The 70,371-nt window shown below is 42.4% G+C and overlaps 3 protein-coding genes across 5 annotated transcripts in view; 1 reads left to right on the top strand and 2 right to left on the bottom strand.

Moving 5' to 3' along the window:
* Nucleotides 1–3,694, bottom strand: part of ANKFN1 (ankyrin repeat and fibronectin type III domain containing 1) — a 119,351-nt gene extending 115,657 nt beyond the window's left edge. The window contains exons 1-2 of the mRNA XM_027882423.1: nucleotides 3,634–3,694; nucleotides 2,481–2,721 (exon numbers count right to left, since the gene is read on the bottom strand). The gene's annotated coding sequence lies outside the window, so the exon portion shown is untranslated. The remainder of the gene's footprint in view (nucleotides 1–2,480; nucleotides 2,722–3,633) is intronic.
* A 25,715-nt stretch (nucleotides 3,695–29,409) lies between these two features.
* On the bottom strand, nucleotides 29,410–35,952 carry PCTP (phosphatidylcholine transfer protein). 2 transcript variants are annotated; one of them, XM_027882436.1, is made up of 6 exons: nucleotides 35,797–35,952; nucleotides 34,013–34,130; nucleotides 31,410–31,489; nucleotides 30,904–31,075; nucleotides 30,170–30,237; nucleotides 29,410–29,673 (listed from the first exon to the last, which is right to left on the bottom strand). In XM_027882436.1, exons 1-6 carry the CDS (start codon nucleotides 35,941–35,943, stop codon nucleotides 29,608–29,610), a joined length of 651 nt encoding a protein of 216 aa, XP_027738237.1. In that variant the 5' UTR covers nucleotides 35,944–35,952; the 3' UTR covers nucleotides 29,410–29,607. The 2 variants fall into 2 exon arrangements, with proteins under 2 accessions (XP_027738237.1, XP_027738238.1); XM_027882437.1 differs by having other exon boundaries at nucleotides 34,013–34,127.
* Nucleotides 35,953–43,026: 7,074 nt separating this feature from the next.
* On the top strand, nucleotides 43,027–50,885 carry TMEM100 (transmembrane protein 100). 2 transcript variants are annotated; one of them, XM_027882440.1, is made up of 3 exons: nucleotides 43,027–43,044; nucleotides 46,208–46,393; nucleotides 49,514–50,885. In XM_027882440.1, exon 3 carries the CDS (start codon nucleotides 49,576–49,578, stop codon nucleotides 49,978–49,980), a length of 405 nt encoding a protein of 134 aa, XP_027738241.1. In that variant the 5' UTR covers nucleotides 43,027–43,044; nucleotides 46,208–46,393; nucleotides 49,514–49,575; the 3' UTR covers nucleotides 49,981–50,885. The 2 variants fall into 2 exon arrangements, with proteins under 2 accessions (XP_027738241.1, XP_027738240.1); XM_027882439.1 differs by lacking the exon at nucleotides 43,027–43,044 and adding an exon at nucleotides 43,279–43,452.
* Nucleotides 50,886–70,371: the final 19,486 nt, after the last annotated feature.

The following is a 70,371-nucleotide window of genomic DNA, read 5'->3' as shown; positions in this document are numbered from 1 at the left end:
AAGAAAAGAGCACCTCGTGGGTTTTAGCATGGCTCAGAAATTTTTAGAATGTTCTCATCTTTGCCATGTTATTTTGATATAATTTCTTCCCGTTTTGTCTTGGGTGGGAGGTTGGCCAAATACCCCCATCTACTGCTACCATCAGGCCTTCCCTGCTCATTCCTCTCCAGAACACAAGAAACAGTGGCTAAGTCCTAAAGACTGTGCCCTTCCCTCTTTTTCTCTGCTCTAAGGGAGAATGGGAGGCATCCCACCTATCACCAGTACAGGGGTACTTGTAGGACAAGTAGGAATTCTGTTTGTTTATGTGTTTAGAAGGAAAAAAATAAATCACTTCATCCTTAGGAGTCTGTTTTGGAACCTGACTGAAGCATGTGAAGGGGCTGGTACAGTACAATAGAATCTGAGTATTTGCAGCACAGAGTGATTTGAAAATAAAACTCTTTGTGAGTGTAGGAGAGAATGCTTATTATGTGCTTCCATAATCACATATTTCATCCAAAATTAGAATCTGTTGAGTAAATCCCCAAACAATTTATGACTTCTCTAAAGCAATTCCCCAATTGTTCTTCAGGCAACTGAAAGGCCACGGAGCACAGAAGCTGCTGTAGGCTGCAGAATGTTTTCATCTGACTTGTTGGTGACTTTCACTCTGCTTTTTTAATATCATAAATACAACTAACAGATAAATATCAAGATTATTTTATATAGGAGATTTTTTCAGTCATAAATCTATGGGGAAATAAGTTTTCTTTAGAACAAAAATCTATCTTTTTTGGGGGGGAGGAGACCAAGTTTCTACTAAAACTTCCTAAAAAGAGCAGCTGTAGTTTTCATAATAACTTTACTGAAACAGATTTGATTTTAGGGGAAAGGATTTCTAGTCAGCTCTAATGACAGGGAGAATTAGCTGTCATCATTAAATTTGGTTGAACAAGGAGTCCTCACTTTATTCTATACATGCAGAAAATACTTGTAAAAACCAAGATTTATAACATCTAATAGCATCATCCACTTACTTTACACCAGGGAAACTGTAGGAACAATAAAGACAAGAAGTGCAAGAGAGGGCCTGTTGAGATTAGCAGTAAAGGCTCAGAGTAATTAGACATGCCATCACACTGAAAATAAAGGAAATGGGCATTAACTCCTCAGTGAATTACTGGCTGCCCTTCTGTCACTGCTCGTGTCGAGCTCAGAACGAAGTTTGAGGTAAGTTCTTTGGAGACTTTCTTTATCATGAGCTTAAAACCATTAAACTGTCTTTAAAATAAAGAAACCAGTACCACCTCATGAAGTACGTGGAAAGAGTACAGACAAGAATGTCATGCTACTTCCAAGGCAGTCAATTAAACTGTAACATGCATGTGCAGGCCAAGTTTCTTCCATCAGAAGGAGCAGTCTCCACGAGGCTATTTAGTTACATGAATCACTATTTATCTACAGCCTCTGACAAGATACAGCCAAATCAATTTCTTCCAGAGAAGACAGACTCAGGCTGAGTTATATCCCCGTTTTCCACTTCAAAAAGACATCATAATCAGTTTATGAAACATGAAAAAATGTAGCCTGTTGCAGTGCCACAGTTCCCCATAAATGTTCTAAAAACCAGAAGGGCTGTTGCTATAGCAGGAACACGAGCTTTGAATTCGTTGCTAATGAGTAGGGCTTGGAAAACATACTGAGAAATAATTGCAGGTTAATAACCAGGTTTCAGAAAATCCAAATGATCCCTTTTTATTCCATGTGTCATAGCAGTCTGAGTCTGGTAGCACAATGCTACCTAACCTTAATTAGGTTCCTTAATCTTCCATTGGCTGGAGCTGATTTGTTCCAGTCAAAATCAGTCCCCTAAAGTTTTTGGTAACTCCCAAATTTACTTATTCTGTAGTTATCACAATCAAACACACACCTTCTTGGGAAGAATCAAAGGAAAGAAGAATTTTTCATTAAAAAAACACAGTTTATCTCAGACTGTCATAAAATTCTCTGCACGCTCATTCCAGTTGGCTCATTTTTACGTACTGGGTTTGCTCATGTGTAAATGCAGGTAAGTTATTGCTATTAACACCCTCCCTTAAACTGACTTTTGAAGAAAACAGTAGAAACATAAACAGTTCTATAAATGGAAATTATAAACACTGAGTCTTAAATACGACCATTATTGGTTTATAAGCATGTCCCATGAAAAGGTATTGACCACACATCACAGTATCAGTATATACTTGGTGTAAAGTATCAGCATATACTTGGAAGGCAAAACAAAAATGTTTTCTCCCCAACAAATATTTCAAATTCCATTCTTTATATAAAATATTTTAAGTATTTAAAGAGCAGCAAAGAAATAATCTGCCTGTGCATCACAGTAAAGAAAATGCAATTTTCGTTCTTCAAAGATGAAAAATTGTGTCCAGACACACAGAGAGCAATCTGCTCATCAGATAAGTGAAGCATGTAAGAAATTATTGGAAAATACTTACGTACAGTGACTCCACTTTGCTCTCCCCCTCACCAGGTTACTCTGTTTTTCACTTGTGCTCTTATTCAAGCCTCAGCTGAAACAAACTGCCTTTGACAGGGATGCATTTCATCAGAGCTGCTTTGTCTGTCTGCAATTCCCTGGATGAACACTCTTCCAATAATTTATGTCACTACTGGAGCTCTCTTGCTCCCCGAGCATGGGCAGTGTGGCTGCTCTGTCATCTCCCACTCACTGAGCTTCTGCAGGGAAGAAACAATAGATGGGCAGTTGACAACTGATAGTACCCAACTGCTCAGGGAAAAGCAACCTGAGACCACAAGGTAACACTGTAGATGGTAAGGGTACACTACAGTGTGTCATCTGTCCTCCAGTGGCATTTTGAACCCCCAGAAAAACTATAAAATACTGGTAATAAGCCTGTGAGGACATAACAACACTGGAATCAGTATCGTGAGTATCGTGGTATTCAAAACATAGATGTTCCTTTAAAATGAAATTCTGTTTTAATTAGAGGGAGAAAAAAAAATCTCATTTTTTCTTTACCAGGAGAACAGCAAAGGCTGAAATACTCCTGGCAGATATGATATTGCCTTCAATAAATTAAATTACACTATTGATGTTAGCATTATCGTGCTGACAATGAGGATCAGAAACAGTGTAACTGTCTAAATAAAAAAGGTGTAACAAGAAATAATTCTAATATTCTGATGAAGGGCTATCTTTCCAACACAGCTTCCTAAATTTATTCTGGTGTTTGAGATACCTTAATTACAGTGACTTCTGTGGTGAAACAAGTGAAGAGGTGAATTGTAACTTGAATTTTCAAGGCAAGCTCTCCATCAAAAAGAGAGGACTTCTCAAGATTCAATTGTATGAATTAATAATCATTCCCACAAGCCTACTAATTTATACAGTGGTAAATTTGATTCTGTTTAAAGGAGTTAACAGAAATTTTATCAATTTTATCAATCTCTATTCAATTTGGATAGAGAATTCAGATAAGAGTTTATACATCCATTGGAAAATAATTAACTTGCTAACATCTATTAATAACCACAAAAACTGCTGGAAGAGGCAGTTCTGTTACTAATTTTTTTGGAGTTCAGTAAAACTCATTTTTATAGACAGGACTAAATATTTTTAACACTTACTTTACAGCCTCCTCTGGGATGGTGTATACTGCTGCCAACTCAGCACCACTTCCTGACACTTTAGAGGGAAAAGAAAGAAATGTTAAACACAGTGGCAGAAGAAAAGCTGAAGTGCCTTGATTCATTTTTCCACACTGGGATCTGAGATAACACAACTTTTAGAAGAGGGCATTAGCTTTTTGAATTGAAATCAACAATTTGACTTTTGGCCCCTCAAGATGTTACCACAAGCAAGGGCAAGCCACACTGATGTCATCATATGAGGGGGACGCTCAATAAATATTTTTACAGTTAGATAGAATGAAATTATTAATTTAGAAGTTTACAAGGTTCTTGAGACCTTCAGCCAAAGAAGTTGAAAAACATTATATCCTGATTCATTTTAGCAATAGCCCACAGATAAAACTTTCATGAATGGCAGGTCTCACTTTCAGGAGTGATTCGGTCAGATCAGGCTTCTTAATCATTTTAGGTGCATCTGAAACTTGTGCTTCAGATGAAGCCAATTTAAGGAAAGAATGTATAACCAAGGTTTTTTTAAACAAGCACTAAGTAATGCAACTAGGCTAGAAAATAACTGAGATGTGAATATTGCTTATTGAAAAATTAGCAGGGACAGCTATTGCAGGATTTCCTATGGCTTTATGCAATTGTCAGAAGCAGAGGAATGAGGCTATTTTTAAAACAGCTGCTGTTTATAATGTTCCCCTTCAGATTTCCACTTCTAAATCTCAGCCCAAACTGCAGCAGGGACCCTCTGCTGACATGAGAAAATACTTGAGTCAGTGTTTTCCTTCCCAATCTTTCAGCTGACCTAAGCAGCTCCTAACACTTTCCAGGCTAAGATGACTTAGCACTACAGTTAGATAACATTTTTTTCATTCCTTCCTGAAGTTCAAATAACACACAGTCTTTCACTCCTTTCAAGCTCAAACTTCAGTAGACACCTTTCAGGTCCCTGGTGCTCTGAAGCACCAACAATTCAGCTTTACTAAGGCTCAGACAAGAATGAGTCAGGCATTGACATCCAAAGAAAGCGACGTCCTGCTGTGTCTGTCATTATATAGGAAGACTCTGACTGAGAATTCAGCCTGCCATGCCTTGTTATCCAACAATATTCCTAACCAAAGTTGAGTTTTCCCTTCTCTGACCCCTCCTGGAAGTCTACCAGCTGCAGCAGGCAACCCAGAGTTTCTTCACTGGTTAGCAGACCATACCCATTTGCTGTTTTCTTTAACCCTGGAAGCAGTTTCTAGGGGCTCACTCAAACCTCATTTTCTCAAAACAGAGTTATCAGAATTAGGGAGACCCCAAACCTACTGAGATAAAGGCAAAATGGCCATTCTCAATTTTCTAAGTTGCCGTACGTGTCCAAATGAAGAAAAAAGTTGTGCCAGAGTTTTGGCAGGTGTCCGATATTCTGGGCCTGATCAACACCCACAGAGATCCTTTCAGAGATGCAAAAGGGAGTTACTGAAATGTATAGAAAGCACATTTATATAAACAATTTCAACAGACCCACATAAACCAAATTTGTGCAAAGCTGAATGTCACCCACTGAAAGCCAGCAGTACCACCTTATTCAGAAGTGTATTACCAACATTAGGAAATCCCAAATCAATCCAAGTGGGATATTTTCTCTGTCAGTAATAGCCATAATGGCTTTTGCTTGGAATATCCAGTCTTTCCATTTCATGAGTAGCGTCCTCCCACTTCAGAGATGGGGAAATCAAGTCACAAGCAAGGTATTGGCTAAGTAAAAGTGTTCATTACTCAACAGTTAAAGGCTGGATTAGAACCTGAATATTTGAAGTTACCACCCAGGTGCTCAGTAACCAGCCTGCCCAGAGAGCTGACAGAGCTCCACATCCCCTGCCAGTCACAACTCCACCTCCAGTGGAGAAGTTCAAACCCCAGCAGCCAATAGCTGTGTGTACCTTCTGCAGGCACTTTCTGAGTGCTGGGGCTTCTGCTCAGGGCTGGCTATTTTTGGCTGCTATTCATAGCTCCAATTGAGCAGACTCTGGCGAGTACACCTGGCAACAGTGGCTCAGAACAAGGCTGACACAGACACACAACACAAACAGGAAGACATGGAGAGAGAGCCTGGGTGTTATTGATATAAGATTGTATTTTTACTAGGCTAATAAATACAGTGTCTGCTCATTCCTGTAGGTGTGTGGAAATCTCATCTCACAATGTCACATTCCTGAAGAGCACAGTTGGCGTAATGCAGATAATGTGCTTTAAATACAACATTCATTACCTTCTCATTTTATAAATGAGACTGCAGCAGACTTGAGATAGGGGAAAGGTAGCTCAGAAAGCTGCTGTCTTCACTTCTGGTTAGCCACCATCACTCCTATCAAGCCAGCCTAATTGCTTTGGTTTTGTGGGCTCTTAGGGAATAACATTATTACAAGTTTGGAAAAAATAACAACATTGACTGTGCTGACTTTTGATCAATCACCACCTAGCCAGGAACGTCAGACCTATTAAGTGTCCCTTCTTTGCCAAAAATTAATGAACCAAAAATAAGTACCAGCGGTTGGAACCAACTCTTTCTCAATGCCACAGTCATGGAAAAAGAGGAAAGGCAAAAAAAGAGTGAAAGAAGAAAGTAAAGGTTAGTAATAATTGCAACATGATTTTTTTTTTTTATTATTATTACATATGAACAACTACTAGAACCCATGGTAGGCAAAGTAAAGCCAGGTCATTTTAGATTTTATCAGTGAAAGTTTCAAGCAGATTTAAAATAAGGAATGAACAATAAACACTCTTTATGTCCATCAGTTCATATACACGTGGAGCTGACCAGAAAAACAGTCAGCCAAATGGACCAGCCTTCAAAAAAAGAGAGTTCCAAACCCAAACTTATGAAAGAGCACAAATTAACTCATACTTTTCCTTTGAGCCTTTCATTTTGTAGATCCTGGTGAATTTTCATGAGATTGTCCCAAAGTCTTTGATAAACTACTTCATGCTGAAAAAATATTAAACATGCCTCTTTTTTTTTTAAATTAAGTTTAAAACAAACATTATAATGTCTAAAAATATAACCAAGAGTCTTTAAAGTAGTCCAAAGAAGCATGGCTTTTTAAATTGTGCAGATCTCATCAAATTTCAGTAAGAACATAGATAATTTTTCTTTTGTTTAGTACTATTGCAGCCTCTTTTCTTTTTTTTCCCCAAGATTTTTTGGCAACAATAAGCTTATTTGTTTTCCTTTTATAAAATGGTCAGATTCTCTCAAGACAATTAAAAGGAACCATGCTGTTTGAAGTAACACTGCCATTATCCTGCCAATGAGCCCTTGTAATCCCGAGGTTATGGTAGGAGCAAAAAACTTTAGTACAAGCAATGACAGCCAGTCCCACAACTTTCCAATGTGCCATGTCGGAAGAAAATTGCAAGAGGAAATTGCATCCATTAGGATTATGTTCGTGTATCATTTAAAGGTTAATACTTTCAAAATAAATAAATAAATAAATCTTTTGGACATCTAATTTTTCTTTAGGAAGAAATTAAATCTGAAAAATATCAGAATGCCAGTTTTGCACCCACTTTCCACATGAAGTGCCTTACCTTTTTCTGTTTGAAAGCACCATTAGATTTCCACGTTTCTTTATGAATCTAAAACTTAGCAAACCCCAAAATATATTCTCATGTGTTTTTCTTTCAGTATTGAAATCAGGGGATGGACTGGCTGGGCACAGCCTCACACCACGGCTAGTTCTTTCGCAAACTGTGTGAAACAATATTTACATTATTGTATTACTCTAATATTAATAATAATTTTTCTATTTTTATGTTGTTATGTTGTGTACAAGCATAAACAGGCAGTGCCACCTGTATTCCAAGGCTCTGAGCAGTCACGGCCCTCAGCAGCGTGAGCTGATGATCCGGGATCCAAGGTGCCGCAGAGCCACCACATCCCAGCCCACGGGACCGGAGCATTGAACTGGAAATGCCACTTCAACTGTAAAACATTTGCCTCTCCTCCATGTTACGTTATACAGTGGATTCAGAGAGGTACTGAAATTAATATTTACACGATCAAAATGGCCAACACCCAAAACCCTGGCTCTGCAGGGGATCCCATCCCACTGCCGCCCTCCAGCCCCAGGGACTGCCGAGCTGTGGGGAAGGAGTGAAAGGGTGAAGAAAGATGTCTGAAATCTGGCTCTATCCCCACTGACCATGAGCAGGAGAGAAACTTCCCCTCAGATGAGAGAAGCGTTCCCTGAGGTGTCAAGAGAGATGCTTTCCCTCATGTGACAGTAGTTTTCCCTCAGGTGACAGTAGTTTTTCCCTCAGGTGACAGTAGTTTTCCCTGAGGTGACAGAAGTTTTCCCTCAGGTGACAGCAGTTTTCCCTCAGTGCTGAGCTAAGCTGAGCCGGGACCACAAAACCCCACTCTTCAAACAGGTTGGTTTGATTATAAACTCTGTTTCATCTCCCTCAGCCGTTGTGCTGAAGAGGAGGGTCACTTCCTTGCCATCTCACTGATCTAATGGTCCTTGACCAGAATATTCCTGAGGGTTTTAATGCTAAAGGGCTGGTCCAGTCACAGGCCCAGGGGCTCTTTTGGGACCTGGGTTATATTTTACTGCCATCTTGCAGTTGATTTTCTTGTCATTTTTCCCCCTGTTCAGAGCAAAATGTGTTCACAGAGGAAAGAATCGCTCAGGGAGGGCCAGAAGAGGGGTGTTATTCCCGTGATATTCTGTGTGTATCAGCAGATTAAGGGAAAGCACCTTTTTCTGCTTTGATAGACATTATTTGTTTGTTTGGTTTGTTTGTTTGTTTGTTTGTTTTGTGCTTTTGTTGAGAGACGAGTGAACTCCACCTTTTTTTCTGAGTTTTCTGGAGTTTGGAAAGGGTTAAGGGAGATGCTGCATTCCGTGTATCATCATCTTGGGCATTGGCTTTTTCCATGGGGCAAATAAAAAGTGATTTAGCATAAACAGCTAAAAAGGGGGAGGAAGGGGCTGCAACGTGAGACATGCAGTCATTGTCAAAGATTTCCTTTGCTAACTCTTACTTTGCAGATTTAGCAGCCAACATTACATGGAAAATGTTGGAGAGGAAGGAAATTATCCCATTCAGTTTCTGCCATTGCTTTTATCTTGATTCCCTGGGGCTTTATGGGGGCAAATTGGAGTCCAGGCAAGAAGAGTTGGGAGGCTGTGGAGTCTCTCTGACTTTAGGCAGTGAAACTGAGGAGGATATTTTTAGTGAATTTACTAAGTACTGTGATCAGTGGTAGTTTATAGCTCAGGTATCAGCCTCTGGGTCCCTGCCCAGTGTTGCTTTGCTTTCACTCTTACTTATAAACACATCTACATCCAGATAAAAGCTTCTTTGTAAATTTTATTTATTTGGAGGTTTCTGCATGTGATGGAAAAGCTTTAAATGGTAGATGCAGAACTAGCTTTGGATCTAGACAAATTTTGCGCTCACCAAAACAAATTTGAGCCAAATTTAGAAGTAGTGCCATATGACATGCTCTTGGGGAGTGAGAGGCTGGCTGTAGGCCCAGATCTGACAAAGATCTTTTGCACATTTTTATCTTTATACTCTCTGAATAGTCTCACTGATTGTTCTGTCAACCTGAAGTACTAAAACATCAGCAGGCTGCCCTTTAAGTTTTAAAAGACTGATCTTTAAATCAAAGAAGTTTTTTAAAAGGTATTTTTTAATTTGCTTTCTGTTTACTGAGCCTTAAGGAAACATCTGTGTCATGTTTTCCAGTCTTTTTTCTTTGCAGTGACAGAAACTCTATTTTTTTTCCCCAAAGTGAATCTGGAGGTTCTCATGCAGATTTATGACTTTCAGAAATGAGATTTTAGGCAGATATCATTGTAAGATTCTTGGTAGGAACTGAGAGAGTTGGCAACACAGACAAGAAGACACTGAGCATTGAAATGCTTGTTTAAAGCTTTGCAGAAAACCCTGGATCACAATTTCTTTGGGGCAAGAGCCTTGATTGTATTGAGGCTGAGTGATGCACATGCAGTTGTGTGTAAGACTGTGTAGCTTCACTCTCCTGCTGCTGTGAGAATCTGCTGCAGTCTTTTCTTTGCACCAGTTTCAGTCCCTCATGCAGCTGATCCAAGGAAAGTACCACTGAATTAAAGATAATTACAGAATGATGTTCTTATCCTATGGAAATCGTGGAGGGAGTGAGTAAGACGGCAAAGATCTTGATTTACCTTTGAAGCAGGTGTCTTTTGCAGAAAGCCAGCATAACCACAGCAGCAACAACAACAAAAAAGCTTGGAAAAATACCCTGGAAATTCTCCAGATAACAACCAGAAAATTAAATGTTGTGTAAAGGAGGACAACAAAATGAGCATGTGGCTGGAAACAACAGAGAGCAACCATTCAAAGAGTATTATTCATGTATTTTAATTAAAAATTAAAGCAGCTTAGGGGCTGACCTAAAATGTTGGCAATCAAATCAAACCAAATCCAAGAATGTTTGGGGTTTTTTTTTACATATACCACTCAGCAGCCCCAGCTGCCATCAGGCAATGTTACTACAAGGTTCTAAAAAGAGAGTAATTACACAGCCTCTGTCTTGGTTTAGTGTGACAGGGAAAGGGTGAGTTTGACACATGGAGAAACACAGCGTAGAAAATGTGGGGTTTTTCTCTCTGAAACAGAAAATATTTCTGTGAGGAGCTGAATACACATCTCAAGTATGAAGGGAATATTTTACCTAAAGAGTGTTCTTGCTTGTCACTTTTGTGACAATCCACACTGTTATTGTGTAATGGAATATTTTTATTGCAGTTTAATTAAAGGGGTGAGTTAAATACATATTTACCATATATTTTTATCACAATGTGTCTCTGCCATGTTTTCTATGTCTAGATGTCCAGTGTAACCACCGTAGATTCCCATGGAAGGATGAGACATGGATTACTACAGGGAAAAGCAAAGCTGTGTCTGCCCAGCTTGGTGCACATTTGAACACAGATAGCAAAAGTTGTGTGCTGTTTGAGTTACACAGATTAACATTTCTTAAAGAAGCTGGGCTATTAAAATCTGTTTTCATAGCAAGCAAGTGGACAAAGGGAAATGAAAGCCGCTTTGCTTGACCCACAGGAGAGAGATAAACAGTGAAGCAAAACTCAGCCAAAAACCCCCACGTCCATGGTCAGGGCTTGCAGACAGAGTAAATGAACTGTCAAAAATATAGTGTGGCAGAATCTATGTCTTTTCAGGCTGCAGAATTGTGTTTTCCCTTGCAAGATACTATCTCTAGCCAACCTTCCTCTAAGCTTAATTATCTACAGATTGTAATTACTGATTTCCCCACACTGAGCCTTCCTTAAGTACATCCTTCTTTTGGAGGGGACTGTGGGTGAAAGTGTTACAGCATCTTCAAGTGTTCTGTGTTGGTACAGCCCTGGCATTGCTTAGGACTGGAAAGGCCTCGGTATAAAAGTGTTTCTGCATAATATTTCTTCCAAAGATCCCGATTTTTTAAGACTCACTCAGGGAAAGGTAACTTCTCCGAAATTCCTTGGTAAGTTTTCTTGTGTCTGAGCTACTCCAGAGAAAACTTACAGAACGAAAGTTTTGCGGGGATTGTTCCCGAGCTCATCAAACACAAAGGCTTCCTTTGACTTTAGGAACACCATATTGGATTATTGAAGGCATCATTAGCGATCTAGGAATTGTTTGGGAAAGGCACCTGCTGGGTTAGACAAGTGGCACGGGACTCAAAATTCTGAAAATGTGATCCAGTAGATTTTTGGCTTCATCAGGTGGCTTGTGAGAGACCCATACCAGGTTCTTTACAGCCATTGAAGAGAAAGTCTAAACCTTGTTTTGAAATGCAAGTTGCAGTCTCTTGTATAGTCTGCTCTGTGTAGACAGAGCAGTAATAAATGGTTTCTGGGACAGCATATTTAGTTTAATTGCTACTTCACTCAACAAAACCCTGATAAAATCCATAATAAGCAAAGCAACACTCCATAAGCTTTTTAATGGTTGCAATATAAAGGGATTCCCATTTGTCTTGCTGGCATTATTTATAAGAAACCTTCCACTACATATAGGTTGGAGCTTAATTTCAGCATTTTATGGCTAATCCTGACTAAACAACGCCCCATATTGTAGCCACTTTATTAAAACAATTGGAATATGATCCTACTGTAATTTTATATAATAATATTCTTGAGATATAGTTTTTTAATGTTACTGTGATGGTGGCAATTGATTCTCAGTTGCTCAGCATTCTGGCACCTGCATATTTAGTGTATATATATATATATATCTGTGTGAGTATTTTCAATGAGGAACTGGCTACTTGCCAGATTAAGGACCATGATAAAGGGGATACATTTCACTCCAGTAATATAATCTAGTCAGATATTGTAATCAACTCTCTTCAGACTGTTGGGTTTGGTTTTTTTTCTTTAAAGAGGTGTGATTTTCATTAAGATCTATCTTACATATAAATCACCTAAACAAAGAATTTCTTAGGCTGCAATATCTAGAAGCACTAAGAGCACATAGTGACCATTTTCTAAAGTAAAGTATTTAAAAAGTTTGATTTTTTTTTCTTTCTTTACTAAGATACTGCAAATTATGAAAGCTTTCATATATATCTTTGACTTTGAAGAAAGAACTTAATACAGAATACTTTAAGTTAACATATTAACATTTTTCTCTTCCAAAATTGAGGCTCAGAGGGCAAATCATCAAAAAATAAACATTTTTTAGAGAAGATGAAAGACGGTTTAATTTTGTTTTCTTGTTTAAATTTATCTTGAGATTTTGCAATCCTTTAATAAAACTAACTTATTGCAGGGGAGGACTGATATTTTTAATTTAAACTTCATCTCCTTATAAACCACTTTTTTATCGTTACCTATGAAGTCTGAACTGCATTTCTTCAGATGTTGCTTTCACATATTTGATGGTTTGTCTGTGTAAAAAAATATTAGTAAATAATTTAATGTTTATTTTTAATAAGAAAATTCATAGGAGTCTTGTGTGACGTGGTAGACAATCTCAGTGGCATTACCATGCTGCCCTCTGGAGTACACTGACAAAACACCTCATGCTAAAAGTTTTATAAGCATCTGCTCTTCCTCATGGCATCCAAGAAAATTATCACTGGAAAAAGGAAAGCCTTGGCTAAGCCCTTTGAAAAGCAGGATGAGTATGCAGGGTTTCACTTCACTTAGCCCAGAATTTTTGGGGTATTTATCAATGGGTATGTATTGCTATGTAGGATTTCATCCCTGGCTAGACCCCCAAGTGTTTGATTAAAATCCGAGTGATGATTGCAGAATCACCTCAGTGCTTGTGTTCAGATTCTTTAGTGTGGATTTCAGTGTTTGGTTTAGGATCACCAGACTCAGTTTTCTCAGCAAAACTGAATTGTGTCACCTCGAGGTGCAAGAGCAGTGCCAGACTGTCTCAGTCAGTCCAGCTTCTGTGGCTCCTGTGTAACCTAAGCATCAGAAATCCTAGGATTCTATTAGGAGAAAGTAGGAGGTATCAAAGACAACAATAAAACACATCATTTTTCCTCACAAGCTCAAAAATCCCTGAGACATTTGGAAAACATATGCATCTCTTGTTTCCTAAATTAGTTCATCTTTCTCCAAGATGTGTCTTGTAGAAAAATCAGAAACTCCCCTTCACTCTTCCCTCTTCCCCCTGCCTTTCTCAGATTGCTTTAAATCCATATAAGAATAAAAACAAAGGTCAGGCATTTATGTTATTGCTAAGTTCTGGAAAAAACAAAGCAACAACAACAACAACAACAAAAGAGTGAATTTTAGGCTCAATTTGAATTACTTTAGTATCTTTTGAGGAATCTTGTACTTAATGTAGATATTTAATAAAAAGATTGCCAGTTGCATTTTGTATACAGCTGGAAGTGGGACTTGGGGACTTTACAACACCTGGGAGCAGCCGATTAAACTGCTAGAGAGCAGTTTGTCTGGACACACAGTTGTGTTTTTCCAAAGGATATCATACCCTCTTACAACCATTAACTTAAATAGTTATTTACTTCACAGCCATGTTGCAGAAGCAGCGGTGTAACTACAGGTGCTTCAAATGTGGAATCAGAAGTGTCCTGAACACTGCAGCTGTTCACTTTGGGATGGGATCTTCACTGCCCGAATTTCACTTGGATAGCAGCTCAGCTGGGAAATGAGTGATGATCTGGTTTTGATGATTGATTGTTGATGGAAAAGGAAGGGAAGTAAGCCCAGGTGTCCTGCTGTTTAAATCCTAAGTAGATAGTCCTGCCTCCTTTATGCTGGAGCTTGTCTTCATAAAAACTCACTCTGACTTTTTCGAAGGCTTAAGATTTTAAATCCCTCTGGCAATTTTAAAAATACCACCTTCCATTAATAATCACTAATGGAGGAAAGTTTAATATTACTAAATAATTGTTTGGGGAATATATTCCCCATACAAGTGAGGACTTCTTTGTATATATATGACCTGCATAGTGAAAAAACCCCACACTATTAGTATGTCTTAACTTTTTCTTTTTTTTTTTTTTTTTTAAGAAAAGATGACATCAGCAAATAAATCCACAATATCCTGGTAAATATTTTTAAAGAGGATCCAAAAACAGATCAGAGCACAACAGTAGCTTTACTAACAGCTTCTACTAAGATTAAATATATATAAATATATGTATATATCTCCCAAGACAAAATACACAGCTTCATATAATCTGCTAAAGAGAAAAGTAAATATTTTGCAACCACAAATGAAGTCAAAGCATAACATTGTGGTGAGACTTAAGAGCAGTTAACAGACCAAAATGTCTCATTATTTCACAAATTATAGCAGCATGAAAAAATACTCCTTTAGTTTCAGGATACTTAGCTCTGTTTCATGAAATAAAAAATATGTGGTTCAAACAAAGCGGCGTTTCAAGCCCAGCTGGGGGATCTGGCCGAGCTCGGTGTGGTCGGTGGGTCGGCGTGAGTGGCACCCAGGCCACACTTCAGGGATGACAAATGGGCTGCTTTCACCACTCCCTGGCACGTGGACAGAGCTCCGTGACCGTGACCCTGCACCCGAGTGGAGGAGCAGGACTTTCTGGGTGACACAGCTGAAGGCTGATGTTCCCTTTGCTGATGGTGTGGATTAAAGCACTGAGGGCAAACCCGCGTTTGGTGGCCCTGGCCTGGTTTGTAGGGGGTGCCGGGAGCCAAGCCCTGCCCTCGGTTCCACCCTGGAGCTCCCCTGAAGTCCAGGGCGGTGCCAAGCGTAACTGAGGGAAGAATTCAGCTGTTCAAATACTCCGTGGTTACCAAGCCAACTGGCAGCAATTGCGAGGGAATAATAGGAGTGTTGAGGGCAAGAACTGAGGAGCCTTCGCAGGGCGGTCTGGAGATCTGCACAGTGCTTGTCTGCAGACTGTCTGGCCTCCTGAAGTCAAAGCTATTAGTTTTTCCTACTCGCTAAAATGTGCTGCAGACAAAAAGAGCCTTTCACTGGTGAACGCTGATAAATGCCCACCAGCCAGGGCTCCTGCATCTCTCAGTGCACTGTGGCAGCAACCTTTTGTTTGTGCCAGACCTAATCTTGAAGTTTCCCCGGGCAGAGAGCAGATCTGAATACATTTCAAATTTCTAACACAGTAAATCATTGCTGTTATTAATGAAGCAGAGCTGAGTAGCTTCCAGGCTGCTTAGGACACAAACCCATCTTCTTGCAGCACAAGTTACTTATTTAGTGCTTCATATTACTGAAATAGGGGACAGGATTTCTGGCTCATACAGTGATTCCCACCTAAGTGAACCAGAGATTATTTTTTCCATTTCACAGATGAGGAATCAAGATCTGAAAGTATTTGTCTGTACTCATATCAGAGGAAAGGAACTGAAACTCTGCTATCCTTAGCTGTAGTGCCCTCGTATGTCAGACAGCAAAGGGACACTTCACATGCAATATATAAAGACCAAACTCATGCTTCCAGTTTTTTCTGGAAGAAAATATACAAGCAGTTTTCTACAAGGAACTATATACTTCTGTATTCAGAATTTGAAGCCAGAAATAATTCAATATTTCAAATCTCCGGGGATTGGGAAATAGGAAGAATCCTAATCTATTAAGCAAGATTTTGTCCATTTGATTAAGAAATAAATGTTACTTATCTAAAGCACTACAAATGGTTCAAAAGGGAAAGACTGATACATGCAGTGTCTCAAACTTGGCCTCAGTGCTTTCAGCATGTTGAAAGACAACACCCAAAGGTGGGAGGGCAGACACAAGGTACTCAGCTGTAAAATGAGCCCATTTTAATTATGCTGAAAGATCCAGTGTCTTCAAATGGGTGAATGTCATTTATTGAATCGCTTCTCACTGAAGAAACTGCTTTCTAATTATGTATTTTCTCTGGAGAGAAAGCCATCTTCAATAACCTTTTTCTATTTTCATTGAAAAAGAACATTATCCTTCAATTAAAAAGAAAAAAAAAAACAGAAGGACGGAAATTAAAACAGCCTTTACAATTCTTTTTTTTTTTTTTCTTGCACAGGAAGAGGAGACTAAAGGAAAAAACCTTATTTAAAAGAAAGGAAACATTCCATTCCTTCCTCACTGTGCTTTCAAAAATGGAGCAGGGCAGTCAAAATGAGAATTGCTGTTTTTTAGAGTTGTGTTTAAGCAGGATACTCTCCACATTACAGCTCAAGGAGGACCAGTCTGAGGTGGCTGATATGGTCAGAATTACACAGGAGTCAGAGGAGGAGTGATGATTTATACCAGCCACAGGACTGACTCAAAGACTATAATGTTGGGGGGTTGTTTTGGTTTTTTATTGTTTTGTTTTGTGGGGATTTGGCTGCTTCAGTATCCATCGGGATTATATTTTAGAATCTCAGTGCTGAACACCCCACAGTTTCATAACTCTCTGCATCTGTTACTGCAGAGTGGCCAGGGGTCAACAGGAATTATTAAAAATGTGAAGGGATGGAAAGAGGGAGAATTCACTTCTTTTCTGTGCCTGTTTCTGTGTGGTGCTCTGTGCCCCTGAGAAACGAAACAGCAAAAAGACCAAATCACCCAGACAGGTGAAAGGGTTCATGTAGAAACAACATTCACAGGCATAAAAACCCCAAGCAAAACTCTCCTTTATGCCCAGCACAGATTCTAAGACAACTGAGCAGCTTTTCTGCGACCACTGAAAGTGTCATTATTTCATCCTCACTTCGCAGAGCTGGCTGAGAAACAACTCTAAAGCGAATCCTCCCACACTCCCACTGCAACAGAAGCTGCATCCGTAAGATCTGAGCACAGACAACACTTTGCCAACAGCTCTTATGCCTCCTGACAAGCTTCAGAAGCCCCTGTGTTCATACAGTGGGCATGGGACACTGTGAGGCTGGAGATAAAAATGGGATGTTGTGGGATATGATATGGCAGTTCACCTCCAGTTGTGAGATGAACACCTCTCTCTGGGGAGGAGAACATCTGAGGTCCTGAGGAGTGTCAGCATGATCCAAGGAACAGTTTGGAAGATGAGAAAGGACACAATCTATCAGTATAGCCCTCTAAGCATGTGTCCTGAAGTTTTAGTGATGTATGATTGGTTCTTTTTTTTTTTTTTATCTGAATTTTAAATCATTTAATTATCATCTTGAAGTGGCTTAGGATTTCATAAATACAGACATTCTTAGATTGATATGGTTTTAAAGGTTGATTTAAAAGAGCCTTTTTTGTCACTGAAAGCGTGAACATGGGATATTTTAATCAAACAAGGAAGGTGTTCTTTTCCTTAGAGTCACTAATGAGAAATCTAGAAGAACAAAAAAAACTCCAGAGAATGGAAACTTGTATTATAATCATGCTGAGTATATTAGAACTGCTACCAGTGTATAAGACAGCGTGGTACACTAATCCTGGTAAAACACAGCCATGGTAATCAGCCCCTGTGAAAAAGCCAGTTCTGCAAGTACAATAAATCAGAAGCAGCAATCAGTTTCCCATGCAAAACGTCCTTCCTGGCAGATACAACTCAGGAAATATCTTAAATATGCAGACAGCTCATGAGTGCTCTGATTTGGTTGGAGAGAGATTAATTACACTGTAGATAACAAATACGTACACCCTGTGATGTGACTGATTCACTTTAAAGAACCCCATTTATTCCAGTACATTGAGCTGATTAGCAGGGAAAGCACAGAACATTTTTGACAAATATTAGCAATTTTCTGATTGCTGAAGTTACTTACAGTGATGGTGAGTTTAGTGACTTGCTGCCGGAATTTTTCAACACAGGACACCTTGATATGCTTCATTCATGCGGAACATCTGAAAGGAATAACAAGGAAGGAGTGGAATCTTCAAGAGAAAAAGAAAAATCATAAAACGCCCACCATAAAAGCTAATTCTCTATAAATAATCTCAATCAGGAAAACCTTTACCCCTGAGACAATCCGAGGCTGCCTTTTTAGTAGCTCTTTCCCTTGTGACAAGAGCAAACTTTCCCATGCCACAAATCATTCCCGTCCATCATTTTGATATAATCTGAAGAAAAGTCATCCTACCATCAGAACGTGCTCCCTTTTTTCCAGGCTCAGACAGGGACACATCTGCATATTTGGTTGGTAAAACTTACTGATCTTAGAAGCAACAGTTATGATCTTTCTGGCTGGTTTTATGCACTTCAGACCAGCGATTTCATTTTTGTAGTTAAGCCCTTGCTTAATTGTCTTCTCAAGCTTAATCCGATTCTGCTGATATTCTTTTGGATGAGTTTGTTTAGCTGCCATTATATTGCTTAGTTTATATGACATCAGTTGCATTGTAGAAGAAACGTGTTGGTCTTTGCCAAGAGGATGTAGGAATGAATTCCATGGATTTAGTATAGTGGTGCTGTTTATTAAGGAATTGAATATTTGTCTTCTATTTCCTTGGTGGAACGGCCTTTCCTTTTATCTTGGCTCAATCTCTTCTAGAGGCTGATTTTACCAAAGTCTGATTTGTGAATGGGGTTGTTTCCTACACGATTCAGCAGCCTCTCTTCCTGTCTCATACCTATCATTAAGGTCACAGAACAAACCCAGCTGCAGATCCATCATTAACAGCTCCCAGGATTCCCACTTCTGTTACTCAGTTTCTTATTTCATTGCTGTGGTTGCAACAATAGGAAAATGTTTGACTTGAAAGCAATATTCTTGTACTAAAGCATATCAAACCTGTTTTGAAACTGCTTAGAAAAAGCAAATAGTTTTTCTGCAGTGGGAAATAACTACATTAGCTATTGCTCTGGCCTTATGTACATTGCAAAGAAAACAACCAGCTGATGGCTAGGTTTTTAGGTGCTTTTTTTCACTCTTTAGTAGCCTGAGGGTAGATAAATTCTTTGCCCAGCCAGGAGAATTGTGTGCCTGGTTTGAGTTACTGACTGCGTGGGTTTGCACTGCACAAGGAATTCCAGTAATAAAAAGCTCATTCCAAGCCTGCATTATTGGTCATCCATCCTGGGCAGATGCTGGAAGATGTGAACTGACACTGGTACCAGGAAGCAGAAAGTGTGGTGTCAGAATATCCTGAATGGTGACTTGAATAAACATGGAGATGGGAAAGGGACCAGAAAGGGGAGGAAGAGACCACCCTTGCAGGGCTTTGCTCAAGAAGATCATTTATCGAAACATCACTGCTGCATCTGATGATAACACAGAGGTCATGATCACTGCAGCAGTGAGGATGACTTGCAGGTTCAATGGTAAATCCAAGGCAGGCCTGATTCTGGGTTGTTCTTACACACAGCAGTGCAAAATGACAACATTCCACTGTTCTTTTTGTTTTATAAAGGTCATAAAACGTTAGTCCAATGCAGGGCAAAAGGAAATGAAGATCTGATCTGTAATCTGCTTCTTATAACACCAGAGGGCTGTTGCAGATCTCACCAGCACTCCTGTTCGGTATTTTTATTAAATTCAAGAAACAAATGTTACAAATTTGACTTGGATTTTACCATTTTTAGCATTCCATTTGCTATAGGGTGAAGTTGGACTGAAGTGTATTTTGCAAGATGTTATTGTAGGGTTCTTGCACGTTGCAAGGAAGAAAAGTATAGAAATAGAAAAAGATTCACTTTGAACTATAACAGTGGGTTGCTTTTCTCTGTGCTCTCCCAGAAATTACTCTGAAGTATTATTACTACTCTAGTTGCAAGATATGGGATTCAATTAACTGGAAAAGAATGAAAAAAAAAAAAAAAAAGACTTTTAAAGTGTACTTTCACCAAATGGGGAAATGAAGATTGCTACCAGACTTATGGAAAATTTTTTTATACTAAGAGATTGCCACAAACTTCTTATGAAAATAATGAATGGCTGCATCTGGCATCAGCTGGTGTGACATTTCATCCTTTGTCAATACAAAAAAACCAGTGTTACAATATCACATTTTGATATGACGTAGAATTTATGGAACTACTTAATCTCAGTGGGGCAAACCATGAAGATGTTATTCACTCGCTTCAGTAAAAAGGAAACCATAAAAAAACCTTACAGGTTTGATCCAAAAGAAAGTCCCGAGAGAGAAAGTTACGTGTTTCATTTTTACTTTGAGCCAGGTTTGAAAAAGAACAATCTTCAAACCCTTTAAAAACTTTCAATTTCAATTTAGACTTCTAATTTTACTCTTAGGGCTTGATCAGTTGGCTACTTAAGTAAAGAGAGGACTTTTAAAGTCCTCTGAGTGAATGATTATCCCAACCTTTCCAGTTCCTGAGCAGCACCTCTTTTCTGAGAAATAATAATGAGTTTAAAATGAGAGAAATGCAGAAAAGACCTTTTCATGAGCCTTTCCCTGCAAATAGTTTAACTCTGCACTGTTCATTCTGGTTACAAACCATGCTTGAAGTTCTCTTAACACATTTTGAAGTAATGACCCAAAATTCAAACCAAGAATTTAATGCACTCTGGTACGTTTTGGATCAAGTTTTGAACTATTTTGAGATGAATATTTTTTTCAGTTTCAACTTTCCCCCTACTGCACCACTAACAATTACAGTTGTCAATAAACATGAGATCCTCAGTGCTGACAGCCAAAGTTATTTTAGTCACATCCTACCTAACAGTGCTCAGAGTCCTTACAGTTAAAATATGTTTTTCCTTTGGCAGCCTTTTTTTTGTGGTTCAGCATCATTTCCCTCCAAGTGTTTTATCAACGTCCAGAACTTGGTCTCATAAACCAAAACTTTAATTATAATTCTTTTCATTATGAGTCAAGGGGCTAAATATTGACCAAGAAATTGCCTTATTCTTGAATGTTGACAAATTTTTCCCATATGAACTCAGGGAAAAACCTTGATGGGAAACCATCTGTAGGCCACCTGAGAGTTCTGGGTGTTTTATTTAATAGAGGCAGAGACAACCCAACCCTGGCTGGGGATTGGCTCATTGGGCAACTCCACTCGTCTGATGTTGTCTCTGAAGATAATAGTCTTGACTTTTTTTGCCACAGTTTCCATCATGGCTTTTGTTTGATTTTGGAGCTTTCTCGTTGTTACAATCTTATTTTACGCCGTATATATAGTGGGCAGATCACAGGGCCTGACCCAAAGTCTTCATGTCACTCACCAGAATCCTGAACTTCATAGACCAATGGATAGGAAATGTGATCTTTTTATCCAGTGCATTGTGTAGCATGAAAACATTTTATTTGTGTGGCAGAGGCTGAGCCTGCTGCACAGCACTAGATGGCAGCACCATATTGCACTTCCAAGGAAATAATCCTCTCGCTGTCATTACTCATCTGGGCTGGGAAATGTAAACTAAGTGCAAAATAGAACCACATTTCTTCCCCGAGTTTGTTTTGGTCCACAGTCTGAAGTTGATCTAAGCTGCCCACAAGCCCTATTTCTCATGCTGCACACAGCACACTCCCCTGCATGGGACAGCTAATTTATGTGTCTGCCAAGAAAACGGTGGATATTGCGAGTCCAGACACCAGTAAAATCAAACAGCTTTATTCATATCACATTTAGGCAAATCTGCCATCGTGCAACTGCACTGAATATTAGATAAATGTGAGTAATGTCAAGGACATTCCTTGATTTCCACGAATTTATTGCTCTGAATAATATCCTCAAGCAGGAACAAATGGCTCTTCCCAATTTGATGTACATCAGTAATGTTTTCCAATGGGGCATTTCAGTGTTTTTTTCCTCAAAATCATCAATCTTCTGCACAGTAATTAGCCCCATATGAAAGATGGTGTAAAAAGAAGCACACAAATATTAAGTGACCCTTACATGGACATATTAAACTATTAATAGAATTGCGTGAATAATCCCATTCAGCCCTGCTGAATCTAAAGGCTGGATTTCTAACCCTAAATGGGATTAGCAAAATTTCCAAGCTTTTAATCCATCTATTGCTATTCTTTTAAAGATTTGTCTCTAAAAGTCCAGACACTTTGAAATATTTCTGTCATTAAATTTCCACGACCTAAACAGACTTGGTTTGGGCCTTAATTTTAATAAAATATTTTTAATTTAAAAACCTTAGATCACAATAAATTATATGCAAACTGAATGTACATTATAATCTGCCTCTGTAAATGAAAGCAGAGGGCAGCCAACTGCAGACACAGTGTTGGGGATTTTGCACTTTCTTAATTTGTTTTAGAATGGGCCTCTCTGAAACTGCCTAATGTTCAGCTGCACATTATGAGATGGCAAAACAGAGTGTTCAGGAGGGAGAAGAAATATTTTAGGATGTCACCTATTGTGGCACTGCGGGGAAAAGTCAGGCATTTAACAGTTTATTTGTCGTCCAGGGAAGTTTCTTGCAGAAGGAACAAAATATCCTCAGAACTTTTCAAGAAGTTTTCTTGTCATCGTGCACAACTTGTGGGAGGTCTCACAGCCCTGATTTTACAAGCAAGAAGCAAACGCTATTGCTAAGTTTGGAGAAAAATGGCCCCAGGCTGCTCGGTGATGGCACAGTCCGTAATTTCCATCTTCCAGAGATGTTTTATACAATGGTCACCACTGGGTGTCACCAACCAAACCCGGGAACTCTTCACAGCCTGTTTTAAATAAGTGATGAGTGCAGCACTTCACCCTGTGCTTCCAGGTGGCAGTTGCAGACTGTAATTAATGTCTCGAAGAACAAGGTTGGCAGCTCATCATTTTGCTGAGTTTCATTATTTGGGGAAGACTTAAAACCTCCAGTTTCCAGATCTCGGGGAGTGCTTGGTTGTGAAGCAGTTTTGCAGTATTCAAGGTTAAGGAGCCAGCCAACAAACTTTCAGAGCTGCCTATGGTCAGATGACAGAGGGACATGTTTTGTGTGTGCCCGTGTGTGTTTGAGTGTGGAGGGAATTATTGCTATATTGAAGGAATTGCGTTGAGGTTTCTGATTCACTGAGACAATGAAATGGCAGGGTAAGATTTCTGTATAATATCTGCACCAGAATTTACCTCTGTGTGTGATTCTCACATAGACCTGAGTGAGGGTCCTTCCTAGGAACTGATACTCCCAACTCAGAATTTGCCTCAGTGTTTCCTTCAGTAATGGCCACATCCGACATTTTTTCCATATACAGAAATATTGGAGATGTACTTTAGTCTCTGAATGGCATGAACTAGCAAAATAATTATGTTTTCTTAAGCCAAATAATTAATTTTTTTTTCATTTTTTTTCTGGTGTTTTTCCAACTTGACTTGAAACACCAGGAAAGTATCAGGAAAAAGGAAACCAAACGCTGATGTGACTTCTCAGATTAAAAAAAAAAAAAAAAAAAAGAAAGCAAGCAAAAAAAGATAATGTGTCTCCATTGCTCCTGTTTCCCAAATCCCTGCTGTTGCCCCTGCACAGATCACGAGCAGTGTGTGCCCGCTGGTGCCCTTGTTTGTCACACGGTACCTGTGGCCCTTTCCGAAGGCTTTGATGCTCCTTCCTGGCTCTCCTGTGTTTGGGTATCCAGTTTCCTGTAGTCTTTCCTCACTCCTAAGCCCTATTTACTGCCCTTTTCCAGGTGCTGCTTTGCCCTCGCTTGCTTCCCATGTAACTGTGCGTAGGTCTTTGTGCTTTCCTTCCCCCCTGCCACATTCCAGGCAGTGATCCTGCTGCCAGCTGACTCACCAGGCTGGGGACACAAGGTCACTCTGTAAGACAGCGAGGCTGCCAATTTAGCAACATCGTCCCCTGGATCAGAACACAGGGGTTTTGTTTGTCAGCATCCTCAAATTATCAGGATCTGCTGCCCTGAAGTCCATTAAGAAACGATCGCATTTCCTGTGGGTGTGTGGTTTGCTCTCGAGGTAGTTCTGCTGAAACCAGAGCTAGGAAAATACTAAATATATTTATTTCTACTCTAAGATTCCCCAAATTTGGTTCCCAATGAAGTAAGGTAGTATTTGAAGCAATCTGGTGACTGGGCTGTTGTTCCTTTGAGATTGCTGCCTCCAGAGGGGGAGTTCAGTCCAGGCATGATCAGCAGGGCTTGGAAGAGATGAACATTTTTGCACCTGGACTGTGCTGTCCTGTGCAGCAAACCTTGTGCAGCACGGGCAGAACCAACCCAGATCCATGAGGAAAAGAGGCAGGATTCTCCCAAAGACTCTGCTGAGAGGGAGGTAGCGCTATGGAGCAAATTCAGTGTTAAAATTCTTAAACAGTGTGGAGAGGGGACGAATACCAAGCACTGCCTGTGCCACCCAGCTGTGAGAGGAGGGAGGAGTTATTTGCCTCTGCAGATTTAATGCTTTGTCTCTGTTTTGCCCACAGTATTAACTGCTTTCCAGCAGTGGAAAATGTTGTTAGTAGTTAAAAAAATGTTAAATTGTTTCACAAAAGTAAAAATAGTATTTTCCTTATTTTTCAATGACAGTTGGAGCATTGCTCCCATTTTCCCCCCAAACTTGAAGATTTATTTTCCTCATTGACGTACCTTTCTTTGCATCTTTCTCTAGCCCATCATATTTTTAATGATTAATCATTGAAAAGTGGGAGGAAAAGGAGGTGGGGAAAGCTTTGTGTTTGCATTTGGGATGAATCCATTAACTGTTTTTAATGTATGTTTAAAAACCAAGTGAAAAATCCGAACTAATTTTGCTGCTTATTTATGTACTTTACTCCGTGACATTTCACTAGTACGTGAAAAAAAAATTGCTGTTTGAGGGACAATGTAGGTGATGTAGACAAAAGCAAAACTTGACTTGAATAAACAGCAACTGGCAGATGAATACAAAGTGAAAGGCTCGGTATTTGTCCTTTTAACCCACCTAAAAGCACATGACATCAGAACAGCCTTCTACAGTATTTGCAATTTCCTCTGATATCCCCAGTGAACCAGAGGAGCTCTGTGGATGCTTCAGTCCCAAAAATAGACCTCGCTGGCACTGGGCTTTCACTCATTTGATCTCTGCTGTGGAAACCACTGACGGTGTGTTACTGAAACTGCCATTCTGAGGAGGGAAAAAAAAGAATCTTCTTTGTTTTCCTCCTTGTTTGCTGCTGTAGGGCAATGAACTTACAGTTACTAACAAAGAAAACACTGTTGGAGTGGAGCCTCTGTGCAAGGCAAGGCTGGAGCAGTGCAGTTTTGGGGTGTTTTTTTTTTACCTTTCAAAATATCAGGAGAAAACAGGAAACTTGCAAAAGTTGATGTTTTCTTATCTAGAATGCTCCAAGAGCTCGGTGTTTCCATCAGTGCAACAGGGCTAAACTAGCACAGGTTTGCAGTTCTATAAGTCAGAGACAGTCCTGTTTACTGGGACTTTGTCAAACATTTTTGTCCATTGATTAGTTGGCCCAGTAAACCGAAATATGCAATTTGCATATTTCAAAATATGTCTCTGCTGAATGAAAAAGAAGACAAATGTACCTGAAAAAAACATGTCCTGTCATTTAAATGGAAATGTGGGTAAAAGTTTTATTATAAAATATAGTGAATATACTTTATTACATCATTTTAAACAAAAATCATATCCTGTTTTCAGAATACTGCTTAATGCTGACCAACATAGTTTTATATTTTGTACTGTCTTTTCAGTCCAGTTTTTATTCTTACCCCTCATTTATCTTGTTTCAACAGTTACAGATTCCAAAGGACATTATTCTAATTCCCGCAGAAATACATATGAAGAGATCCACGGACATATTCTGGGAACACAATCAAATACACATGCAAGATTTTTATAAAACAGTAAAAAGCAACAGGTACGAAAAGAATAGATGGGCAGAAGGAGATCCTTGGGAGAGATGTTTGTGCTTGCTCTGCAGAGCAGGAAGCATGGCCAGGTTGGTAGCTCACTGGCCTACGGTGTCAGAAGGTCAGTTCACACACTAGGATTTGGGCTCATCCCAAATGTTGACACAGTATTGAAGGGGGAAGGGAAAGGGAAAGGCATGTGACAGTAAAGGACATTGTATTCAGCAGTAAATGTTGATTGGAAATATCCATCAGTGGACCTGGGAGAGGAAAGGCCACTGCAGAATCAACACAAAGGTTCTTCTTCTTCTGTTCCTAAATGTTGAATTAGGCTGGTAACAAGCACCAGATCTGGTGAAGAAGACTCTGCTTACTAACACTAAACATCCTTTAATAATAATTTAATTTTAATTAAATGTGATTGAATACATATTCCCATCTGACAAAAAGAGAATTCACCATGCAGAAAGCTAAAATTCAGCGAGTGCCCCTTGGCTCAGCATTCTGGCCTTAAAAATAACTGTGCCATGACAGTTCAGGTAAAGCCAGAGGATCATCGTGGAATGCTTAGATATCCTAAATCTGCATTTCATCTTCTCTTTTCATTACATCTCAGCCTTGCCTGGTTGACCTTTTCCCAGCTTTTAACCTTTCAGATACAATCTGCAGCTGCTGGATGCAATAGGAAATGAACAGTAACAACTGGCACCAGTAACACTTCTGTGTGTGCAGCACAGCCTCAGTTTGCTTGGTACTGCTGTCCTTTTCCAAACATACTCATCATGTTTTCACTGAATAATGCAATCACTATGATACTAACCTTCATTAGCAAAAATTCAGAAAGTCTGCTTTCATTTAATTTTAAATTCCCCAGATTTCTCACCTATTAACAAGCTAAAGCAATACTGCAGCCTACAAGAAGCATCTTCCCAGAAATTTGGATGTACCTGTTTCTAATACAGACCTTGATTATAGGGTTTTCATACCCTTGTGCATCTCACTGTATCTCAATTCAAGTCCATCTGTTAAATAACAGCATTTGGAAAGAAAATAATGCTGCCTTCTCAGAAGGATTCACACTGTAATCTCCTGGATTTAATTATATTAAAATTCTTATAATAATTCAGCTTGGAAGAGACATATGGGATCATCTCATGATCTGGTACAACCCACAGCCCAGTGCAGCACCAAATTGAAAGCTGGCTTTAATTTCAAGGTCAGATAAATTGCCCAGGGCCTTGTGTCCACCTCAGCTTTGAGTATCCCCAAGAAAGGAGATTTCAGAGTCTCTCAAAGCAATGTGGTTCATTACTGATAATGACCACTGTGGAAAAAACTTCCTTTTTTATTGGCATAAAATACTCTGAAATCTACTGACTAGAGAAAAAAGGTGAAGAACAAAATATTAGTTCTCTACTCAGGCCATATTTTCACAACAAACTTACTAGCAAAGATATTGAGCATAGAGAGTTACTAGTCTGAAAGAGAGGACGGGTTAAACACATAGTTGTGAAACACATTTTATGCAAGGGAATGATTTCTATAATGTGATGCCTATAATTGCATTTGGTGATCTGGCAGAAAGGATCCTCAGATTACGTGTTTATTCTTAATCTCTAAGTTGTTCCAAATGGATTTTTAAGTCATTTTTCTAAATTACTGACGTGCCTGCCTGTCATTGTAGTGAATTAATCAAGCTCGTTATTCAGTGATAAAGCTCTGAATTTCATGGTTCCTAGAACCACACCTCAAGTGTTATCAAGGGTCAGTTTATTCCCATGTTAAAAGCAAAAAAATGAGTGGAAGGCAATGTTCTCTTTCACATACCCACCTCACACTCTGAGCCAAAAGGCCCTTCCAGTGTCACAGTAATTTCCTGCTGGAGGAATGTTCCTACTGCTTGGTTTAATTTGAATAGTTGAACAGCATCATGAGCCTTTCACAGGGTAAATGGCTTGCCCAGGCAATTTTGGTTTTTTGCAGGATCCACTCAAATGTACAAATCAATTATATGACTTCCATGCTGAGAAAACACATTAACTCTAAAATGCACAGCAGTAGCCTGGTCTCAATAAAAATGTTTAAAACCTACTCTTAAACTATAACTCCAAGTTGCAGTTGAATATGAAATATCCATTTCCAGCCAATTACACCTGATTTCTATCATGCTTTGGAAGATGTATATGCACTAGGAATATTAAAAGCCAAACCCCCCCAACAGCTCAAGGTGAAACAGGGAAAGACTTCAGACCTTTCCAGACATGCTCAGGCAGAAATGCAATGAGCCTTGTGACTTCACAGCAGGCATCTGCTCAAAGTATGTGCAGCACAGAAGTAATCCTTGGCCTCACATATTGCAGAACTGCAGAAACCCCAAACTTGTCATTCCAGGAGCAATACAATCCATTAAAATGATTAATTCTCAGGAGTTTCTTCCAGAGATTAAGAATAATAAGACAATTAAGCTTGGGGCAAAAAGTGACTCTTCCAGTGTCACAAAGTCCATCAGAGAATCTCTTGTGCCTCCAGTGATGAAATGGGCCTTAGAAAAATATAAAAATTTGCATGAAATCTAGTGAAGACAGATAAAGGCAAACTCACTTAAATACCAGTGTTACAGGTACTTGTGCTTACACTGTAGGAACAGCTTTCAGTTTAATATGTTGCACAGCAGGGAGGTGGGAAATTTTCCACAAGGCTAAAATTATTACGTATATTCAAGGCCTTTCAACATAATTGGTTATTGTGACAGATTCCACTGAAACACTCACAGGATGCAGTTCTTACTCTGGAAATTAAGGTTTCCAGTGGAGAGTTGTTCCCACATAAAATGTTCCTGTCTCACAGCAGGATTTCAGGATACATTTATAATTCAGATTTCAGAGGAGAATAATTGTTTATGGACAAGTTCTCAACATGCAGGGAATACTGAACTACAGAGACAGATGACATTCTCTTGTCGTGTGCACATATATAATCCTAATTAATATGCTCATTGGCAGGTGCAGAGAATAATTAGTAAGATGCTTAAACACCAACTTTATTGGATTCCTCTTAAATCTGCAGTTATAAGCAAGAGTGGTAGAAAAAAAATAATTTAGCAAAACTAATCTTGCTAAAAAGATTTGTTTGTTTTTATTGCTTAGTTCTATTAAAAGTGAGTCATTCAAAACCCTTTAAAAAAAAAAAAAAAAAGCAGCCCATGATATCAACCTGTTATTTGTGACCTGCCCAGCAGGGCCACTCTTAAACACAACAGACAGAACAATAACATGGATAAAATAATGATTTATTGGAAGCAAATATTCACACAAAGTAAAAAGGCAATCATTTCAGTCATTTGTTTTTTAACAAGACAAAGCTACCCCATTACAAGATTTACCCAGAAACAGGATTAGATTCAGGAACAATGCAGAATATTTTAAATCCCTGAGATTGAGGTCCTCTCATCTTTTATGCACTCCCTGCCCCACCTCCCACCAAGGTGCTGGAAATTTGATTTTCTGCTCAGTTGAGCTTTTAGTGCATTACCATCCAAATTTACAGTTTCAGTCTTTAGATCAGCATGAAATTTAAAAATGCAAGCAAGCCCAAGCTGCAGCTGATGGTGGTGTTACCTCGTCAGTGCCCAGCTCCTCAGCTGGAGATGGAAAAAGAATCTAATACAGCTCAAGGCATAACCCAACTAAAATAAAATTCTTTCCAATATTAGAGGTAGATTTTATCCAGTGTAAGATATAACAGCCACTCCTGTAAGTGCAGAGCTCTTGGAACTGAAGAATTAAGATCAATTTTGAGCTATGTTCTCTTAGAATAATTAAGGCAAGCTTTTTGTATATCCTTCAAGAAAGCAGGCACACCACTCTGTAAAGAGGAAAGTGGAAAAGTTCATTCTCACATAATGCAATAAATAAGAACTATAAGCAAGATGAGAATTCCCATTATATACATCAAGGCCTCCAAACAGATACAGTTCTAAGATAGAATTCTAAGATCTGGTACAAAGCAGCAAACCATTCCTTTAATACTTCGGGAACAGATGGCATTATTGAAGTTTGCTTGTCTTTAGGCTATTCATGTGTGCTCATGGATTTTTTCATCTGGCTGCAGAAATTCACCCACCTGGTTGGCTAACCAAAGGAATTTGTCAGGAATTAAGAAAAGAATAAATTAGTACTACTGTCACGAGAGTAGACAATAGTGAGACTCTAAAAACAGGACTGTGCAAGAGCCAGAGAGGTGGATATATCCATTTCAGAAAAAATAACTCTACTCAGCATGCAGAAGAAGGGTATGGATGCAGTGAATCCCTTGTTTGGAATGGATTAGCAAATACCACTGTGTGTTAGCCTTCCCTTACCTTGGCAGCCCAGTTGACCAGCCACGATGGGATCATGCCACCAGGATTATCAAAGTAGTACATGTAGACTGCAGAGGAGAGAGAAGTTACTAGAAAGTTCTCTGAGTACCAGCTCTAACACCCCACAACAGAAGCTGTCGGTGTGCAGGACTGAGGCACCAAGTACAACAGTTCTGCTCTAAATTCTTCACAAAAAAATCAACTTGTCCTGTAGTGGAATGTGAAGCAACTGTGAAGCATTGCCAGTGAAGCTGACAGAGCCATAACATTATTGCAAAGCATTTTAGGCACCCTGTTTTATAAAATAACGTCTTTAAAGGACTAATCTCAGATAGCAGAAAACCTCCAGGCAAATCCTTTCATCTCTACATCTGTCAAACATGATACTCCAATCACTGCTGACTTAAGCAGATTGCAGCAGACTTTCCCCCACTGAACTGGCTGGCAGGAAAAGAAGTGCACGCTGAGGGTGGGGTGGGATGGAGGGACAGAATGGTCAGTAAACCATTCTTAACTACCCAGCCCAACTGTTGAATAAAAGATTCTTCACAGTGGCACACTGCACTGGACATTCTCAAAAGTTACACTCATTTTAAAGTGGTCCCAAGGCTCAGTGTATTCACTTCATAGTAACTGTTTTCAGCTTAAAATTTCCAGTCCCCTTCTCTATGCATTTTGCTAATCCACACATTCTCTGCCTACATGACTTGTGACACATTGTCTTGGCCTCTTACCTTTAGATCCAGCCTTGCCATCACTTTCAATTGCCATGCTTTGTTTATAGCTTTTAACTCTGATAATACCGGGCTTTTCAGGGCACTGAGGAACAGACACACTTTGAGCCAACACAACCCAGATCTTCCTCCCATCCACATCCATCTCCCGACGTTCCCGAACGTAGACATACTGTGCTCAGAGTTGAGGAGGAATGTCAAAACACTGTCAGCTTGATGTGTGAGAAACTGACAAGTGAATTCCATCACGAACAGCAGCTCCTTCAAGTTACTGCTCGTGCTTCTACAGGATTCAATCCTGCCGAGTAATAACTCAGCTATGTGAGCTCTGGCTGTGTGTGGGAAGAGGCACCCACGCTCTTCCTCACGCTGTGCATATTCATGTAACATGAGGACTGCAAGATCTCAGATCAAGTGCAGCAGAGTGGTAGAGTCAGCTCGTTGTTGGGATTCCTGGATGACCAGGGAACAAAAACCGCCCGAGGAACAAAAGCTTGAAAGGATACATCTCTGTTTGACAGAGGGAAAGGGTACTTCACTTCCCAGTAGATTACTTTTTCGCCATCATATGTTTCCTCATACAGTTCTACAGTTGAAAGAGGAAGATTGTGAGATATTTTTAATTTCTACTGCAACAGGACTAGAGATGACATCAAGAGCTGCTCCGATTTCTGACATGAGCACATTTTACACACAACCCTGAAGTCAAAATTGATATGTATGTAAAGTTGTAGCAGTAGAAGACATTAAAAAGTTCTGTAGCAGGGTTGTTCAGGAACCAAATATACAAAAATAGGTGGTGTGTTTTCCTGTGGCTACTGGATTCCTTGGTGGGGAAAAAAAATCTACCCAGAACAATTCTGGAGGAGGCAGAGTGAAATTCCTTTCCAGGCAGTTTGCTCATTCAAAGCCTTGCCATCTCAAAGCTTTTCCCTTGCACATTCTGCACAATTCGCACGTCACTACCCTTGTAAATTATTCTGAGTTAACATGGAACTAGGATGAGTGCAGCTTTCTAACACCTCAAGAGGTCTTACATGAGGGATTAATGAAACTTCCAAAAGCTATCAGGAATTTCACAGCAGTACAGACAGGCAAATGAGGGGCTCTATATCCTCCAGAGCTAATGCCCACATCCTTTCAGTGCTTTTGAAAACAAGGCCAGAACAGACTGATAGTCTCACTGCCAAGGCAAGAACAGTGCCACAGATGGGAGATTCTTTCCCTATATAACATGTTCCAAACCAGGCTTCTGTTAGGATGTCCTGAAATCAGCTGTCACCCACAAAAACAGCTTCTCCTCTTCTCCAGGCTGGAACAGTACTGGAAGCACCTGGTGTTGTAATAACCCACAGGATTAGGCTTTCCACCAGAGGTCACTGGAGCATTGGATTATTCACTTTGCTTTCATTTCTAACCACAGGACTTTCCTTTTTCAAAGGCATTAAGACACTGTTTTAAGGACACTGATAAACTGTTGTTACCTAACTGATCTACCTTTGTACCTTCACAATTACAGGAAAAGCACACGATAGGTAAGCCAAGTCCCACCTGGCACTATTTCATCATATGTACAGTTAAAGAGCAGTTGGGCTCGTGGCAATTTTGAAGCTGGAAGGAAAGCTTTGTGTTATGTTTATGCCCTTCCCAGATGTTAACTCTTGAAACGCTGGACTTAAGCACAAGTATAAATTCACAGATGAACAAACCATGGTCAGCAAGGACATAAATGTCAGCTCTGCAACATTATCTAGTTTTTAGTTTAAGGGTGTAGCTTCCCCCAACAGCTTCCTTTCTTATCTCTAAGAAGTCATTTGAAAAAAAAAAAAGTATTTGTTTAAGAAAGATTGAGTTCTCCTAAATGCACTTCAGGACTACTAAATTAACTCAACATAATATTTTACATCCAGTACGATAATGTTGAGTGCCAGTCTGGCTCTTTTTGCTTCTTTAATGGCAAAGAGGCCTTTGCTACAAGAAAGCTGCTGATCATTTTGACAAATAAAACTTATTGATGAAGACACTACACTTTAAACTTGACCAAGTACTGGCACGAATCAAATGTGGTTCTCTGTATCAATACAGTCACAGGCATTACCTGTAAAGGTTCATCATGGAACTGTCCCAAACCTAACAAGCAAAACATTTAACAATCCTTTGGGTTTTAGCACGTTCTGTTTTCAGCAAAACACTTTGACCATGTTTCAGTTTTATTGGCTTGAAGTGATTCCAAGCACAGGCTTAAAAAGGAAAGGCTCCCCATCTTTAAAATAAATGGATTACTGGATGCTTGCATCAGCTGAATCCTTACCTTGTAACTGCTGACTTAAGATGTTTTAACATCATATGGATATCCAGGTTCAATGCCCTTTTCCAAAGACAACATTAAATAAACACAACTAAATTAGTTATTCCTTTCTCTGTAAAAGCCAAAGTCACCACCTATTCTCTCGATACACCCATTCCTGATGGTAAAAGGTGCCAAGAACAACCAATACTTTCAGGAAAGTCATTCCATCACACCTCAAACTGATGCAAACCAGAGGGAAATATTTCACAATGAGAACAATCAGCCATTGAAATAATCTTGCCAGGGAAGTGGTGGATTCCCCAAAACTGGACATTTTTAAGGCTCAGCTGAGCAGGGTGCTGGGTCATCTTGTCTTTTGCTGAGGAAGGTTGGACCAGATGATCCCAGAGGTCCCTTCCCCACCCCTGGTATTCTGTGATCACTGCTCTGCTGCGATACGTGAAGGTGTTCAGAAGGTACCATCTCCATTTCTCCCTGGAACATCTGCTAAAATTTAACCCAAGAATTACAACAATTAGAAGCTACAAGGAGCTCCAGCATAACCAGTGATGCCAGTTATATGCTTTGACCAACATGGAAAGAATTCATTCCAGAGGCAAGACGTGCTGTTGAGACATTAGCTGTTCCATATCAGTATTTACTTGTATATTTGCAGAGGGCAACATTATCCCAAAAAGATATTGAAGTCTGGCCCAAAGTCTTTGGATGCAGCAACTTCAAAATACCTTTGAGGAAAGCTTTAGTGGGAAGAATCCACATGGACTAAAGCTGGCTTTTACAGTGCCTAGATGAGCTTACCTTTAACATACTGATCCCACTGTTTTCTGAAGTCTAAGTCCATGTAGACATCTGCACACAGTTCTGGGGGACAGTCAGCAAGACCACCAAAGATTTTATACTCATAAAGTCCTGATTGCTGTGGAAACAGAATGGGGAGAGGAAAAGTCACACAGGAAAGGGAAGCACTCTGCATCAGGGAGAACAGCTGAAGGAAGTTAGGTGGGGCACAAACTACAAATACGCTCAAGAGCTGTGAAAGCAAATCTTCAAAAAACAATGCAAGATTCAGTCTTTAACCTCTCGACTTTTTGATCTATACATGAAAGTTTAAACCCAGCCAGGCTGACCTGCCCTGCACAATGGCTGTTCCTTCCCTTACACTAGTACCTTTTTACTTCATCAGTACTTCCAAAGGGAGCATGTTTCTACACACACACACACACACCCCTTTTCAAAAAACAAAACAAAACAGGAAAAAAAAAAAAAAAGACGACCTCTAAATGTTTTTTAGCTTCAGAAGCAACACTCCCAGCACCCTGTACTCCATCAGCACATTAATTCCTGCATGGATACCTGGCAGGCACCCCAGCTTTGCCTGTGCTGTGTGCACTCATTGATAAGCTTGCCTTGCTACTGCCAGTTACCACATCCACATGGTAAACAGGGACCATTTATCACCAAAAAAATTCCAAGGTCTATGAAGTGATGTGTTTTTAAAGACGCTTTCCCCACCTGCTTTGCCTTTTGCACAGACCTGTATGTTTGCTGGTTTTGCTGACATGTCCATGTCTGAAATGATTTTTCAGAATACAAAGTCGCCACGCAAAGAGCAGCATGAAATTCAGGTTTGTAAGGAGCTGAGAGGAAACTGTGATCACCGAGCTACAGAAATAGGGTATGTATATACAGATTTAAAAAAAATATAGATTATAAATATTTATTTTTATATATTGTATAAATACAATATGTATTATATAAATATAATAATATAGTATTATATATTATATATGTATCTATATTATATAGTTTATATTTATAGTATATATAACATGTACAATATATTATATAATATATTACATAATTCATTATATAAATATACTATATAGTATCTTATATAAATATATGTTATTATTTAATCCATTTATATATGGATTTAAAAGTAATTCATAAATCATAAATCTGCATCAGAATACAAAGCATTCACTGTCAATCACTTACAAGTCAGTTCCAGAAGCCTAAACTACTGAAGTTAGTCCCCCATAAAGGGGTGGAATTTAATTTCAACCCTTTCTGAACTACCTCCCGATTTTAGAGGGAGAATAGTGGGAAATCAGTGTGAAGGGAGCTTCGGAGCGAGGCGGGAAGGGAGGCGGAAGCCTGGCGACCAGGAGGATGCTCTGGCACGGGAGATGCTCGGGAGCAGGTGTGCAGAGACAGAGCTCCCCTCACCACATAGAGAGGGCTCGGGAGAGCACAGCGAACACCTCGACAGGCCCACGGCTGCTCCGACCGCCGAGAGCACCTTCCAACGGGGAATTCCTGCAGCCCCCAGCTGTCCGCAGCCCTGCAAAGCCTCGGGTTCCCCGGCAGCCTGCGCGGGCGGAGGGGTCACCGCGGCCGAGCAGCTTTTGCCATCAGCAGTTAATGGCATTACCCACAAAGCCGCTTCCCGGGAGCCCGGCGTAAACCGAGCCCGGCCCGGCCGCGCCAGCCTGGCCTGTGCGGGGCACCGGGGACGTGCCGGGCCCCCCATCCCGGGCATCCAGCGCCCCCCGGCCCGCTCCGGGAGCCCGCCCGCGCACCTCGTGGAACAGGCGGTAGATCCGCACGCCCATGGTCTCCACCAGCATCTGCCACGGCCCCTCCGCGCCCGGCGCCGGCTGGTCCAGCTCCCGGCAGGCGGCACGGAACTGCTCCTCCGAGAAGCGCAGCGGCTCCTGCGCCTCCATCCCCAGCGGTTCCTCCATCCCCGGCGGCCCCTCCATCCCCGGCGGTTCCTCCATCCCCGGCGGGCGGGCGGGCACAGCCCACGGCCGGGCCGCCCCGCCCCGCGCCCGCCCCGCACAGCCCGCGGGGCCGGGGGATGCGGGTTTGGAGCATCGCTGCCCTGCGGGGTTGCTCCGTGCGCTCCCGCCTCTTGCGGAGTCTCAGCCGCTCGGCTGGTGGCTTTAAATGTGCTTGTCATCAGCCTGGTGCCGGAACGGGAACAGGTTCTGTGACGGTGATGGTGAGGGCCTTTCCTTTCAGGTGTTCCCCAAGGAGAGAGTTTGAACACTGTGGTCATGTGTATTTTTTGTATTTTTATAATTTTTTTAATTTTTATTTTGCATTTTTGTGTTTTTTCACCATCTAAAAAGCAGTTCTTATGGAGTGTATGAATGGGAATATATAAAGAACCCACAAATGCTGTGTAGCTGGTTGGTAGGGGTGACCCTGGCACACCCCACCGAGGCCCAGCCATCTCGGCAAAGAGGAGGGGGCAGTGGGCTCTGGCCCACGGCAATCTGGGATGCACTGGGTGCACAGGATGGAAGGGGACAGAAAAGTCTCTCTGGGCTGAGCTCCCTGGCAGGAAGAATCCACTGAGATGGACACACCTCACGTCTCGCTTAGGCTCTTGCTGCGTGACACCACCTATAACAGTGTGAGGCTGCCACACACAGACAAAGCATCAGGCCCTCAAAATGTAACTGGCTAAAGCCGGTTTTCTCCTGGGAGTTGTAAATCCCTTTTCATTACAGCTTTATTCTTCTAATTCCTGTGAGATTTTCCTGCTGAACACTGTGTCTTCAGAATAAAACACTGAGCCATGGGACGTCATCAAACCTACTGACTGGCAGCATTAGCCCAGTGTACTTGGTGGTAACCTCTGTGCAAGGCTGGAATAATGTAGTGTTTTTTAGCTTCCCTGCCAAGGGGCTGAGCTCTTTGACAAAGAGTTCACTTATGTCAGCTGTCCTTTCCAGTTCCAGTCAATTGGTTTGCAAGCAGTGCATGGGGATTTCTGGCTGACTGCTTTGGATGTACAGGCTGACCGTCATCCCTGCCCAGTCCAGAAAACTTTTGGAGAGTTTTGGCAGAAGGCAAGATGGTATCTCACAAACTTCCCCCCTAGAATGTAAATTTGATGCCACAACTTGACCTGCAGCATCTTTATAAAATAATATCAGTAATGGTGGTAAATATCTGCTCATACCTCACCTGCTCTCACCTCCCCAGTGAAACTGCTAGGCAAACATTTCAGTTCTTTTATGTTTTGTAGTATGCTTACATGTGTCACGACCTTTTATTACTAATATTTATAGAGTACATATAAATACTTTGGCTTGTTTGTGTTCTTTGTAAACTGCAATTGCTCTCAGTCTGCCCAGCTGGTTCTGCAAATATCATGGCAATACATTTCTTAGGGCTGAAGCCTTACAAGTAAATTCTTGGCTAAGTTGCCTTCAGTGCAGCTGTGCTGCCCACCCAACTGAGGAGCTGGTCTTTAAAATGGAATATGAGACAATGGCCTGTAGGTGAGACTGATTTAGTTTATCTTGCAGAAAGATTTCTTTACTTTTCAAAGATTTTATCAGATTGCTGTCTCACTTTTCCATCCCATTCCTGCTCTGAACTAGGACTCAGTGAGACTGAAAGAGCTCGGGGCTCTTGTTTGCACAGAGGTGACTCTGACCCAGTGTGGAACAGGAGGAGTTGTGAGTCGAGCTGATGTTTAACATGCAGCAAGGAAAAGTGCCTGTGAGATTGCCTGATCCCTTAAGGAGCCTTGTTTGTGCAAAAGGACTGAAGTGATCACAGCTCAACGTTGGCTATTTTTTTAGGGTCACTGTTTTGCATTATATGGTTGTCTACATGGCATCAGTCAGTTGGCAAAGCTGCCTGGCCACTCCCTCCTCCCTCAGCACTTTCATGGAAAAAAGGATTTATCTCACGAGGCTACTCCAGGGACCAAAGCTTTCAAAAAAAGGCATTACTATGTGACCTTTTTTCTTGGTAAATAAGGAGTGGTGATTACTGAGAAAGCACAAACAGTTCTGAAAAGAGAATTTATTTTCTATTTTCACGTACATTTAAGTAAGTGTTGCTATTTGTCACTTGTATGTCCATGTATTGCCCTTAGCTTAGGGACATAAGCTAAAGTTTGAACCCAAGACCTTTGGTATCTGCACTACTTGGTAGTGTGGCTTGTAGGCTGGGGTGAGTTCAGAGTGACTTCCTAGAGCTCTGCTCCAACACAGTGGGATAGCAACTGTTTTGGGGCAGCTGGGTCTGGGAACACAAACCCAAACTTCATCACAGCAACCAAAGGCAGCCTAAGATACAGCACAACCCAGTCCCACACGTGGATCAGGGATCTAAATACTAACTGAATAAAAATAGAGGGTTACTATTCTGGGGCAAAAAGTGGGAGTTTCAAAAGTGCTCACAACTTGACTCCCTTATTTAGTATTTCTTAGGCTTTAGGATAGTCTCCCATATGGTCTAGCAGTTCGGATACCTGGTTTTCATCCAGGTGGTCCAGACTGAACTCCTGGTATGAGAAGGTGTTGATTTTATCCCTGGAAATGTTCAAATCCAGGTTGGATGGGGCTCTGAGCAACCTAGTCTAGTCGAAAGTGTCCCTGCCTGTGTCAGGGCATTGGAATGAGATGAGTTTTAAGGTCCCTTCCAGCCCAAACCATTCTGTGATTTTATGATTCTCTTTAGCTGCTGCTGCTCTCCATGGGAAATGACACCTCAAGGAAACTTGCTGATCTGGCCTATCAATGGGATTAATGTACCTAAGTCAGCCACCTGTTTTTCAGAAAGGAAATAATCTGTATTGATTCTACCCTAACACCTAACCTTCCTGCTACTGAAATCAGTGCTGAGTAATCCACTGAATTCTATGGTGTGGAACCAAACCAGTAAACTGGACAACTCCCCCAGCAGCAAATCCTACATGGCCAGAAGTGAGAACAGCAGTGAACACTATTCTGATGTTTCAGGCCCCAGGTGATTTTCAGTGTGTGTTTTGGATATGGGTATCTGTGTGTGGCAGAGTGCTATATTGTGTTTTCCTGCATCTGTCTCTGTGTGGCACTGGTGCACTTTGAGAAATTCTTGAAGATGAACTAAAGATGTGGGATTTTGATGGATTCAGCTGCTGTGCAGACATTTATATATTGTTGTCATTCTATTTTACTCAGCGCACTCCAAAAACTTTGCAAAAGTGCTGAACAGTCCTAACACACAGTTTATAGAGTATGCGCATTTGTATTTCCAGTATACACAGCCAAAGCAATTATAAGCTTCTGCTACTGCTGTTTTATCAACTGCATTATGTAAAAGCCTTTCTTACAAACTCTTTCATGACTTTTGCAGTTTTCAAGAAGAAAATTCTAAATCCAGAAAGCTGAGAAGTGACAACAGCATCTCCCACTGCAGCCATGCGTGTCTAAGCCACTCTGTATTCTCATCTCTTCTGTAAGTCAAAGGAAAATCTGTTTTTTCAACATTTTTAGAATATGCAGAAAATCCAGCCTGTCTAACACGCCAAAAATCTTTATACATTTTATATATTTTTTTTTCCTATGTATTTAGGCAGGAAGGGGCTTCCAGAGTGACAATCACCTCTTTTGCAAAGAACTAGCACAAGTCATGCACTGCTTGAGCTGTCAGAAGGTGTCTTAAGTGGTTTATAAAGGTCTTCTTCACAGAGTTGAATTGAACCCCAAACTATGACTGTATCTGTATTGGGTATCTCATTTCAACAGAATTCCACCCAAATAGAAGAGGATTCAGAAAATAACTGGAGTTCTGCTGTTTTTCTGCCTTCTGATACTAAATATTTTGTATCTTTGGTATCTAGTTTATTATGCTGGATTCTACAGCAGTAGTCTCTAGCACAAATCCTGGTTGTGGTGAAATTACAGTGCCTGGAGTTTTTTCCCAAGTTTCCCCCTGGCTTGGTCAGAAAGCTGCCAAGGTGGCCAAAGATTCAGAGGTTCTGTAACCAACTTATGCAAGATTGAGGATTTGGCTTCTGGCGGTGTGGTGTATCCCTCTGCTAATTAAAAGCACATGTCCACATAAGGAATGCAGCTCTTCAAATGGGAACTTCATGTAATTATGAAAGCAGTAGGAGATAAGAATAATTGTTTTCAGTTCCAGATGTCCTGTCTTCTTCAGCACCGCAGGAAGATTAAGTGAAAGTTGAGCAGGGCAATAACGAAGTTTCACATGCACAGCGGGATAACTGATGTTGACCAAAGTACTGGTAGGATCTAATGGAGTTCAAAGAAAATTCCTTTCCATATTCTTGGTCACCAGAAAGGTTTCTCACAGTCGTTATAAGCACATCCATTTCGTGAGCCTGATTACCCCCCCGAGTGGGTGGTTTGCATAGCCATCAACCAACCAGGCTGAACTCCCTTGTGCTGTGAACTGTGTTAATGAGAGGGGAGCTACAGCCTTTCATGTGAAATGATTTGGTTCTCTGGTTTAACTGGCTTTGGACTCCTTTTGGACTCCATTCCTTGTCGCAAAACACACACACAGCACGACGTGGTAAGGATAATTTACGACATATTAAGCATGTTGAAAGAGTGCTTTCTGAAAGTTTCAGTAAATGCAGTAAACTGGCATGTTGTGTCCGTGTGTGGGCTTAGGGGTGAAATAAAGGAAAATTCAGTGGAGGGTTAGGGAAAAGGCAAGAAGAACTAATTGAATAGGGAGCCCACAATGGTTGTACTTTGCCAGATTAATGAGTCACTGTTTGCTGTGCTGTCAAGGCCCAGGAGACTGTTAGAAACTCAAAGGAAGCCATGAAGTATTGCAAGTGTGTTTGAGTCGGCAGAGCAACAGCATTGCTCAATTTAGGAGTAAAACTCTGCTCTCTCAGTGGGCTGTGTGGGTTCCAGAATCACACAGGCTTCTTGCTTATCATCCCAGCTTTGGGGCTGCACCTCCCTCTACGCAGCTGTGTTAAGGCCCCAGGGAGGAGATTTTGTCATTTAGGGCAGGTCCTAAAGGGGAACTATGTATCATGGAAGCACGGCAGTCCAAAACTGTGAACCTGTAACCCCTCACTGCAGCTGTTGCTCAGCCCTGAAGTTTTCTCAGCTGTTTGCGCTGAATTTCTACAGGTGCCAAACGTGCTGCTTGGGGTATGTCTGGTCCTTCTTTCTTTACGTCCTTGGAGAGCCATGCTTAGAGCACAGCAGGACCTTAAAAGGCAGAAGAAGTCACTCATCCCTTTTTTAAAAGGCCAGAGAGGTGGTGCCCAAATCGTGTGTGACCCTTCAGTGCCCGAGTACTACAAACCCAACCTACTAGGGGAGAGCCCACTGATCTCCCAGCACTAGAGGAGGCCTCATTCCCATCACTTTTCATGGCAGCTTTTATGCTTTACAGAAAGGATTTACAATTGCACGGGGTCTAGGACATAGTGTGACTTTTTAGCCTATTTGTTAGGACATCTATTTGTGCAGAAACGTGTATTCTAAGCCCAGTTTAGCATTCAGTGCTTGTTTACGTGTACTTCAGATTAGCTCCTAAAAAAAAAAAAAAGAAATCAGTATTGGGAGTTATTTTATGTAATACTTTCAGGTTTTTATGTAATACTTTCAGTAACAAAGTTGGCATAGAAAAGTCAGAATGTACTAATGGAACTGTGGATGGTGTAAGCATGGGAGGGAGGTTCTCTGTCAGCAGAGTAGAACCAAATACTGCACTGGAAGGACTAGAGTGGAACTGATGTAATAGGACTGGGGTGAAATTTAGGTCATGCACACATGTGCTAACAGCAAGAATTTCTGATATAAAGTGAAAAATGAAACTGATACTGGAGAAAAATCCAGACATCCTGAACAATCAGAGGAAAATTATGAAATGTCAGTATTTCTGGCAGGACAGGAAAATACTTGCACTTCTATGCAGAATATTGGTAAGGCCACATGTGAAAAAATTATTGAAAATAAGCCTGAGATAGTCTCATTTATCCCTCTTAGGACAGTAGAGGCTTAATTGCCAAATGAAAGAACATCGACTTCAGCCAAAGGCTTACTTGTCCAGGTATAATTGTCTACGAATCCCTGCAGCTAGAAATAAGACAGAGGTTTCTAGAAACCAACAGAATAAATCTCACAGTGTTCCAACAGGAGGGGTAGGAAACCCAGTTGGTTTGAGTGGAACCCAGCAAATTTAATAAAGATAGATATTACTGACACTGCTGCCTGGATTAGGAAGGACTGGACTTAGCCTAATGAAGTTCCCCTCAGATAGAGTTGGCTTCTATTGTTGTTTCTGGTCAAATGCTGATGTATTTGAAGGGAGCACCAGCAAATGGGGAAAAAAATGCCAGTTTCTTGTATAAAGCTGTGGAGCTTTTCCAGAACATCCTCGTTGATTTGTCTGGAGCAGATGAACCCTTGGCAGGATCTCCATCACTGGGTGGTTCTTAACAACACACAGGGTGAAATCCTGGCCCATGTGAAGTTGGTGGAAGTTTCTCTATTAATTTCTCTGAGGCCAGGATTTCGCCCTGGAAAGGGAGTCAAAAGTACATGCATGCTTTCAGAGACAGAGTGGCTGATTAAATACATCTGGTGCACCGCGCTTTTATCAATCATTGATAAAATAGTGCCTTTTAAATATAAACTTTGGGGAAGCTTAACCGCAAAATTCAAACATGTCCTTTACAAGACTTAAAAGCATAATTTGTCTGCTTTTTATCTGAAATAACAGGAATCATGGTAAAAAAAATAGCACCCACCCACATCCATCCACTCCAAACCCCCGCAAGTGTTTGATGTGCCGCAGAAACGAGCGATTAAAGCTTAGAAAAGCCAGTTAAAATATTTCTAAATGATACACAAAACTTTATCCCCTAAGAATGTAACCCAAAACTGTGCTCCTCCTCGTGCCATTCCTGAGCAGTTGAACTAGGGGTTCATCTGGAATTCAGTATGGGCTGTGCTTTCAAGTGACCCAGCGCGGCTCAGGACGGGCAGCGACCCTCACCCGCACCGCTCCAAGGGGGATGTGGGCGCACACCCCGCGTGGTGGTGGGTGTGCGGGAGGGCTGGGGAAGGCTGGGGGACTCTGGGGAACGCTGTCCCACGCCCAGCGTGTGTGACCTGCCGGGGCGCGGTGCCGAGCAGGAGCCGGGCGCGTCCCCGCCGTGCGCATCCCTGAGCCGGGCGTGTGAGCCGAGCACGGCGGAGGGAGGAGGGCCGGCTCCGTGCCCTGCCCAGCCCCGGACAGCCTTCCCCAGCCTTCCCGGCCCCCCCGCCCCGCACCCGGGAGAGCGTCCCGCTGCCGCCCCGCCCGCGGCTGAGTTTGCTCCGGTCCCTTAATTGTTTCGCTCTCACCGAGAACTTTGTTTACAGTCCCTTGTGCGGCGAGCGAGCTGCATCCCCTCATACGCTGCCTGCGGGCTGGCGGCCGCCACAGTCCCGCCCGGCGGCCGGGAGGTAAGGCACGGCTCGGCACGGCTCGGCTTGGCAAGGCATGGCATGCTCGGCACACTATGGCACGCTAGCCTGTACTATGGCATGGACTGGCACGGCTCGGCTCTGCTTGGCTTGGCTTGGCACGGCTCTGCTCGACTCGCAGCCGCTGGACCCGCACGCCCCGCGGCCGCGCCCCCGTCGGCTCCCGGTGCCCGCGGGGCTCCGGCCCCCGGTTCTCCCGCTCCCGGTTCTCCGGGGCATCTGGGGCTGCTGGGGCACTGCGGGACCCGCTCCTCTCCGGCCGCAGGTCCCGGGGAGGTCCCCTCTCCGCCGCGGCAAAGGGCTCTCTCGGTTATCTTCGGGGTCCCCGCAGCCGGAGTCTCTGCCCCGGTTGCAGGTCGGGAGTTCCCGGTGCCGGCTGCGTTCCCGGAGGGGTTACGGGCAGACAGGGTGCACAAGGCTCTCCCCGCCTGTTCGCCTCCCTGCTCTCTCGCAGAGGTGCTCGGGGACAGGCGTGACACGCAGGGTTTTACCCCAGGTGTGTGTGTGTGTGTTGTGTGTTACGGGCGCCTTTGAAAGTTTTGCGGTTTGCAGATAACAGGGTCGTGTTTGTGGAGGGGTTTGGTTGGCTCCCATCCTACCCTTCAGCTATGTCGGAAAGGCGAAAAAAGGAGTGATCTTAAATCTGGTGATTATTTTACTTAAAAACTTGGTGAGAGAATTTTACTGCATCCTGAGGCTCAGGCAGCTGGTGTGGAGGTGGTGTGTTCTCCTCCTGCCCCTGGAGCTTAGAGGCTGCTCCTCGAGTCTGGTAAATACCAATTCCAGTTGTGTATTTCCAGGAATGTTCACCTGGGGAAGAGCTGAGGGATTGTGTTCAGGATTACTATAAGCTGTTGAATTCCAAATGAACTCTGGCTCTCCTCTCGGTACAGAAGGACTCCTTACGTTGTTTTCCATAGTCACTTTAATGCATAACCAAGTGTGAAGTGTAAACATTATAATTTTTTGGAATTTTACATAAGCTAAAAGGTTGTCTGATGTATGGTGCAAGGTAGAGAGAATCAGGTCCAGAGCCTGGAGGCAGAAAACTCAAGCTCAAACATGACCCACTGGTTCTGAGTAAAATGCAAAAAAAAGGGATGTAGTGGCTGAACAATGTCATCTCTTTGCCCTTGCACAGAGATATTCCTTACGTGGGAAGCTCCTGAGAGAGCACCACATTGAAATGATTCTGACTTAAAATATTGGAAGCTTTGTGTGTAGATTTCATGTGTTTCTGGTTCTCAGCTTTGTAGTCAGGGAGGGAGGTGGAAAAGAAGAAATCTCATCACTGAAAAGTTGCTCTGTCAGTCAGGATTTTTGATAAAGACATTAATTTAAAAGAATTACCTAAACTGTGTGTAGTCAAGAATAAATACAAATAAAGAACTGACAGAGCAATTTATCTTTTCAAAGCAAGATGCTGGCAGAGTGGCTTAGGGGGCACAATTGCTCTAGGAAGAGCTTTTCAAACAAATGTAACCTTTCTGTAATCCGAGTGGAAGTTGGCTGCAAGTACATTTCAGAGGTCTGTGTTTGTTTTAATGTAACTTAGATTTTTTTATTTAAAGTGGGTTTTTTTCCTGCATTTCCCTCCAAACTTTTCAGAAAGTTAAACTGATTGCTAAGTGGTGTGTACAAGAATATAGTCAAGGAGACAAGCAAGGAGACTTCCTTATTATTAGCTAAGTTCAATAATCAGCTAAATATACTTTAGCTATGTCACAGGTTTATTCCAAGGATCCCCTGAGAACAGCAGCAGTTTGTGCCTGTAAATGTTTGTGTAAGTGAAGTGTTAGTATGGTCTAAATAACGTAAAAAGAGAAAAGCCCTTAAAGTTCATCATTATACAGACTTATTCTCTTGAATTTGCTCTCATTATCACTTAGAACTCCTGTTTGAGGGTGGAAATGATCTTTCATAATCATGCACATATAAGAAAGGGAATGTCAAATAAGATTAGCAACATAAATCTCTGCTGCTTGGTCAGTTTTGCCTGGCTGCCTGGTGGTTTCACAGCTGTTTCTGCAGTTGATAACAATTTCCATCGCTCTGCTCTCTGCAGTCCTCACACTGCCCTGCTGCAGATTCCACCTTGTCCCTCTCTGAGTTATGAATCTTGTTTTAAAAAATCCAATAATAGCAGAAAAAAACAATAATAAATATAACAGAATTATGTTTATTACTGTGGACTCTGTTAGTTTGCTTTTTTTTTTTTCTTAGAAGAGTTTTTGGGATTATATTACTTAGGTTTTATTATAGTAGGATAATTTTAAAAGGTTTGTTTTTTTTTAAGTGGGAAGTTGATATATCAGTTCACAGCTAGGAAAACCAAGGGAGATGAAGTGATTTGCTCAAAGAAACCGGACACATAGAAGATACCAACCCCCAGGTATTCTGAGTTGTTATTCACAGAGGTGGAGTGAGCAAGAGAAATGAAGTTAAATGAGACTTTTATCTACAGAAGTTCATGTGCATTACCTTTTCCTGCCTAGCTCTTTCTGGGGGACTTGCCTGGGCTATGATACTCTTTATCGAGACGTCACATCATCAAAGGAAAATGTTACTTAGGGCCAGAAATGGGTGGCTGCTGCCAAGAAAAGAGGAGAGCCAGAGGGAGAACATCTCCTGCTGCCGTTAGGTTGGGAGCAGGAGTCAGCACACAGCGGTAGCTTTTCCATGCAGGAGTTTTATTCTTGAGAACCTGACAAATACCCAACAACTTTTCTTGCAGGAGGAAACTTCCATGCTAGAGTATTGTCACCTCCAATTCATCGTTCAGCAACATCGGACACCTCAAAGCCTGGAGCAGTTCTTTCTGCTGCATGACTCTGCCTTGAACTGACACAAGAGACATCCTCAGCAGCGTTCCTCGGCTTCTGGGACGAGGATTTGTTCCCATGGATTTCTCACGGACCTGGTAGGTGTCCATGCTGTTGGATTTCACGTCTTTTCAGTAAATGTCAGCTTACAATTATCAGTGGCTAAAAATTTCCTCTCCCCATTACCCAGCGCTGGCCACAGATTGCCACAGAAGCACATTCTTCCTTCAACCCCAAGTGGCTCCTTAAGATAGTACTTGTGGTATGATTAGTGAGAGGATGCTGGTGCTGCCGGGTATCTTTGCCTAAATTTCTTACCCTGAAACTTGAACCAAATCACCTGTTGGGGTAAGTCAGAAGTGACTTTGCTGGCAATGAGGTCCAGTGCCCCTTTCTCTAGGGCTGAATACCTTTACTCAGACTTCAAATAGGTTCTGTTGTTTATTTAACTTCATAGGATTTCAATAGAGGTTTGTTTATTTGTTTTGTGTGAATGCCTGTCTGCTTGCATCCTATTTCATGCAAGAACTGTGCTCTCAGAAGTCAACAGGTATTTTGCCATTGACTTAATTTTGGTAGTTTAGAAGTTGTTTTTTTGTTTTGTTTTGTTTTGATTTGTTTTTTTTTTTAATTCCTGTTAGTTTTAACTGTATAAACATATCTTCTTTCTTCAAAAGTGTCTGTACAAGACATCTAAGAGATTTAAATGCTCACTGGGGATGTATCTGAAGGAGAGGGACAATGACTTTAGAGACAGGAGCAAATACACTTTGAATGAATGTTGAAGTTTTTCAGAATAGTGGTTTATTATAAGCCTAATCCAAAGCCTTTTCAAATTATTAAGAAATTTCCCTATTTCTGTGACTGTTAGAGTATTTCAACTTTTGAATAGTTATTACAATGTATTGGAACCAGTAGATCTTTTATCTGGAAAATTGTTAATTTTTTTCCTACCTCAACTTTAACAATATAATGTTAAACTAATTGAATATGGCTAATGGTAAGATCAAAAAAAAAAAAAAAAAAAGGTGACTTTGGGGTCACTTCTTATGTTGTGCTGAACTTCTGTAACATTGTATAGATAAATAATGCAGCAATATGATGGCACAAGTGTAAGTCCCACTGCCACATAAGACATTACTGAAAATGCAGACTTGGGCTCAGATCCATGTGGGAACAGATCAGTGGCACTGTAGAGCAAACCCATGGCTTTCCTGGGCTCTTCCTCTCTGACATAAAAGGTACTTAATCATGTGTTATGGTTCAAAGAACAAAGCAACAGAACCTAGGAGAAAGAACTTAGGATACCTAAGGTGTCAGCACAGATATCTTTGCTTTTCTGATAAGCACTGAATAAGTCCCCTTCCTGCCCCTGGAGGCAGCAAGTACTCCCATAGAAACTCACGGAATCATGGAATGTTTGTGGTTGGAAGGAGACTCTGGAGGCTGTCTGGTCCACCCCCGTCCTGCTTGAGCAGGGTCACCTAAAGAAGGATGCCCAGGACTGTCCAGGTGGATTTGGAATATCTCCAAGGATGGAAGCTCCTAAACCTTTCTGGGCCACCTGCTCAGTCACCACCCCAGCTTGAAAAAGCCTTTCCTGCTGTTGGGAGTGTTCCAGTGTGTGCCCGTGGCCTCTGGGGCTGGCAGGGTGTGCTCAGGGCTGTGTTCACTGTGTGCTGAGCACTCTTCCACAGAGCACTGCAACAAAAGCTTTGGCAAACCAGATCTGAACTGTCCTTCTCTCATGAGGGCCTGAGACTCAGATACAAACTTTCTGAGCAGAAGCAGAATAAAGCCTGTTTGTGCCTGTGCATAAAAACAGTGAAATTCTCTTTGTCTCTAAACCCATGGTCGGTTATAGGAGGTGCTGAGATATAAAACCAAGGGCTCTCCACAATGAACGAATATATCTTAGCAACAAGGGTGGAGTGGTGGGAAAGGAAAAGGAGAATACAAGTATCTGGCAATTAACTTCCTAGTCACAGATGTGAAGGTGATAAAAGTGATAAAAGCATTACGGCATTGCCAACGCTCTTCCTTGTTCTCTGAGCTGCATATCACGCTGCTCATGAGAGCAAAAGCTACACAGCCCACACCAGGGTGGTGGAAGGAGCTACTTGTAGCAGGAGAACTAGTGGTCCCCCATTGTCCCAGCCTCTGCTGCACGTGTTGGGGTGCACTGAGCGTTGAGCCTGGTCTAAAGCAGCACAACCCTGGTAGCCTTGGCACTGCCAGAGGTCACTGCAGGCCCCAGGGTGGCCCCACACCATGAGAGCCCCAGTGAGAGGGGCAGCCTGTAGCAGTGGAGAGCCGTGGGCTCATCCTCCCCTGATAGGGTGGGCTCCAGTTACACACTGGAGCCATCGTAGTGCAGATGCAGTCAAACTGTGCGTGCTGTGTGTAGGACTGAGAGTGTGTTTACAGTGTGGAGACAGGAGGAAAACAACCTGCTGTAACTGAGATGAGTGAATATGAATGGAAATCTCCCTCCCACACAGTTACAGGGATGTGGTTTCATGGTTTCACTGCTTCTGCATGAAGGCAGTGTAAATGGCAAGCTGTTGAGCTGGTACTGAAGTTGCTGTGATGGGAGATTCACCAGCTTTGAGCTTTGAGCTCAGTGCAGGGAACTTTCTGCATCCCCACTCCCCCCACATCCACCATTTGAATTGTTTCCCTAAGTAGCACTTATGTTGAGAAAAGGCTCATTGTTCATCCTGGTTTTTACTGGGCCAGTGCTTGCCTATGCTACAGTGATGAGCACTGAAGCAAATCTGTGTAATGTGTGTGTTTAGGTGTGTATATAAAGAAACAGTGTGGAAAAACATGTGAGCAAAAATCAGAACAGACTGTGAACTTCACTTCTGTGTGAGAAGATGTAATGCCATTGAAATCTAAATTATATCCAGAAATGCTGACTTCAGGATGTAACTTAAAATAGGATTTGGCTCACAATACTTCAAGATTGGTGTCTGTCTTGGTCTGTGACTGTTCTTTCTAGAACTTAGGCATGTATTGGTAACTACTCTAAGAATTGATTCAGATCCTCCATAACTAGTGGTGTCACCACTGACCTCATGCATAAATCCTTGTGGGTTCTGAGTGCCTGGTTGGTTGTGATCCCAAGTGGGATTGCAGTTCTTCTTGGGACCACCCATGTGTCACAGAGCAGTAATTGGTAATTATTGGCTGAACTCGTGCTCTTCTCTCCGCAGTGCTGCCCGTGCTCAGCACAGCCTGCTCTAGCCTAGGAACCGACCGACTCGAGGCAACCAAGATGACAAACGAACCTATTAAAGAGATCCTGGGCTCCCCAAAGCACCCTGATTCTGTGACCACGGAGAAGAGCAACAACAATGACTGTGTGATCACCACCATCCCTCTGGTCAGCGAGTGCCAGCTGACAGCGGCCACGGGGGGAGCGGAGCTCTCCTGCTACCGCTGCACCGTGCCCTTCGGGGTGGTCATCCTCATAGCCGGCATCGTGGTCACCGCCGTGGCATACAGCTTCAACTCCCATGGATCCATCATCTCCGTGTTTGGATTGGTGCTCCTGTCATCAGGACTCCTTCTGCTGGCTTCCAGTGCAGTGTGCTGGAAAATCAGGCAGCAGAACAAGAAAGCCAAGAGGCGGGAGAGCCAGACGGCACTCGTGGCAAATCAGCGAACCTTGTTTGGTTAAAGACAACCAGGAGAAGGCTGGACAGAAGGCAGAGCCTTTGTAAGTCAACTTGGCTATTTATCAGTAGGAGAGATTGCAGGTTTTAAGTTAACTGTGGAAATGAAAATGGAATGGATTAAGAAATACCCTTAACTCTGCAAGTGCTCTTAATATTTTCTTACTGCAGACTTGGTAGTGCAGACTTCTTTCCAAGACCGAGGAAAAACCCCTTTTCCTTCACAGAAAACTTTGTCATCATAACTGCAACCATCCTAACTGTGTTCTCCAACATGCTGATTGTGCTGGAAACGGAACTTGTGGGAACTGAGAAAATAATTGGAACTGACTTGAAATGCCAGAGATCTCCTTAAACACACACTGTGACATTTGACCAAGGGAGAAGTCATAACTTTTGAAGTGAAGCTTGTGGCCAGAGCGCCTGGGACTTAAACTGTAGATCAGAAAATTAAAAAAAGAAAAGAAAAAAGAAGGCAATTAGAACACACTGCAGTTTGCTCAATAAGCTGATTCTTATATATTATGTAACTTTCCCTTCACAATAACTGTGGTACTTCCCCCCTTTTTTAAACCAACTAATATTAATTTTGTTTTACTATTGAATAGAAATAAGTAGAAATGTGTAATTATATTGTCTAACCTGAATAACGAGGTATGATTATAGCTTAAAACATGAGACTTTTTTTGTAAATTAAAGTGGTCAGGTTTAGCACTTTTGATTATTTTGCTATAAAATTAAAAAGTAAATGTCATTAAAATAATATTCAGTGCTGCTAAACCTTTAGAAAATCTTTATTGCTATCAAGATAGCCTGTATTTTCAACTCTGATGCTCTGTGATTCTATTTTTGTAGAACAACCCCTGTGACAATAACTGTGAACACATGTACTGCTGATCTCTTCCAAAAATCTCTGTGGCCTGTGGACTTTGGTTTGACAGCCCATCGCTCTGCAGCTTGATTACCAGCTCAGTTATTGAAAAATCATAGCAGTCAGTTCTGCAGACACTGGCACAGTCAGTTTGAAACACAACTATTAATAATTACTCATGGAAGCAAAGCCACGTGTGTGGTGTTTGCTGGCTGAGCTTTGGGATTATGAATCTTTATGAGAAGCAGGTGCCAGGTGTCCCTCGAGTGTGTCTGAGATGCTCATCCTGTAACTCTTGTTTCTAGAGGTCTTCCAGCTTTTCTCAGTTAATGAACTATTGAGGGGCTAGTCCCAAATTGCAGGAAACCAGAACATGATTCCTTTGTCTGTATCTTGAAGGACAAGTGAGCTGAGTCACAGATTTCCACCCTGGCCTGTGTGAGGGTGTCACAAGCCGGAGGAGCTGCACCAAGTCCTCTTCCCCCTTACTTTCTCCAGGCTCCAAAGGGCTGGATGTGATTTTTGCTTTCCACTGCCACAGCGAGCAAGGCCTGTGCTAATGTGCCTCCTCCTTGCCCTCCAGAGGCTCTGGCAGCCACGAGGGCTGTGGTGATGCCCCTGCAGGGCACACCTGCCAAAGAGGTGCTGCAGGGGTTTCCTCCTGCAGGCCATCCCGGATCCCTGCGCTCCTCCTGCCAAAATCACCCAGGCATCCTGGCTTGGGTGCCTCCATTTCCTCTGCCCTCCACGCTCTAAGCTCGTTGCATCCATAACTTTATCCCCGGATTTGCAAAGTGCGCTCCGTGTTTTAAATAGAGCAGGCCTGTGTGTGTGTGTGTGTGGGGAGGGGATGTTTGGGGTCAGTATTTGCGTTGCCACACTCCGTGGTTACCAGACGCTATAATAAAATCACTTGCATCAGAGGAAAGCTGACAACACATTTTAGCACTTCCATAGCCCCAACTTAATCACGGCAGGAAGCTTTCCTGCTGCTAGGAGAACATGTTGCGTCACCAGAACATCTGACACCGGTGTCTAGTGTCAATCACTTTGCTTAAGGTCATTAAAAATATTAGGGTGTCCCCTTACGATGTACAGGTTTTGCATGAGTGACAATTCATGGGAAATGCATAGCATGATAAATAATGGAACAGGTGGACTAAAGTGGTGTCTTTCCTGTTTAAAATGAGAAAAGTGATTGACATTAGCAAAGCTGGATAAGTTAAATAGGGCTGTTAATTTTTTTTTTTTTCCCCCTCCCCGGGAACACAATAGTTTTTCTGATTTCTTCTTTTCCCTCCCTGTTTCTTTTTTTTTTCCTCAGTGGAATTTTGGGGAGAGAATTGCCAGGGATACGGAGATGCAGTGATTTCTACTACATGTGTGGCAGCTCAGGCCCATGATTCCCAGGCTGAGCCCAGAGCAGGAGCAGCCCACTGCTCTTTTAAGCCTTTCCCTTCTCCACTGATAAGCTGAGCTTGCTGTGGCAGGAAGGCAGAGGTACAAGGTGAGGCTCAGCTCCAAGTCAAAAGAGAAAAGCCAGACTCAGCGAAACAACGACAGCGGGGTTTGGGGAGCAGTTTTTTCAGGAAGGGCAAATAGAGTGAGTAAAAGTCACTCTGCTACTACTAAAGAAGTTTTCCTTTCCCTTACCTCTGCTCTCTTTTATATTTGCAGTGCACATACAAGGACACAGCAGAGTTCCTGCACCACCCTCTGCCCTGCTGATTGTGGGGCACCCAGGCACTAAGCAGCGTGTGAGCAGTGACAGGCAGCATTGCATGAGCCTAGACATGATCCCCTGGCACAGTAAAGCTTCAGGTGCAACGTGGTATCCCATAATACCATCTAACTGACAGGCTGGGAGGCCTCCAGGTGATATGGGGCTGCCAGAGCACACACTGCTGAGCTCAGTAGCATTGGCTGTGTCCCAGAGAGAGAAGGTACATGCTCAGGCATCTTCATATCAAGTGGTGAGTGAAAGTCTGTGCAGGAATTCAGTCTTGTTTGGCCTTCATTCAGAGAAGCAAAACAGTAGCTTTACTGGGGCACTTTACACAGCTTTACCAGCACTTGTTCCTGGTGTCCTGCAGGAGCAAGGGTTTGTGAGCAATTTAGTCAGAGACCTTATGCTGTTGAAGATGTTTTCAGATGTTTCATCAATTAAATGGTCACATGGTCTTAGAAACTGGCACAGACTTCTCCGCCATGATTTGTGTGCCTCGATTTTGGGACAATCTGAAGCAGTAGTAGCATCTTTTCTGAATGACCAGGGATGAATCCAACAAAGTCTTGCAAATCTACATGTTTCAGACACTTTTGTTGTTATCCTCTCTCCTTGCACTCCTTGTCCTGGTTCCAACACAGGAACAACACATCCTCTTTGGCCCTTCAAGCCCAGCCATTCTGGGAGGTGCTGTCTGAGTACAGTGTGCAGGCTCAGCACCTTCATTTTCCCAGAATCTGGTGATATTGTTAGATCCGAGAAGTTTTTTTGACAGGAACACATTTACAATGCTTTTACAAGGGTCATCCCCCTCAAACTGGATACAACCAGCAAAATTTCTTCTTCAAATTTTGAATCCCATGACCTAATCTGGGTTGATTTGGGGTTTCGTGCCTGTGTGCCAAGTCCACCAAGTCTTTGATACAAAGCCACTGGAACTCCACAATTGCTGTTTGGTTTTTCCCATGGGAATCTGGGAGGCAGAAGGATGCAGCCCTGTGGAGATCACAGTGACTTTCCAGTTCAGAAACACCTTCCCTTCTGGTGTGAAAAGGCTTTGAATGCGACAAATGATATTTCTGGGAGAGGCTGGGTGGGAGCTGATGCAAATTTTATTGTCACAGTTGCTTGTCTCTCCCTTCCTGAAAGCCCTGGCAGGACTGTGCAAGCAAAATTGCCCTCACAAGGATAGAAAATTATCTAATAGAGGAATTGCGCTGGTGAGCTGGGCAAACGTTGCCGCGATCTTAAATAATAATTTCAAAACCCAAGCACAGGAAATTGTGTCTGTAACTACACCCTGTATTGCTATTGTACACAAAGACAGTTATAGCCTGGGACAGTATTTTAAAATAATAAGCAGTTTGGTGTGACAATGCTTAAGATTTTGCTCAAGTCAAAACGCCCAATTTACGATTCCCCAGTCACTTCACGTGTCATGTTTTGTACGTGACTGTGGCTCTGACACCGTAATTTGCCAGGTTTTTTAAAAAAAAAAAAAGGAGAGAGAGAGAGAGATAAATGTTAGTTTCATGGACTTGTGTCAAGAATTAAGTTTCTCTGCCTAGGACACTTGGGAGAGCTCCTGTTACCAAACACCGAATGTGCAGTATTACTGCAGTGCTACAGAACAGGAACCAGGCTCAGAGAGTGGAACCAAGAGAAGCCTGAGAGTCTCATCAGGATCCGGAAGGGACAGGCCAGGAACAAGCCCTCTGGAATATCCCCTATTCTTGCCTCAGCTTTGCTTACCCAGAGTCAAACCCAGCGCTACCGCTCCTTTAACATCTGAGGTGGGAGTTGTTGTGTATTATTAGCAGGTTCCACCTAATTTGTTTTTACAATGGGCTCCAAAATAAGAAGAGCAGAACAATATTGGCAGCCATCATTTTGCATATATATATTTCCAGCACCTCTAAGCATTAGCAGCTGTCATTTTGCATTTATATTTTCAGAACCTCTGATGCCTTTAGCTTGTGGGATATTTTAGCTATATCAGTACGAATATTTGCTGATTACAAAGGGATTTTATATATAAAAGTACATTACATATCAAGAATTGCATTGTATGATGCAAAAAAATATAAATCCTGGCAGAAATCTGTGTGTAGACTAAATCTTACAGGCTAAACCATATGGGAGAACAATGGTCTTAAACTGCGGAATCAACTTGAATTTTTGGCTTTTATTCAGGTTGTTGATGTCACTATTAACATGACACAAGACCTAATCCTTCCTCTTGTGAGCAGCCAGTTGGAGTTCTATTGTCCTGATTCTATGCATCTTAAAATTTGAATCTGTGGCAAACATGGCATTTTTGAAAAACAGGGTTTTTTTACTGATTGGTTTATTTTCCTAACTCTTCTTCTGTGCTTTCTAGACTAAGAGAAAAAGAGTATCAAACTTTAAAAAACAGGGACAAAAAGAGGAAAGCAAGTGAAGATCACACAGCTGCAGATGTTGGACTATGCATAAAGACATGGAGGGATAGTAATGCTTTACATGAGGGCCCTGTTGAAAGACAGAGACTTAAAAAAATATGTAAGTCTTGTTTCTGATACATCCTTGGCAATATTCTCATTTTCACTCTTATGATGTGCCTGAAGTCCCCAGGCTAACATCAGTCTTAGATCTCACCTCATATTTATTTTCTGTTTCCCAGGAACCATTTAGCTCAGCAAAAGGCAGAATCTCATCTTTTGCAGTCTGATTGGAATCAAATGGCCATTTGGGATTTGCAGAAGCAGTGCCCCCCTGGTTTTGTGAGTTATAAGGCATTCAGCCCCAGCCTGCTCTTCAAGAGGTAGGCACTGTGTAGAGGTAAAGATTTCTGAACTACAGTGAGAGATAGCAGTGAATTATCTATGAAAAAAAAAAAAAACCAAAAAAACAAAACAACAAAAAAACCTGCAGAGCAGCCCTTCTCAGCCACGTTCCCTTTCGATCTGAAGGCCCGAGTTTGTGAATAGAGTTAACAGCTTTCCTGGAAAACTGGCCCATGACATTATTTCCTTGTGAACTCCATCCACCTGTCATGTTAGGGCTTGGTGCGACGCCAGCGCTGGCAGGAAATAATAGGCAGCAGGATGCTGGTGTGTGTCGATGGCCCTGACCCTCCCATTCCTGAACATGAATAAGCTCCGAGCTCACCAGGCGTCACAGCAGAGCGGCTCCCGGGCCCTCGGCAGCGCATGGGTGGGATGCACAGCCACTAAAATAACATCCAGCCGGCAGAGCTGCGGCAGGAGCCGCGTGGGAAGGGATGGTGTCACATTCTCGCCGCCCGCCGCTCTTTGTTCTCGCCCTGCACGCTCGCCGTGCTGCAGAGAGCACAGGGGCTGCCTCGCAGGGGGAAAAAGTGCAAAGCAGGCAGGTAGGGGGTGTTTGCCGAGGCCCCCCCAAAAGAGCACAAAGGATTCACTGAACAACTTCACTGCTTTTGCTGGGGGCACGTGAGTTATGAGCCTGAAGTGGCTTGCAGATGGCTCTCTCCTGGTGCGCCTGGGAAAGGTAGTTCAGTTCGGTGTTTAGGGATGCTAGACGGTGAGTCAGGGGAGCCCAAATCACCCTTAAATCAGGCTTGGGCTCATCTTCTGACATGGTGCACACTGAAATGTGAGTTCTCTGAGACCACCCCAGCCATCCCTTGTCCATCTGGTCAGCTGGCATCCCCAAATACTGCATAGGCACTGGGCAGAATGCAGAGAGGACAAAAAGACTTCTTATTCCCATTTTTCCCTCTGCCAGACCACATGTGACAAAATCTGTTTAGGTTCTCATAAGGGAAATGCTCTCTGAGGTATTCAGAGTATTAATCTGGAATATTAGCCCTCTTGCTCCTCATCTTGAAGGTACAGGAGATAGCTGTGCTCTCTTGAAGCACATACCATTTTTAAATCCAAAGTCATTAGTCCATTTTCGTATATCTTAAACACTTCTCCATTGGTAAAAAAATAAATATAAAAAGAGAAAAGATCATATATACACATGCATACTCTTTGACTACGTGTAGGAGCAAATAGCCCAAGATATGTGTATTTCTAATGCTTGCAGCATAAAAATGCACTCCCCCAAAGGAAGCTCCTTCCCAGGACTGATGGCTGAGAGCCAGGATAATTGCTGGAAGGGCCAGGCACATTGGGACTGCAGCCGAAATGGAAGTTTATTTGCAAGCCAGGGCTCACCAGCTCCCCACTGCCTTTGCAGTCTGGTGGTTAAGAAATGTCTGATCCCAAGAAGCTCTGGCTTGCTGTGGTGAGATGTCTTCTCCTCTAAATCAAGCCATGACCATTTTTCCCTCATCTTACATGTAATGGAGGAGCTGAAATCCCACTGTACTTCACATCATGTAACTCAAGAGCTCCTCGGCTAAGAGATCTGGGCTCAGATAGAGTCTGTGAACAGGCTTATTTCTGGACTCCGTGGGGTATGTTATGTATGGCCATCTGGGTTGCCACTTCTGATTTGTTTTTAGCTAGATAGAGACAAAGATAATTTCATTCTTTGCCTACCAACTGATGGTGCTTCAAAGAATGACCTCTGCTATCACACAAGCAAAGGGCTTTTCAGCCTTCACTCTGGCTTGTAAAACAAATTTGTAAAGAAACATCCTGATCTCTTAGCCATTTCCCTCTAAATATTTTCCTCAAGAAAGTCAAATAATTGGATTTGGAGCAAAACTGTTTTCTGATCTGTAGCAGAAGTGGTGCAGCAGAAGTTTAATAAAATGCCGGCTTGAAGCAGAGCATCCTGTCACCCCCATGCCTTTTTGCCCAAAGGCAAAACTGCTGAAGTCAATAATGTAACTCCTGCAAAAGATCATAAAGATGGTCAAATTATTGCTCACGTTTTAACTCTTGGAAGGTGAGTGACTAAGTGTAATAGGACCAACATCTTCATTTTTCTTTTATGATAAAACCCCCAACAAGCTAGAGAACGAGCTGTTCTTCCCTTACCAGAGCATTTTGGTTCCCTGTCACAGGAACAGCAGCTGGGACATGACAGATGTCATAGCCTCAATTGCCACCAGCTCCAAGTATTGTGAAAGATGTAAACCATCAGTGTTGGGCACAGCATTCACAACCACTGACTGGCTCAGGCTCTGCCCCACTGTGTGCTGACATCAGTAGGTCTGAGGTGGCTTATCTGAGCAGCCACCTCGTCCTCACTGTAGCCTGGGCTGCTTCATCACGCCAGGCAGGATTGGAAGGACTAACATCCAGACATGGAAAAGCACAGTTGGTCTGTCAAGTGACCAGAAGTGAAAGCATGGAGCCTGGAGCTCAGGATGGGACAAAGACACTCAGAGAGGATCGATGTGCCCTCTGCTAAAGCAGAGGTAAGTGCTGCAGGGAAGGACTGGAGCACGTTGGCAACCAGCCTGGGGAGGCTTCCACCAGTGCTGCTGGGATGTGTCTGATCCCTGGCTGGGTGAAGGGCTTTGTTTTCCTTTGCATGAAGCAATGACAGCCAGGTCTGGGCTCCACACAGAGTGTTGCTGGACACCCCAGAGCACGGGGTGAATCACAGTGTGGTGTTTCTGATGCACTTCTGCCAGTGGCTTTGTGGGACTTCTGGGGAACTGGCCATAAGATCATTTCCCAGAGCCACCAACCGGGGACTCAATCAGATGGTATCAACTTTCACTCAGATTTTGGGTCTAAATGGTCAATAAAAACATTCCCCTGGTGGTGCTGAAACCATTTGTGCTTCTGTGCAATAATAACTATTCAACTGCCTTTGGAATACAACAAGCTTGTTCCAGTCAAAGCTACAAAATTCAAACCTGCCACCCGAAGTGGCCATTACTGAACGACAGGACTGCACAGGAACGGGCAGCCAGACATCCCCCTGCCTGGCAAGTCACTTTCTACAGCTGCCCTGGGTCTCAGCCCTTCTCCAAAATTCTGCTGTGTTTTTATAGGGCCCAGATCTCTTAATCCACTTGCTTTAGGTGTATTTTCTGTTTAGCCTCACAGCGAGCCAGGCCATGTCCAGTAAGGACAACTGGTGGCAGTGTGTGACAAAGCGGGGGGCTGAGGGAAACTGGGGGAAATGGGACATGCAGAACCCCATTTCCCTTTGCATGGGTGAGCAGCAGCTGCCTGTCACTGCTGAGCACACCTTTGTGTGCAAGTCCTGCCGTTCTGAGCATCTCCAGTCTCCCAGAATCACGGTGACATTGCCAGCCCTGACCAGCACCTTGTCCTGAGTCCTCAGAAGCTCAGGGCTGCACAGAGCTGCCTGCACCGAGCCCTTTGCACAGCACTGAGGTCCTGCACACAAATTTGGGATATTTTTGAGCGCCATCTACTGGAGTTTTGGCTGTTTCCTAATTGTTTGCACTCTTGGTGTGCTGCTTACATATTCTTACGTCCATAATAATCTGTGTTCAGAGGTATGAAGGACTTAAAATTGAAAATAACGAGAAAGTAAGATTTCAGCACCACAGTGCTCCATGACTCAGGCATCTCCCAACATCACAACAAGCACTTTGTCACGCTCCCAGTCTGGTAGTCTTTCATTTCCTAGGGTGACAAATTTCCCAGTACAAGGGCTACAGCTGGTCAGAAACTCCCAAGAGAATAGTCTTCCACTGGAGAACGATGATCTGATTAAGTCAAAACATTTCATAGAAATGTAACAATTTTATTGCTTATTCATTTTTACAGGAAATTGTAATCATTGGATTACCACATTTAATTTTCAGCTGCATTGTTTTTAAAAAATCAGAAAGGGAAAGATAGCACAAAAGATAGACATCTTGCTGAAATGAAATATGTGGGAATGAAACATGTGGGAAAGCTCTGTACCTAAATCCATGCATAGATAAACTCCTGAGGCTGAGATTTTCATCCTTATTTGGGAAAGCAACAAAATGAGAACAACCCTGGAGCTTTTCATGGAATGAAATTCCAGACTGCGAAGAGCTCCGATCCCTGAATTATTTTATTTCTCCATTCTATGTTGTTATGAAAGAAAATAGCCTGACTTGGGAAATTCTTTCCCTCTGTGTCTGTCCCGCTGCTGATACCTTGCTAAACCCTAATTCTGCCGACGCACTCAGTTCAGCAAGACTGTTGGCAGTTCCAGTTTCCTGTAGCAGAGGCAAACCTTTTGTACTTTCTCCCTTTGGGCAATTTTCTTTTTTCCCAGTAAGAGAAGTGTGCGAGGTCTTTCCAGCTGGGAAATGCACGTTGCAGGCGGCGGGGCCAAGTGTACAAAGAGAAAGGAGGCTCGGTGCGAGTTACGACACCGACATCTGGCAGATAGATTTGGTGTCTCTGTCACCTCCTTTGCTGGACAATGCTCTTGTCCCCAGAGTGAAGTCTTTGTTAAATGCTGGAACTCTGAAAATGTGACTGGCATCAGCTCTGCAGAGCACTTCGAGAGTTCTCGTCTGCACAGATCTGGCTTTGAAAGAAGTAAAATCTCCCCTGGTGAGCCTGCAAGTTCCCCAGAGCAGGGCTGTCAGTCCCACGTGGGTGTGGAGGGCACAGCAGTGGGCAGCTCTCTCCAGTGGTCCAACCCCTGGGCAGCTCCAGCAGACCAGCAAGGTTTTGAGGGGGCCTAAAAACCCCTGGATATGGGAAGGAGAGAAGCAACCCTCATTTCCAGCAGAGAGATGCTGTGTGCTGCTCCCTGGTAGGGGTGAGGTGGGCAGAGCTGTTCTGCATCCCCTGCACATCACACACAGAAGGATCAACACCATAAATTATATTAAACAGTCTAGTCAGATTTTATTTTTTTTTCCAGCAAAGTTAAAATCCACCTCGAAACAAAAGTTCTCCCTTTGGGTTAGTGCAGCAGTTCAGCTGAACATAAAAGATGCTATTGAAGCAATTTTTGGCGTGGAAGAGATTAAGCACCGTGAAGTCAGAACTAAAAGCCTGCAGTTCAGCATGAAATTCCATTGCTGGACATGTGAGTTATATCATGGTCAGAACTCAGGGCCATCTGACAACTGCCTTGGGAAGTTTTGTATTAAAGTCCCGTCAAGCATTACAAGTGTCCTAAAGTGATGATGGAATGACTGATTAGAGAGGGGCAGCTGGTAATGAATGGCCTTGAGCTGCAGAGAGACGCTCCAGGCTCCCGACAGAGGAGGGATGTGTGCTAAAACATCAGCTCAGTTTAGAGTATTTTGAAGCCTGTTTGTAGATGAACATGGACATCCACAAAGTGGCTTCCTCCTCTGTGAGCAGAGAGCAAACCCAGATGCCAGAAAGGGGGAAAAAATTAAAAGCAGTGTTGTGTTTTTTTTAATGGAGACCTTGGTAGTGGGCCCGAGTAGAGAACTCGGCTCCCATCTTTAATTTTGTGGAGGATGGAAGGAGAAGTCTTCATGTTTTAATATCATCTCTCGAATACTGGCACGTTTCCATCATCTTATTCAATCTATGAAGCATAAATAGGCAACTTTCTCATGCATGGGCTGTGTTTATATAACACAGTCTTATCATATGATGTTGGAACATCTTGACAGTGTTTGCCAAACACAAGTTTGTAGCTCAAATTTCTGGATATATTTAAAAATTTCCAAGATGGGCTCATTAGTTACACTTTCCATTAGACACTTGTTCCTAACTGATGGAAATAATTGTGATCTGGTTTTTTTTTTTCAGACATTATTTATTTAGTTATTTGTTTGCTTTTAACATTTGCTCAATTAAGCAACGTTTTATCATTGTGCATATAAACAATCATGATGTTATAACTCTTTTCACTTAAGTAGATGATCTGTAAATAGTAATTCTGCAAATTTAGAAATGTGCCCTGAGCAATACACCCATAAAAGTTACACAATATAAAGAAACCAGAGCACTTCCTTTATTCTGAATCCCCAAAATGTGATGATAACCCAACTTTCAGATTCCTATGAACCCAAGATTGTACCCACAGTTGTCTACCTGTTGGCAACAACTTTTTCATTCTAAAAGGAGCTTTATTTTCATGACAATTTTATGGAACTGAGGAAAGGAATTTATACTATCTCTAAATGAAAACAGGAAACCAATTCTCTCAACCAAATTTGAGGAACTTTTTAGTTACAGATGTCACCTGGACCGAGGTCCAGAAACTGTCACTGGATCTTTCCATGCTTTCTGTGGCTTTTATCCAAAGTACATAAGGAGAGAAGGTTCATTTGCCACAAGCATGAAACGGCACTAGAATAATATAAACCTATTCAGTATCAGGGAATTCAAGTTTTAGGGTTTTTTCTCATAGTGAAAGTCATTTGGTTTGGGGCCATCAATTAAGCAATCCAAAAATCCAGCAGAGCCACAGTCTGATTACAATCTAATCACGTTGCAGTGAAACTGCACAGTAATCACAGTTGTCATTGCCACACAAAAGGTTACTCTTGGCTGTCAATCTTTCTATCACCAACAGGAAAATCAACTTCCACACTGTTTACAAGCCTCGCTTGGGGACCCTTGGGCCTAAATCCTAAACAAACTTCCTCTGCAGTAATTGCTAACAGAGTAGCACAGCATGGAGACTTGGTCACTGGAGGTCCATTATTCATTAAATTGCCATCTCACAGAGCCAGTTCCCTCCTCTTCAACACTCCTTTTGTTTGTTCCCATGCCAGACGTTCTCAGTAGTATCACAATGAGCTGCGAAAGCCGCCTTTCCAAAAACTGGTGTTCCAATGCCTCCAAAGAACAGCAGTTCAACTCAGCATCAAATCCCCTTATTCCCTGGCCTACGTATTTTATTTGGAAACCACTGACTGCATGTGTTCAGATGAAAGTCACAGCGAGGGCTGCCCTTTGGGATGACTTTCTGCTGTTGTTGTGAACCAAGCAAGGAATACAGAGAGGCTTAAGGTTAAACTGGGGTTCCAGTGCCCTGCTGAACCAAGTCTGAGCTAATGCCTGTGACTCCTGAGCCAAAAACCTGGGTGACTTCTTGTACTTCTGCCCTTCAGTGACAGCTGAAAGGTGCAGTGAGGTGTCCGTCAAATCACACACCGTGGTTGCTACACTGAAGGTTTCACGCTGACGTATTTTTGCCGTAGGCCAGGGAAGGAATTTGCATACAATGAAAATATTTTTTTTTTCTAAGTTAAGCTGAAACACAGCCTTATTTCAAGGAAAGTTTGGAGGGTAGCCATATACATTTTGAAATCCCTGGACCAGGACTGAGCCATTGAAACAGATTTTACAAGATGTGGGGGCTTTTTACGATAAAGGCGCAGAGCAGATCTTTTGTTCCTTTTGGATCCTAAGAGTAATATTTTGTTACTCTCTTTCCAAAACAAAAGTAGAACTAATTGATTGCTTTGAGTTCCTTATTCAGGAACATTCCAATAACATCACACCTTATGCTTTGGCTTCTGTAATGGCTTTTCCCTGAGCTCTTGACAGCAGGGTTCTGACTTCTGCCGAGTTAACAGCGTGTTCTCCAGAGTATTGATCCTGGAGGCAATAAGGAAACTGTAAAACAGAACCTGGATACAAGACACAACATATTTGAGACCTCAGCCAGGCTGCTGGGTATTTTGCAAGGTCAGTCTTGGATTTCATGTTTAAGACCACAGAAGCAGCACTCAGAAGGTTCACTGTGCCCACTGTAAAGAACCTTCTACAAATCTCCACGAAACAAATCCTCTTGGGCTTTAATATACATGTCTGTGAATACACATAGAAACCCCCCATCCTCTAATATTCTTCCTTTGAGAAATTACATAATCTTTAGAAGTAATTTCTAATAAGAAGCATTGCTTTCATTGCACTTTAGAACTAGCAATTGATTAACTGAATTATCTACAGCTGCCACTGTTCTTTATTAGTTTTTAATGAACCACAACACATTATAAATGCAATTCCAAGCTAGCCTGAGCTCCCAGCTTGCTGGAAGCTCTTACTGATCCCAGTGGGATATGCAGGTTTGTAACAATGTGGTATCTTTTATTTCTTATTGTCTGAAAGAGCTACTTCTACAATTGTTTAGTATCCTGAAAAAAATATGGGTTTCATTACGAAGTAAGAAGGAAAGTCACTAAAACAAAGGTGGGTTCTGTGGGTGGCCTGGTGTCTGTATCAAGTCTGCATGTTAATAGAGCTGGAACAGAGCCACTGAATATCTTGTTGCCTGGCCTAGGCAATTACTGGGTTTGGTGGTATTTACTGAGCCTCTTGCAGCACTTGGAGCTTGATTTCTAGTTCAGTTATCTGCTGAAGCACAGAAAAGCTGATTAGAAAATGTGTTTTCCCTACAATGTGATGTTTTCTTTTTTAAAGACAAGCATACAGGGTAGTTAGCTTTGATGCTGAGTAACTTTTCCTATGGGATCCCTTATTTGCATAACAAGATTTAGTTTTGCTGTCTGAACACCTGCAATCCCAAATTTTTCTAGCTTTCCCAGGGAATTGGTACCTGGAATGCACTGTGCCCTGGGCTGATGAAACCACAATGTGATCCTTCTAAAATCTCCAAATTATTCTGTATCTTTAAAGTGTTCTGGCAGGATTACATCCTCCACAGCAATACCTATACGTGGGAAAGAGAAATGTAACCAATTCCCCTGCTGACCTTTATCTTATTGTGTCTATTTAAAACAGGAAAAGCATGCCCATTGGCTCAGCTAATACCTGAAATAACTAAAAGACACCCTGCTATTCCCAATTCCTGACTACTTCCTTGTTTGCTTCCCTCCTGGCTAGCAGCAGCTCGCATGTATATTTATAAATATATGCAAATTTTTGACTCCAGACAGGTCTTGCCCAAGAAAATGAACCATTTTTTGTAGCTCTTTCCAGTCACTGGCTGAGACTCATCACCTGAGCTCTGTTAGATACTTTCCTGTACCTTGTTGAGTTATTATCTTCTAGTAAGACACTTACTGTCTTGCTGCCTTTGATTTTAAGCTGAAGAGAAAAAATTGTTTGGGTGTGATTTTGTTTTTTTTTTTTAATCTATATAGATATAATCACATTTGGATCTTTCCACCATTATGTACAGAACTACAGAACTTCAGAACTTGGTTAATAAATCTGAGTTTATATTGATCTCAGTGTAAGGAAACTGGAAAGCAAATGAAGCTAATGGAGATCTTGAGGGAGAATGCTGATGTTTTAGGTCTGTCCAGCTCGAAGCTGAGGCCTTAAGTGCTTACACCAACATACCTCCCACTTTCAAAGGTCCCTGAAAATAAAAGATTTTTAAGGATTTAAAAATGCAAAGAAGGATTTATTTTTATTTTTTAAGCCACTTAAGAACCTGGTGCTGTTTTGAGCACCTGGATCCTCAAGCATTTTGGTGAAATCTTCAATTTGCAGATAGTCTGAGGGATCTTGGTGAGGTGGAAAATGAGCTGAGCCTGGAACTGTAGAACATCCTGGGGCATGTCTGGAGTTTCCTCCAAAATTCTGCAATCAACTGTTCTTTTATCAATTCCTGGCACTCCAGGTCACCTGAACCTACATGACCTGAACTGATAAGAGTCAATGGATTTGGGAGTCGCTGTCACAACTTCTCAAACCAAAAAATCCGGGGCAGATCCTGAGTGCAGGTCAGGGAGCAGCATTCCCTGTGCTGCTTTCGCCGTGTTTGGTGCTCGTCCATTTGGCGCCTGTGGACATCCAGCTGCTTTCCAGGGGTGAGCAGCTGACTGGTGAGGCAGAATGGCAGCTACACTGCAGCAGCGTGTGCAGATGGCTGTTCTTGCAAATGGAAATGTTTGGTTTTTTTATTTGTCAAGTACGTTCCCGAGCAGACAAAAGGACAGCTCTCCATCGCTGTTTGCAGTGAGGATTGAGTGCTGTTTACTGAAGGGAAGGCTGAGAATGGAATTGGTTATCACGTAGAGCAGGGCAGGAGGAGTGACTGGAGCGTTAGTTTTTGCCTTGACTGGTATTTCTGGATCTGTGCTGTGACTCCACAGGCTGCTGTCCTGCCTGTGCTCATCTGCCTCAATGTGTGGGGAGCAGTGTTGCCTCCTCTGCGTGGACACGTGGGGAGTGACTGGGGAAGGTGAGATGATGGTCAAAAGTAAAGTTCTTTCCAGCTTTCCCCTGTGAACAAGGTGAGCCCCAGCCCTTTGTCTTGCCATGTCACTGCAGCCTGACATGTCCTCTCTCATTACTCTCTTACAAGACTTGTTGACATCCCTTTAACAGCAGAGGCTGTGGAGGTGTTGGCCACTGCCAGCCCCTGAGCCTTCTGAGCTGCTGGTTCCCACGGCCCCGGGGAAGGGCCCAGGGATGTGTTTTGGCATGTCCCACACAGTTTGGACCTCTCTTGAAGATGGCAGCCAACAATTCTTGTGGCTTGCCAGACATACATGTGGTAGAAATGTCATTATGAAACGTGTAATGTTGGGAAAGGAACTCTCTTGCAAGAGTGACTATTTGGGAGTGAGTCAGTATATCCAAGTCAGCCCAGATGTAAGGCAAAAGGGAAGAAGAGTCTTTCCAGTCTTGTGTAAAATCTCAGCTCAGTTTATATTAGAAATACCAGAAACTTGTGAAGATATTCACAGAGAGACAGTCCCTGCGTTTTAAGGAACAGTGGCAGTCACTGTAGAGTTAAAATCATTTACCACCTCTATTACATGGAGGAAACATGGCACAGGATGAAAGGAAGAGCTTTATTTGCTGTTGAAGATGTTAGATTCCATGTGGTAGACAACATCCAAAGATATGAAGTCACTTCCAAAAAACACAGCTGCTCTGTGAGAGCTATGATTTCCATATGACTGGGCTGTATGAGAACATCTTGGTGGCAGTCTCAGGACAGGAATGTCGTCATGAACACTGCTGAACTTTAGAGACGACTGGATTGTTTTCCTGGTAGTGTTTAGTGACACTATTTTGTAATGCTAGCCTTTAGGAAAAAAGATATTCCCCTGAATTAGCACATTACGAGCTCGTTTAATGAATGCTCTGCCTCTCATGCGTGAGATTAAGCAACTGGCCTAGTGCTCTACACTTCTAACAGAAATCAAATCTAGAAAAGTTTATATTCTAGCTTAAGCAAGTTAAAGAAATTACTGGAGGAAACCCTGGGAATGGTGTTTTGCACAGCTTAGAGGGGTGTGATGCCCTCCCAGGAGAGCACTGCTGTATCTGTGTGTACTTCAGCACTGACTGCAAGTCATTAGGCCTTGGCATTGACTTTACCTTCCCCAGCGTGTTTTTGTAGCTGCACGGTGGAATCTCACTCTGAGGTTAAAAGCAGTGTCCTCTTCCACGCTGAATTGTCTAATCATAACATTTGTGTTTTCTACCATTTGAAACAGGCCTGCTAGTCAGGTTTCACTGTAGGGAAAAAAAAAAAAAAGTTTTCTTTTCCCTCTTAACTCTTGCAGTAAAAGAGCAATAGGATTTTTTTTTGTTTTGATTAGAAGCTTGGGTTAAAACAAATTTGTCAGCTGCTGCTCTGAAAGATTGATCAGTGGCTGAGAGAAGAGAGCCCAGCTGCCTGGGAGGTCTGAGCAAACCCCGAAAGAACTTAAACACACTCTGTGTGTGGGAGAGGAGCCCCGGCTGCCGTGCAAGCCCTGGTGTCAGCAGACACGGGATATTCCAGCACTGGGCAAATAAATACACCAAAAATGAGTAACCCAGTGAGAGAAGGCGACAGGCCAGGTGGGGAACCTGTTTGAATGTGATGTACACTGCAGTGGCTGGGGGAGGAGGACTGGGGTGGGCTCTCTGGTTTCAGTAACATGTTGGGTTGGGAAGCATTTGAAGGGTAAAGAATGACCACAGTGTTCTCCTGGGGACAGAGTCAGCCCAGTTAAATACGGTTTCTTAAACTGCTGACAGGTCTGGATAAACAGCTGGCATGGATGGGTCTGAAGCTCACGGGAGGTGGTTGGCTGTAAATCATGGGCCAGCAGAAGTAAAATCTGAGCTACAGGTATTTGAAAGGTGGAAAGCTGGATGTTCCCAGCCTGGATGGGGTATTTGGATTCTGCAGCTTTCCCTGCATGCAGTGTCCATCAGAACACAGCCCACACTGGTGAGTTTGGGCTCTGGGTACCAGGATAACACCTTCTCCTGGAGTTATATAGGTAGGCAGGTAACACAGAAAATAACACTGCCCAGTAAATTTACAGCCACTGCTTGAGTGACTTTGATAACGTCCCTCCAGAGGACAGTGCCTCAGAAGGCATTCTGGAGACAATGTGGGATTGGCTCTTTGATTTACAATTTACATATCAAATATAAGCAACAGAAGTGTTGCAGGGTTAGACCAGAGCCGTAGATAGCAGTTGTAAACACTCTTTCAGTGAGCTATGCCAGTTTTCTGGTCATATTTTGTTTCTCTCTCTCCTCCCTTGTCCAGATTCAGTGTTTGTTAGCAAGGCCTCCAAATTGCAGGGCTTGTATCAATATTCAGATTTTTCCCTTTGTGCAAACAATAGAGAACTTGAGCAAAAGCCCATCCAGGACCCTGGGAATTTCCTACAGAGCTCAGAGGACTTTGGAGCTAGCTCATAAATGATCAAACTGTTTCAATTAGAGAGGTTATGTTATGAATGTAATCTGTGCAGGGCAGGGAACAGCCTGCTGCACACAAATCCCTGAGCTGCTTCCTTCTGTCTTCTTGCCTCTTCTTCGAGCTGCAAGAGAACTTTCCAGCATGGGATTAGTTTCTCAGAGAACAGTTTGTATCTTAATTTTTTTTTATTATTTTTATTTTTTTAACTGTGGACCAACACCCTCTGATTTGCCTCATCCAGATCTAGGAACTGCAGTGATTCAGGAAGGTGTGGACATGGACTCCCTGGGCACTGGTGTTCAGCAGCCCCGAGTGCTGCGTGTTCAGTAGCAGGGCTTGGCTCACAAACTTTCCCAGCAGGAAGCTTATAATGAAAGGGTTATTGAGCAAGAAACAGAAAGATTTAAACTAAAGTCACTCCCGACTGAACAGCTGCCTTTGTTTTTAATCTGTGCTATCAAGAAGGGATGGGGGTAGCGGGAGGAAGTTTTCCCTCCTTCATGTAGAGGCCATCCGTGACCTTCAGGTGCTTAATCACAGCGTTTTACTGCTCTCACTTCTAACACTTCCTCATCTGTAACATCTCTGTTCTGAAAAGTAGTGAAGTGCTTTAAAATTGTGATTAATTGTGAGTTTAATTGCCACCCCCTCCCCAAAGGAAGCTACCACAGCCAAAGCAGAGAGAATAAATGACTGGCCCTGGGAATGTTGAATATGGGAGTTCAGTGTTGGAGGCAGAGCTGGAGCCCAGAACACAGCACTCCTCCTCACTTTCTTTCCTGATGAGAATATATTTTTTGGAGGCCAAGTGTGTGTGTCAGGATGGAGGGGAAGGGTGGAAATCTGGTCCTGGAGTTGTACTTGCCAGCTTTTACCATGAATTAATTGCACTTGGCTTGCCCAGCAAGTATTCATTGCCTTGAGAAAATACAAACAGAATTTTGCAAGACTGAGCTGTCCCAGCTCCAGCTGTGATGCTTCCTACCCCAGCACTGCAGCAAAAATCTGTGCTCTACCTTTTTTTTTTTTTTTTTGAAAGTACATTATGAAAGCAGTAATGATTTTGCACTTGATAGATGTCTGGTGCCACTGTATCCATCCCTGACTTCTCTCCTCTGTCTGCAGCCTGTCTGGTGCTGGCTGGCTAACCCCTTCCCCTCCAGGTGGGGCTGCATTTCTTACCAGGCCTGCACGTGGTGTGAAGCTCCCTAAAAAAGCACGGAGCTCTTTAACGGGAAGGTCTCTCTGTCGGTGCCACTAATGTGGCATCTCCCACTCCTCTGCTTCCCTCCTCTCTCAGCCCCCCATGTGGTGCCCTGAACACAGGACTGCATGCTTGGCTTGCAACACCTGTTTTCAATTCCTTCATGTACAGGGCACTCCAATTCCTATGGGATGCAGCATTCACACAGAGTTTTACAACTGGAAAATGTGGAATATAATTGTTAAGTCAGACCCAATAAGGGGAAAGCGTCTGTGTTCCCTGTTCTGCGACCCATATCTGGTACAGAACTGTTTGTTGGCAGCTCCTCTGTCCCTGAGGATGTCTTCCACAGAGGGCAGAGCTGTTTCTGGTTACTGAAAAGCTGAGCCCAGTGATCTCCAGGAGCTCAGAGACTTTGCTGGTGGGCTGGAAGTGCTGTACAAGCAGAAGAGCCAAGGCCATGCTGTGTGTGATTACTAACCCTGGTATCTGCAGGAAAGCTGTGCTGCTCCTGTGATCTGGGTGACTTTTGGGGTTTAGATTGGAGAGTAGGTGCTATACCTTTGTCTCTTGAGGTCTAACAGGCAGCTATGTCCCCTCTTGGTGTCCACGCTCACATCCAGAGCCTCAAACCCTCTTGCTTGCCTCCCCCAACCCCTCCAGAGCTCAGCCTGCTCCTATATAATAAATAAATAAATCTGTTTTCTTTTGCCTTGAAAGGAAAAGGGCTGAGGGCTTCCTAAAACCAATTGGGTAAATTGTTTATTGTGCAAATTTCAATAAGGGTTTTAGAAAGGAAGTGGTCTGTAAGCCCTGATAAACACTGTGCAGTAGATAGCGGCAGGGAAGGGTTGCGGTTCCATCTGGATGTATACACAGAGCAGGGTCCCTCATGGGTCCCTGAGAACAATGAATTATATATCATGTGCTGCAGGGCTTGCTCCTGGGCTGCTGATGTCCTCTCCCAAAGCCACTGGTACCAGTGGCTGCTGGGGACAGGTACCCGTGTCTGACCTGGGACAGCGAGGACATGAGTTCCCGCTCATTAGGTGACACAGTGACATTAATTGCTGTGGCCAACTGTCCACCTGAGACTCCTTAACTGTGTGAAAAGAGGCTGAGCACTGAATGAGGAATAA

This window comes from Empidonax traillii, unplaced genomic scaffold, assembly GCF_003031625.1.
Source record: "Empidonax traillii isolate 1590-97213 ecotype Southwest subspecies unplaced genomic scaffold, ASM303162v1 scaffold105:size1093405, whole genome shotgun sequence".
Taxonomy (NCBI): domain Eukaryota; kingdom Metazoa; phylum Chordata; class Aves; order Passeriformes; family Tyrannidae; genus Empidonax; species Empidonax traillii.
This window is presented reverse-complemented; position numbering and strand designations above follow the sequence as displayed.

Excerpts from the sequence above, each read along its gene's own strand:
- PCTP (XM_027882436.1), bottom strand. The coding sequence starts at position 35,943 with ATGGAGGCGCAGGAGCCGCTGCGCTTCTCGGAGGAGCAGTTCCGTGCC. Across the intron at positions 31,490-34,012 it reads GTGGGATCAGTATGTTAAAG|AACTGTATGAGGAAACATAT; the intron begins GTAAGCTCATCT and ends TTTCAACTGTAG. Across the intron at positions 31,076-31,409 it reads TCCCTCTGTCAAACAGAGAT|TATGTCTACGTTCGGGAACG; the intron begins GTATCCTTTCAA and ends CTCTGAGCACAG.
- TMEM100 (XM_027882440.1), top strand. The coding sequence starts at position 49,576 with ATGACAAACGAACCTATTAAAGAGATCCTGGGCTCCCCAAAGCACCCT.